Here is a 72,089-nt window from a genome sequence, read left to right as displayed (position 1 = left end):
AAGCAATTTTTTGTTGTATTTTAACTGTTCTTTTTTCTGCATCAATTAATCTTCCAAGGCATTTTAGCGTTGAGTTACAATATAATCCGACTTTTAAATGCATTTATATTGATAACCAATCAAGGAAAGAGATTCTAGAATATAGTTCTGTTTATTACCTTATATTACAAACTGTTTTGCTGTTTTGCTGTTGCGTGCTAATGCTTATGTCAGCTGTTTTTATAACGTACAAATTAGCAAACAATCAGTTTCGAGGACGAATGACGGACCAAAGAAGACAGGAAAGAAAGTCAGTAGTAATGATCGTGATTGTACTCATCACATTCCTGATAACAGAGGTTCCAAAAGTATGCATGTATTTATGGTTTAGCATCATTTACCTAAATGGACATTATTTTAACAAAGTTTCTGATGATACATCTTGGTCGTGGAATGTGGTTGCGAGATATGAAGCTGGTATGGCATTCTTCATAGATATATTTTCAGACGAATCACTAAGAAATCAAATGATCATTAGTGAAGAGGAACTCAAGTCGCTATTTCTTTCTACGGATGCCAACATTAATTTAATCAGTAATTATGATAACAGTAAAATGGTTATATTGATGTTTGTTATGGAAGGAATCAAGCTTTTAACAGTGATAGGTTGTTTGTCGAATTTTGTCATTTATTTGCTAATGAGTGCAAAATTGAGGAATGAAATAACTTCACTGTTTAAAAAATTAAGATGTATAAAGTAATGAACATGTAATTGCATCCAGTGCTAATAACTATATTGTGTGAAAAAAAAAAAACCATACTGTGACAGAAATTTATAAAGGGTGAAGGTTGGTACCTATTGAAACGTTAACATCCACTGTATTTGCTTGCACCTGTTCTAAGTCAGAAATCTGATGATCAGTAGTTGTTGTTTATTGATGAAGTTAATAAGCGTTTCTCGTTTCTCGTTTTTTTATATAAATTAAATAGTTGGTTTTACCGTTTGAATGGTTTTATAGCAGTCATTTGTAGAGCCCTTTAAGGTGTGCTGTTCGGTGTGAGGTCAGACTCTGTTCGCGTGCTTAATACCGCACTTTGACCTATTATGGTTTTTACTTTTACGTAATGTGACTTTGATAGAGAGGTGTCTCGTTTTCACTCATACCACATCCTCCTATATCTAGAAATATCTAAAAATGGATATTTCAAGGCAAACACTTTACACTTTACTCACAAATAGACGATTGAATTTACATCATTAAGAAGATCTGTAGATGCCATCATTGTCTAATTGGAGGACATACACGATATTGTTTCACGTGAAATATACAAAGAATACAAGTTTATTGAGGATTTTTTTTCAGTTTTTTATCTTTGTATATAAACATTGAATTGCTTATTTGTAGTTGTTTAGTTGACAACAACAAACAATAAATAGATCGGATTAAGACACACATACAACGTCATAACCTCCCCTGTAACTGTATTGTATGTCCTTAATGAGAGACTAGATGGACAGATTCAGATTGCTTTTTTAAACTGGATTTATGTTTAATGTATTATTAAATGGTTGCTCTTTTTATTCTGTGTTTCTTTATTGACTCCTTAGTTTTAATAACTTGAGTTGATTTTGTGTTTCTATTTTCGACTTTAAATAAAGTAAATAATTTTAAATCGGTACTGATTATCATTGTGTTACTGTATGTTGTGTTTAGTTTTAAAACAAAATGGATAAAAAACAAGTAATATGTAAATTTTATATTCCGTAAAAAAAAGTATAGGCAGTGGAATAAAACATTCATTTCCCTTACCTTGTTTCGTGAAATATGACGATTTGTACGCCCTCGAAAAGACATATTTCCCTCTGGCGATGCCCTCGTGAAATATGATTTTTCTTGTGTGTACAAATCCTCATATTTCCCTCAGACACGGGAAATAAATGTATATTGTTGACCGCAGAATAGTCTTATTCCATAAGGTATATATGATTTTTCGAAAAAGCAAATCTTCAAATCTCCCTGATTCACTGGAAATTAATGTTGTATTCCACGGTGTATGTTTTGTTGACTATATGAACATCAAATATTAGATTACATACACTAATTTTTTAACTAATGAAAACTGGCCACCACAAAATCCTAAATGCACTGTTTAAAAGTAGCGTAAAATCACCAAAAATCAAAATGAAATCATTCATTTGTATCTTTTCAGTCGATTGTTTTCATAATTTAACACGACATACATTGATAGACAGTAGGGATAATGCGTTAATTATTTGACTTTTTGTTTTGAACGTCTGAAATAAATTTGAACATGATACTTTGTTTTTGCTATCGCTATCTAAAAAAAAGTTCAAAACGTTACGTACAATAACTGCGCGTAACGGCGCATAATGCAGACAGACTTTTCACAGGGGAATATGAAGATTCTTTTCGATTATAATTGGGATAGTTCAACCGATTAAATTTTGATAAAACTATCAATATGTATGAACATTGAAATAATGACAAAAGACCAGCTGTCTGTGCATTTGTGTTAACATGCAATGCTGACCAGCTGTCTGTGCATGTGTGTTGACATGCAATGCCATGCATGTGTTTTCTCTGTTAATTGACTGAAGATAACAAATTGATTCTTCAAAATACTTACTAAAGGTAAACTAACTGAAGGTAGATATTTGACCGAACTTTCAAACTTTCAGATTGTAATGCCTTTTAACTGGTATTTTTTGAACTTCATATTATTTAGATATGTGCACCATTCGTCTAATTTAAAGTCAAAACGCGCGTCTGATAACATGAACAATTTACTTTTTTAACCCATTTCTCTGACATCCATCTATTGTTCTAAATGTATATATGTTCTTCTTTCGAATATCGGATACCTTAATATCAGCACCAACTGTACGTGTAAAATAGTTTCCAGTCAAGAACAATAAGATTTGCTAGGGAAATATTCTTCTAGAATAAGAATGGTTGGTATACAACCTGTTGAAAATGATATCTTAAGTAACTGGTATTAAAATATTTAAAATTACAGGAAACTTACTCTTGTTGCCACATTACAACATTTGTGAAACGATTATTTTTTTCCCTCATGTAAAGCTCTGTTTCCTCGTCCTAATTTGGCTCTGTTTATTTGCCTTTTTGGTTTACAGCTCTGGATCTTTTTATTAAGCTTTGATTTTCAAAAATGTTGGTACTCAAACACTATTGGAGAGACATTGATTTTCTAAATGCACATCTGAGGCAACACAATGGTATCATTTATATTATTACTACCACTAGGTTGAATTCTCTGCAAGTGAACTGATTTACCCGGGTTATCACGAGCTCAGTAAACAGTACATTGGTACAGGCAAGTAGACACATTTTATTGTTATTGAAATATTCCTGTTTCAACATTTTGAAATTATTTTGAATTAAGGAATTATCTCCATCATGTGGAGCTTTGATTCCTTGCCTTGCTTTGACATTTTTTTGTCATTTTTGGTTTAAAGCTCTACATCTTTCAATAAGCTATTGATTTCTAAATATTTTGGCTCGAACATCTCTTAAGTCAAAATGCGGAATTGGATCAAACACAATGGTACCGTTTATGTTATTACAGTCACCCATCAGTGTACATAAATTATTTTCATTTAGATTTTTCATTTTCGATTTTCGCTCAGTCTTTATGTATACATATTCATTTGTATTATGATAATGAAAACTAAAGGAGAAATAGTACACTTAACCAAAACCATCTACACTTCATTGTATATAAAAGACCTAGAAGTGATAACGATATTCGGAAGTTTCAGGAAAGATAGACAGGGCTAATTTGTTGTTTAGTTTTCTATGTTGTGACATGTGAGCTGTTGTTTGTTTGTCTTTTTCATTTTTAGCCATGGCGTTGTCAGTTTGTTTTAGATTGATGAGTTTGACTGTCCCTTTGGTATCTTTCGTCCCTCTTTTCCAATCGTTGTTTTCCTCACTATGACCATTTAATTAATCTTTTCCCGTGAAAGTGAATGAAAACTCATTTACGTTAATGATATCACGTGAAAAAAAACTGTCATGTAAACTTGTTAAACTGTGTCACATTATCTATCATGAGATTGTCGTGTTAATATAAATCACATACAAATGTGGTGTCAAATGATAAATTCATAATAAATTTCAATATCAACATTCAATCTTAGATTTTAATCTTCAGTATTTGTTTTCAATAATAATTCAAATTATCAATGGGATACCAACAAACGCATAAGTTGAAAATAAGCCCAAGACGTAAAAACAGACAAACAAACAAATAATAGTACACAACACAACAAAGATAAATAAATCTTGATCAACACAAACACATCAAAAACGTAGGGTGATCTCAGGTGTTCTGGAAGGACGTTCGTTTCTATCATCCAGAATACAATTTCAAAATTCAAAATTTGATCTTCAAATTGAGCAATTTATTCATCATTTTATTTTCCTTCACTGTTCTTACACTATACACTGGAAACGTTTGTCCTTAACAACTATTTTCAACGGGATGAAATATATAACAAAAAAATCACGTTTTCTAATACAGTTCGCTTGTAAGTCCTCTATGTTCAGTATTTTTGTGATTTTACTTTTTTGTAACGATAATTTGACGTTGACAAATATTTTGAAGGGGTAAATTTCACGTTATACCAGTTCGTAACTAAGAAAGCAACCAAATTGAATTACAAATTTTGTTTGTAAGTAATGTTTAACAACAAAAACATTAAAGTCACATTTTGAGCCTCAGAATTGTACATGTTGTGTTTTGGTCAACTTTGAAACCATTCTGAAGCGTAAGAAAGGTATAAATAAATACGTCTAGAGTTTTATTTTTGCCACCATGAATATATATGGCGTCACATTGTTTAGTTTTACTACGTGTCCATTGAAAGAAATATTGTTCAGAACATTATGAATGGATATCATGAGGTGAAGATTTGATTGCATTAAAATATTTTGATTAAACACGGTGAAACATATTACGTAACAAGTTTCAAGGAATCGACAAATTTTTAATTGTACAATTTCTAGATATAAAAAACCGGAAACTGCAATTAAAGAAAAACAGATTTGTATACTCAATATCGTTATGTACTATATATATATGATACACGATATCAACAGGATAATTTCTCTAATTTCATAACTTTAATTTGCAATGCACTTTTTTTGCAGGGTAAACGGAAAAATCTCTACGTTAGTATCTTACAAAAATATCATAGTACAAGAGTATTCATTGGTTGACGCATCAAACAGATTATTAAAAGTCATTTCAAAATATGCACTTCATAACTCGTATTCACACGGTTGTACGAAGAATTCATAAGTTTATGTAACATTTATTTTTATTAGAAAACACCACAGAAATGGCTAAATCACACATCGCATATTTAACACTTACAATATTAAAAATACAGCTCCAATCATTTGAGGTGACCATATACGAATTGTAATTAGTAAATATTCAACAAAGTTTAATATGAAAATATCAAATTATCATTTTCGTCGAAATATTTTCTATAACAGCAAAGGAAAGATGTACAGAACAATATTTAATAGAAGTCTTCCAGTCTGAAGTGTCTAGATATACTTTATGTCTTCCAGTCTGAAGTGTCTAGATCTACTTTATGTCTTCCAGTCTGAAGTGTCTAGATCTACTTTATGTCTTCCAGTCTGAAGTGTCTAGACCTACTTTATGTCTTCCAGTCTGAAGTGTCTAGATCTACTTTATGTCTTCCAGTCTGAAGTGTCTAGATATACTTGTTCAACAGACATGTCCATCGTTTTACCTTACAATTTGAGATTGTCCGAAAATGTATTTGTGAAATCATCAAAAATGTTAACGTTTACGGTTTCTAAAGTGACATATGAAAAGCAGCATGTATTCCAATTCTCAGGAAATCAACCACAATCAAATCAGGAAGCAATTGTACTTGCCTTGATTCGTTACAGCATTTGACATGAAGAACTGTCGACACTGTTATATTTGCACAGTAATACATTTGAAACGTGACAAAAGATATTTATTGGTTGATGATAACTTTTTTAAAAAGTATTGTATATTGGCGTGGTAACGAATAATTCTGAGGCAAACGAAGAGACCATATTATTTTCATTGTGATTTACCATGTTTTGCATATGAAAAGTCAAACCTGTTTATGACAGTTTATTTTGTTTGAAACTCTATATGACTTCTGGAGCAAACGGACATACAAAATTATGTTTTATCATGATTTGCATATGAATAGTCAAACCTGTTCAGGACTGTTAATTTTGTTTGAAATAAAGTCATAAAAAAAATGCAATGTGGAATTTTAATGTACGCATAACTTTGTGTCATAAATTAATGCATTTTCAGTCTCATTTACTACACATAGGAAGTTGGTTTGGTTGTTGTTTTTTTTAAAGCAGAGTGTTCGCTAATTTTTTGAAAATCTACATGCATTTATAAATCAATTTGTAAATACAAACACACGAGCATGTATTCGAATACGAATTAAGAATATACTAAGAATAAAATAAAAACAATATAAAATGATAACCAATGTGTGTTCATAAAGTGACATGTTATGCAAATACTATTATGACCCAATGTAACTTTGTAAACACGTTCTGGTTTGATATCATTTTAATGTCTTTATAACAAAAAAAAAGATGTGGTATGATTGTCAATGAGAGACAAGCTGATACAGAAATAAACAACTATAGGTAAGTATGATCTTCAACAGTGAGCAAAGCCCATAACGTATAGTCAGCAATAAAAGGCCCCTAATTGAAAAATGTTCAACTTTTGCATTTTTCATTGAATGTACTACATATAAAGATAAATATTCAACATAAGTGTGCAAATCTCCTAACATAAAAAAATAACAAAGACAAAAATGCTAAAAGTTTGTTATATTAATTTCGTATGCATCATTCCAACTGAAGATGTTTTTGGTAAATACATAAGGGAACAACATAAACAATCACAATCATTGTCATTTGTAACGTAACGTTACAACCACACATCCCTACAATAAAAATAACGTTACAATAAGATGTAACGCATTATGCAACGTTGCAATATTAAGATACATCCGTTATTTAGAAAGAACAAACCCATGAATTTATCATCTGTTTAAATTCGGTTTATATTTATGAATAAAAAATGTATAATTGTTAATGCTGATTAGTTCTGTTGTTCTGTCAACACATTTAATTTAATAGAATGACAATTGTTTACATCTAGTTGTGTTGCTGATAGAACACATATCTTATTGGTCAAAAGGAGTGTTTGCTAATGAATAGACTGATGCATTTGTTGTCGATGAGCACTGTCTTTAAAAAAGGGACGAAAGATACCAGAGGGACAGTCAAACTCATAAATCGAAAATAAACTGACAACGCCATAGCTAAAAATGAAAAAGACAAACTGACAAACAATAGTACACGTGATACAACATATAAAACTAAAGAATAAGCAACACGAACCCCTAAAAAAGGGGGAATATCTCAGGCGCTCCGGAAGGGTAAGCAGATCCTTCTCCACATGTGGCACCTGTAGTGTTGTTCATATTATAACAAATCCGGTAAATAGTAGGTCACATTCATGAAATGGAAAGGGATTGTAGGTACGACGTAAGGAACATATCCGATATCATCTTTGAAACGGTTATTCCATAACGGTCAACAAACTCGTGATGGCGTCCGTAAAATTTACGAAGCAATGATTTCAACTTCACCATTTGTATGATTTGGAACTATGGGTTTAATACCTTCCTTGTGAGCAGCAAACCTCTATCAAGAAAATCATTATAAGAAATACAAGCACGGGAATACCGCAGTAATTGAAATTTAAAAGTGAAATATTCAACGCTTTGAATTTATAGGACTGGCCATGGTATACATGATGTCTTTTTATACGTTGGTTAATTGATTTCATAAGAAATTTACATGCATGATACACTACATGTACTATACATATGATACACGATATCAACACGTTACTCTCTCTCTAATTTCAAAAATAGTTATTTGCAAGACAATAATTTTGCAGTATAAACGGTACACGTTAGTACACCTCTTAATGATATAAATGTATATGGCTATTCATTGATTGTATTTAATTAATTAATGCGAGTTATCTCAAAATATGTACTTTATCACTCGTACTCGCACAATGTTTGTACGAAGGATTTTAAAGTTTATGTGAAATTTGTCGCTAATAGAAAACACCTGATAAATGGCTAAGTCACACATCCCATATTTAACACTTACATTATTTATAATAAAGCTTCAATCATTTGAGGTGACCTTAAGCGTATTGCAATTAATGAATATTCGCCAAAGTTTAATATTAAAAAATCAAATTATCACTTTTGTCGAAATATTTTCTATAAAAGCAAAGAAAAAGATGTGAAGAACATCATTGAATAAAAGTCTTCTAGTCTGAAGTGTTTACAACTTATTGTTCAGCAGACATGTCGATCGTTTTACCTTGCAGTTTGGGATTGTTCAAAACTAATTTTGTGAAGAGTAAGTCATCAGAACCGTTGACGTTTACGGTTTCTAAAATGACATTTGTTGATTTATTCCAATTCTCAGGAAATGAATTAACAGCAACAGTCAAACTAGGAAGCAATTACACTTGCCTTGAATCGTTAAAGCATTTGAAACGAAGAACTTTCAGCACTGTTATATTTGCAGTTATACGTTTGAAACGTGCAGAAGATATGTATTGGTTTATGATAACTTTTTTATAATACTCATTGTGTGTATTGGAGTGATGAGGATTAACTCTGTCTGTATTACTCCTGGGACAAACGAAAAAGACAACATTATTTTCATTATGATCTACCATGTTTTGTATTTGAAAAGTCAAACCTGTCTATGACTGTTAATTTTGTTAGAAACTCGTTATGGATCCGGGAGCAAACGAACATGTAAAATTATTTTCATTATGTTGTACCATAATTTGCATATGAAAAGTTAAACCTGTTTAAGATTGTTAATTTTGTTTGAAATAGATTATTGAAATATATATCAATGTAGAAATTTAATGTACGCATATCTTTGTGTGATAAATTAATGCATTTTCACTAACATTTACTAAACGTAGGGAGATGGTTTGGTTGTTATGTTTTAGAGCAGAGTGTTTGCTAATATTTTGAAAAACTACAAATATTTATGAAGCAAATTGTAAATACAAACACACGAGCATGAAGACAGTACAAACATTTAATCGAATACGAAAAAGGAATATACTAAGAATAAAAAGAAAACAATATAAAATGATAACCAATATGTATTCACAAAGTAACATGTTATGCAGATACACACATGGCCCGATGTAACTTTGCGAAACGTTCTGGTTTGATATCATTTTGATGTCTTTATAAAAAATACGATGTGTTATGATTGACAATGATAAAACTCTCCACAAGAGACCAAATGACACAGAAATTAACAACTATGTTTCATCATAAAGCCTTCAACAATGGGTAAAGCCCATACCGCATAGATCCCTAAATGACAAATATAAAGCAATTCAAACGAGAACTTTTTGCATTTCTGTTCAAATATATATTACATATAAAGATAAATATTCAGCATAAGTGTGCAAATCCATATACATAGACTAATAACAAAGACAAAAATGCGTATACATCATTCCAACCATCACTCCTCAATGAAGATGTTTTTTGGTAAACATCCATTAAGGAACAACATACACATTCATTAACATGGTCATTTGTATCGTAAGGTTACCACCCCACTACGTATACCCTACAATGAAAATAGCGTTTCAATAACATGTAACGCAATATGTAACGTTACAATATTAAGATACAACCGGTTTTTAAAAGACAAAAAACACATATATCTATCATTTGTGTAAATTTTGTTTTATGTATGAATGAAGCATGTCTTATTGTTAATACTGATTTGTTCTGTTGTTCTGTCAACATATTTTAAAATAGAACGCAGGTTGTTTACATTTAGTTGTGCTTCTACTGGAACACTTATCTTATTGGTCAACAAGTTGTGTTTGTTGATGAATTGACTTATACATTTATTGTCGATGAGCACTGTCTTAATAGGTGTCACATCTTAGCTTTGAATTTGTAGGATTGGTATTATTAATTTGGCAGAAAATATATCATAAAGATAAAATTAATGAAATCAATCTGTTAATCTTTTTTTTTATTTCTTCGTCATGAAAAGGGACAAAGAACCTGTCTTTTTTTTCGGTTATATTAAAAACAACATCAATGGATGGATTATTCATTAATTGATGACCTGAATAGATTAATACAAGCAGCTATTTCAAAATATTTACTTTATAACTCATATACTAGAAAACATTCGTACACAATATTCCAAAGTTCTCGAAACATTTACCTGACATAAATAAAACAACACAAGCTAAATGACAAGAGCAAAAAGTATATTTAACACTTACAATACTTTAATACATCTTAATATATTTGATGTTATGTTATATGTGTTAAAATAATAAATACCTGAAATAGCGTGAAAATTATACCTTTTAAAACGTAACACTCTTTTTGAATTTGTTTCTCTAATTGTTAATATAGTCATTTGCATGGAAGACATTTTACTTCAACAATCACTTAACTTTTAATTTTGGTTGCATGGTTAAATTTTGAGTTGTCAAAGGATAACATGACTTCATGATACATTATAAATACAAGTAAAAGTATATAAAATAAGATAATTGAAAGCTATAATTTTTAATTTTACCCCCAAAACAACAAATGGTATTTAGTCTTTGCAACCACTGTTTTTCAATGATATTTTTATAATTAGCATATCTTTCATCAATTTGTTCAAGTCAAGAACTTGACCTGTCATGTTCATTTACAACTGACCATCCGATTATCGTGTTGAGCTTCGTCTTTTCGCCTGCTATGTGTAATATCTGCTTTATTTCCTTCGATTCTGTGACTGAGTAGATAAAGACAATGGTCACATTTGCCAAAGAGTAGTCAATACGCAAGATTTACAGGTTGCACTTTGTAGTTACAGCTGTTTCTCAAACCTCATCTCCTTTTGGGATATTTAGAATATTCATAAAAAAATAATTTTGTTAACGTACTGGTTCCCAGTTATGCTCTCTGTGTTCCATCTCATAGTAACCAGTAAATATACATGTGCATATTGTTTACATTGAAATCTGCGGTAACCCTTCATTCGAAGTAGGGGTAGTTCAGAAAATTAGTGTTGTTTTAAACTCTGAATAGTTCAGGGCATATAAACCTTGAAAATATGCCGCACAGCCCTATGTTTTGACATTTGAAAAAATTGTAGTGCATATGAACTTTCATTTCTAGTAGAAGATTTTTCAAAACTTCATAGTCAAAGTGGTACTTTTGTAGCCGTAAAAGGAGTTCCTATGGTAAATTGCATTGTCAATATTTACAAAAATGCAATCTACAGGTTAACATCCATGAATATTGCCTTTGAAATAAAATGTTTAAGGTAAATTTTTTCTTCCTTTTTTTCTAAATTTGCACACCTCACATTCTTCTTAAAATTGAATTTTTGTTTCTGTTGCTAGTCATTTGTTTAAGTGATACTATTTGTACTTTTATGTCTATAAAGTTTCTGAGGTAAGCAACATGCTATACATGTAGTTCTGTGATTTTTTTTCATTTAGTAAATAGTGTTGTAAAATATTAATCCTTTTCTTTACAATATCGTGTTTATCCTTTAATCATGTCAAAAGTATCTTATCTTAAGATCGTTTTCTGTATGGCTTACAGTTTCGTAGACGTAATTTTGTCATGTAAACGTGACGTCATTCACCTTTTTTCATAATTTGACCCTTAAAAATGAAGTAATAACTGAATTCAAAATAATAAAATCTTCAATAGATTCTAATTTAAGGAAAATATTTCATTATACGTCCTTATTTAATCTTGCTTAGCAAAAGAGTATATTTTAACAGCCTAAATTATTCCAACTTTTTCTTTGCAACAAATAAAAATGTACGTTATTACATTTTACAAAGTTAACGTCGTTTGGTTTCATGAGAACACGTTTGTCCGTCTCATTCAACAATTTAATTGGCCATGGACAGAAATTGACAAATGGTAATAATGAAGTTGACTTAGATATTTCAATTGACAGAGCAGTAAAAACTAGCAAATATAAAGTCATTTTAGTTTGTTTACTTTTCAGTTTGGTAATATCTTGAAGGAATTAATGTTTAAGACTGGTATAAACAAATTTCACAGGAAATATATCATATAGATATGATAAATGGTATCAATCTGTTAAAATTCAAACTTCAAAGGTCCGTGTAGAAAACCATACGTTGACCTATAATGGTTTACTTTTATAATTTTTGACTTGGATCGAGAGATGTCTCATTGGCACTTATACCACAGCTTCTTATGTCTATTGAAAAGTCCATGAAAGTCATTTCAAAATATTTTTTCATTGCTCTTACTTTAATAAATATTTCAACGAAAGATTACAGAATTCATGATATATTTACTTTATACAGAAAGCATTGAATAAATGACAAGATCACACATTTAACGCATTATTTAACACTTACCATATTAAAAATGACAATTTAATGATTTAAGGTGAAGTCATACGTATTACAAATTATCTAAAATCTTGTAAATTAAAAAATTCCACTTACACTTTTGCTGTACAGTTTTCTATCTAGAGAACTACGAATTGTACGGTAAAACGACAGACATGACTTCCGAACAATTGTATCGACACACTTGATATTAGATGAATATTATTTAACAGTTGTTAAAACCTCTGTTATAGTGCTTTAGATAGAAATAGTAGTTTGAATCATGGTGACAGAAGAACAAATCAATTCATATTTGCTGATCTAACATCACTAAAAATAAGTACTTTTTGATATCTTAGGTGGACTTGTATAACAAATCTATGACCACATCATCCAACAATGACATTACTTATTATATTTGTACTGTATATATAAGATGGTATCACATGGGAATACTATAATGATTGACTGTTTGTATATAATGCCGACTAGTTGATTTTGTTGTCAGCTTAACTTCCAGGGGCAAATAATCCATTCATGTTCAAGACACGTATTGTTTGTATCAATATGTCATTATTAGACATGTCTTGGCAGCAGCAGACCTGTGCACATAAGATGAACTATTTTGTTGATTAGTTCGATCCATAAAAGACCATTATTCTAAATATAGAGCCGTTAATTAACTATTCTTTTATCATGAAATAAAAACAGACCTATAAAATTCCAATAACACGAGGTCGCATTCTATTTATATATATAGTATTAATATTTATTTCGAAATTATGTGACCGTCGGTAGTAATCGGAGGTTATCTCAATAGTTAAGTAGATGGCGTCTAAACTAAAATACACACGAAATGTTTATATATATTATCGAGTACATGCTTTGTTATCAATTTCTTTCCGATTTAATTCATTAATTTGGATATACGTTTTGGTTTGTTCTGGATCAAATCTGAAAACTTGACCCAAATCGGTGTACACGATTTTGACAGCCAGTGCCCCTCTAATCAAATTATTTAAAAACAAAAATAGCTGTACATATTTTTTTTTTCTTATATGATTTCTACACAAAATAACAAATGAGAAAAAAATAATTGTTCAAAGGGGTAACTGTTGTCAGCGGTCAGTTGGCACACATTTTTAACTTGACTAATATGTAGATTTTTTTTTATTGTTTCCTCTCCATACATTCACTCTATAGCTATTTATAATAGTTTTTGCACACAAAGTCATTACAAGTACAACTTCCAACGATAATAAGGTCAATAATGAGATAATCAACACATGTAACAATTTGGCCATTGTTATCTAAGTGTAGTCTTATTGCTGTGGTCATTTGTACTATTATCGTTTGAAGATTATACTCTAAAACTGCTAAATTTGCCTCTAGAAAATCGCAACAACTCCAAAAAAACAAGTCTTATCTTTATGAAAATATCGCAAGAAGTAGACATTGTCCTGTAACGCGGAAAGTTACATGTAAATCATTTATTTTATCATATAGTATCCACAAAATTTGACATTTACTAAAAGTTATTGTTTTAGGTGGAATAACTGAATTTGTTGGTGGATATAAACCTTGACCTGCTGATCATTTTGAATTAGTTAGAATTGCCATAACTGCTTAAAATTTTGAGACAGAAGCCAAATATTACTATATAATATTCTATTTTAAGCAAAATGCAATGACTGTTTATAGGTCAATTAGTGTTAGACCAGAATATTTTCTTAAATTGTTTATGGCGACTCTACTTTGACAAAACACTTTAAAATGCACAATGTGTATTACTAATGACACTTAATTTATACATGTTTTTGTCAAAAAATCATCAAATATACCAGGTTGATAAGTTAGAAAGCCGAATGTTTGGTTCGTCATCATAACATGTATCAATGGTACTCGAAATAACACAGCTTATAACTAAAACATATACAAAGTTGAAGAGCAATAACTTCTAAAATATTCCCCCCAAAAAAGAAATTTATAACAAACAATGCTGAAAAATGTTCACTATAACGTCATAAACGTTCACAAACATACAAAATTTTGAGGTTCTTGATTCATTCTTTAGTTTTACCCAGAATACAAAATAAAAAAAGGTTTGAGAAAAAAATCGTCACGTAAGAGCAATCACTCCTGAATAAGTGTACAAACGATTTTAGGAAACGCTTCTTATTTGTAGATCTTATATCACTGATTATATTTGCAACTGAAAGTGTCTCATTGTGTTTTTTTGTTTTCGATATCATAGGCAAACACATTAAAAATTGGTACAAAATTCATAAAAGAGGAACAACTCTTATTATTAATCGACAGATTATTTTGGCCAAAATCAATATTTATTAAATTTATCTTTCTCATCAAATTTGATACTTAAAGTGTTTATCTTCCTATTCTAGTTTTCAAGACAATCTGTTCACTAGTATCGCAATTTTTTAAATGACTTCGTTGATGTTTACTTTGATGGCTTCTAGTTACTACCGATATTTTACTGTTTCAAACGTGTTGCCCGACACGACAAATTACCACTTACAAGATTAAAGGAAACATACATAAAATGGCGATAATATGCAACGAAAAGATGCGTTTTTTAATCTTTCTTGAAAACATCAAGTTTTAAATTGTTTTGAATTGTTTGATCCGACAGATCAGTACAGAATGTTTACACTAAGATATGCTAATTGTTATCGTACATTTGTTTTATGATTTGTGGTAATATCAGAATTATCTCGATTAGTTGGTAATAAATGAGAGGATATATATATTATGTTGAATAATAACATCTTACAATTTCACACACTGCTTTATGAGTCTTCCAGTTTTTACTTTGACATTGTTTAGAACAATATGTAGATATTTTACATCCGCTACATTTTAGTAGCTTTACCTGACTATACGAAAAACACTGAAAGCAGAAGTGGACGCTAGACGGCTTTTTTCCAAACAACCATGTGTTGTATAAAAATACCAAAGCATGCAATTTTGCTGCATTATATTGGTATTGTAACATGTCTTCCTTTGCCGGCGGTAAAATTGGATTATGGGAATTCATCATTAACCATGACAGTTTTAAAAATCTTAGCGCAGTAGGTATCATCAAATCAGAGCATGACATCCAAGTCAACACGTTACAAGCTACGTCCCGATGTCTGACGTTTGTTCCAAAAAGTAATTTAGCGATACTTAGTCTAGCGTGTTCAGTCTCTTGGTATCTTCTGAGTTTTCTCTTAATTAAATATTTGAGCAAGAAAAAATAAATATTGCAGTCAACAACTGCTCTGTAATTCCAGTTGCAGACCACATTTGATTTTTGGTTTTCCTGTGACCTAATACCAATACATCTAAACATTTCATATTGCATGGCATCTGGAGTAATTTGAAGTTCAGATGGCAAAAACGAAACGCATGTAAACACCTCTGAAGTATTAATATGTGTGTTGTCTATCCTTGCTAGATTAAAATGTGTTGAACTACAAATATACACCGATGGACTATTCTTGATATATTGCTCGTCTTCTTGTTCTAAGAACCAATGGCAGTCTTCATACAATCCAATAGCATATAGAACAGATACAAATTTCAAGCGTCCAGATAAATCTCCATAAATCAAATAGGAGAGAGATCCTAATAAGAGGAAACATCGAACGTGTTCATTTGGATGTTGGATAGCGATTGACGAAATATTACTGGCCAAATTAGTATTGATAAAGGGAATTAGTAAAGATAGCGAACTTTTTGTTTCTGCTGTTGTGTGTTCAGTAATAGTGTTAACTCGTTGAATAAGATATAGCCTTTTCCAAAGAAATTTAATGTAGTTAGCGATGTTTTTATTGGATTGTTGATAGTCGTGGTCTAGCATGTTAATATTAACAATAAAACCAGAATGGATGATAATACCTACTCTAATATCAAATAAGATTTTTTCATATAATAATCTCCATGACTGAAGCCAGTTAAAACCAATTACAGTTTTCCCACAATTTCAAGTTGTCACTAAAAAAACTGTTTGACGTAAGGTCAACTAAGAATCCAATATCTAAACGTTGCTTTAATATATTTTCTAAAATTAATCTCCGTTTGTCATTTAGCTTCCCTTCAAACAAGTTATCTCTAGGAATAAAGCAGTTGGGACAAAATCCACTATTAACCCATTTTAACATATGCTCTATGCACAGTTCGACACATTGAACAAGAAGCGTCTTTTGCCAAATATTCTGGTTATTCTCTTCTATGACATACAACAAACATGTCTTCCAATGGTATGAAGTTATGTAGTCCAGTTTTATAAGATTCCGATTAAACATTTTCAGAGCATAGTAACACTTATATTGAACATCTGTAAGACAAAACATTAGTTTCCTTTCCTGCAGAGACAAAGATATTCTCCATTCTAAATCTTTATCCGATGAATACGGGTGACCTTTTCTGACAACAAAACATCCTAGTGATGCAATCTCTTGAATGGTATTGGTTAAAGGCCATCCAAATAGTCGTTGTCTGAAAATCCATTCCTGTGCGAATGAAGGCCATGTTTTACATCTAAAACATTGAACTATATCAATTGGTCCATGTTTTGCAGAAGGCTTATTCATACACCTGGAACCAATATAATCGTCAGGTGTAGACGGTATATCAAATAAAACTATTCGTCCCAAACTATCAGTTTTTAAACATTCCAATGGAATATTGACGTCCCATACGTTCGGCAGGTGTATGTGTGTACACGGAACATCATTTATAACGAGCTGTAGTTTGACGTATCCATCAGGTGTATTGGATTCTCTTACAATTAGCAACGATAACGGGTTTTAGCAAGATTCAGCTATGTCTTCAATGACAGGAAGGGTTTCATCACACATAATAAAGTCCATATCACTTCGTCCATCTGTAAATTTAAATTGTTTGTTTTGATACAAATATATATTTTTTACTTCCATGTCATACCTTAGATTCTATAGTTACAATTTACACTGTAACCTGTGATATCTGACACACTTTGGGGCTCAGTTATACTTGTCAGATTAAGCAGGGTATCGGAATACTCAGGTTTTCTCTGCAAGGATATACATATATTTGGACCAAGCATAAAGGATGTTGGAATACTCAGGTGTCGGATTAGACAGGTTTCACGGTATATCGATATATGCAATATGTTTTCTTTTAAATAAAAGAAGGTAATGTCACATACTGTGTACTCGCACTCTGGCATGAATGTACAGGCAACAGTTTAAACTTAGAACCTGAAGTCTTTAAAGAAATATAGCCTTCGATACCGTTAGCCACATGTGGAGCAGGATCTGCTTACCCTTCCGGAGCAATTTTTGATGATTGTTTGAAGTCAAGTGCATTTATAGGTAAAATAATACACAATCGTTTGTACATTGGTAGGGATTTATATTAAGAGTTGATGAGGCAGATGATGAGTAATTGTTTTTATTTGAAATTTCTCGAATATTTGTTTTTTTTCGTCTGATTTCAAAATGAATAAAAAAAATCTATAATAAAAACAAAATGGTTTAATTACGACACACAGATAAAACTGCTATTCAGTCGATTTTTAAATACATGCTATAAAAGAGAAAATATAAAAATATTTAACAATCTTTTTAATGCCCGCGTCACACTGTCCCGATTTTTACGCCGATGGCAACACGATTATGGAAATTTTCAAAATCGGGACTGATCGTATCCAGATCGGGCTATTCGTAGTGCCATCTTTAACCATCGTAGAACCATCGGCCACTTTTTCTAGCCTTCGGGGACAACTTCGGGAAGGGTTCTAAATTTTTTAACATGTTAAAAAATCCCCGAAGGTGCGTCCGATGTTGAGGGTTCGTATTGAGTTCGTATCACCTTCCTCACCATCGTAATGTCACCGGGAATGCATCTTTGAACATCGTATTGCATTCGTGTTTCCATCGTTTCCATCGGGCAGTTTTGGCATTACGATGTCTACACGAATGAATCACGAAGCTACCCGAAGGTCTTACGATGGCAACACGACTTCGTGAAGACCTCGTAATCCCGTCGTGTTGCCATCGAATAAAAGTACGAAGGCGACAAGATGGAACTACGACGGCAATAAATCCAGCTAAATGTAAATGTAAGTTAATTTTCGCGCTAAAATACATTTAAAGTACCATGCGCGATATGCACTGGTCAGTCTAATACGACAGTTAAGAAAGACGTTTCAGCTCATATCATATGATTCCATGAGAACAAGAAAGGCGACAGCGTTGTTTCTATTAATTCAAATGGAACAAGAAGAGCAGCTATTACAGGCTCAGGATTTACTTTTACAAGTAAAATATTATTTTTGTCAATTTTTCATATCAAGTAACATAATGAAAATCTTAAACGCGCCTCGTACACCAACACTGCAGGTACACGTATATAGGGAAACCAACTTTTTCTTCATTATTCTGATTTTTTATGTATCGTCTGAGTTGTTGTCACACGAATGTTTACTCAATAACCATTATGTTTTTTATATGTCATATTTTGCCGCATTTGTAGCTTTCCCCACATCCTTCCTTTTGTCTATATTATTATGATATTCTCCTGGAAAGAGCTCTTTTTGAATAAAAGGGATCAACGAACCCATTACCTTACCTTTAAGATAGATCAGTAAACATGGACATAATTATGGGTGATTATTCAGACTAGTGCACACATTTTGAAGTTCAAACAAGGCAATGCCGAGCGTGGCATCCGCTCGTATGTAACATATTGGGGACAAATATGGACACTATATTTGTATATGACACATGCAGAAAATGGTAAATTGAATATGCATATTCGATAGATAAACAATTTTTTTTTTTAGAAATCAACCAAAAAATTCAATAACTGGAAATACCTTTAATATTGTCTTTAGAACCAGCAGGTAAAAAAATGAGCAACCAATTTCCTGTGTATTATGCTATTTCAAGGAGAAAAAACAAGTCCATCTGCATGACCTTGACCTTTGGCCTTGAACGTAAAAAATGTCAGATCATTACAAGGAGGAACAATATACCAAATGTGGTAAAAATCTTTTGAAGCATATTGGTTTTAGAGTGTTCACAAGGGTTATATTGCCTTGTATTACAACTGCCACTGTGACCTTGACCTTTGAACTTTAAAGTCAATAGCGCTTAAGATATTCTTAACGAGTAACACCATACCAAGTTTTGAGCATTTTGGTTCTAGAGTGTCCGTAACAATTTTATCTACACGCAACTTACATGTAGTAGGCGAGGGGATAATAAACTAAGTTTCATAAGAATTAGACAAAAAGATCGATTTCCCGACATGCATGGCAGACTTGTACAGAAACGATATGTTGTCGAAATTCTGTTCGTATCATAAAAAGTTCAAAACAGGTAGAACGCATTTTTAGATCGTTTGTATACTTGTATTATGTACATACATGTATTTTACCAGATTTTGGTGGCATTATATGCAGAGACTCAGAGTCAAGTTTTACCCTTCAAGCCCACGGTCTTCCGTCTTGTGATTAAACGAGAAATGAAATGTACAATATAATATATATTCAATATTGATCAAACAATTTAAAACGCGTGATGCCATCGATATATAATTAAAATGCATTGTAAGCTGTACACGACGTCTTTTAGACATCGTATGGCCATCGCGCCATCATTGTAATCCATCGTGTAGCCTTCGTAATCCATCGTGTAGCCTTCGTGATCCATCGTGTAGGCTTCGGCTGAGATATGAAGCTTAAATACCCGTCTTCGGTTAACCTTCGTATGTCCATCTTTTGCTATCGTAAATAATTTCGGCACCATCGTATAGACTTCGTTATTCATCGTACTTGCTTCGGTCACTTTTTGGTATTTTAACGAGATCGGGAACGACTTCGTACGAACTTACAATTTTCGTATTCGGGTGTCCATCGTATATAAAAAGCGGGACAGTGTGACGCGGGCATAAACAAAAAGTCATCCTTAAGACCCCGGATATATTTTTGTAAGAACATTATAATAATTCCGACTTCCATCTAAAAAACTTGAATTGTTCATTTGGAAAAAAAGGGTGATACTTTAGGCTTTTTTCAAAAAATGTTGACTGACTACTCTGCAGACTGTAGTTTACTTGCACATTCACCAAGTACGTATTTCTACGGCTAAAAAAAATCATAATTGCTTTTAAAGTGTTTATGTAAATAATGTTGGATCAACATCGAGTCAGATTAAATTATTAAATTATTAATTACAAACTGAAACGTGCATCCAATCCTAATTTTACGCATATTATCACCTTTATAAAAAGATTTAACAAAACACAGTTTATATTTTAGAAAAAAAAACATATACGCTAAACGAAACTATGCACGCTAAGAAACGATGTACGCTAAACGATACGATATACGCTAAACGATACGATGTACGCTAATCGATACGGTATACGCTAAATGAAACGATTTACGCAAAACCATACGATATTCAATAAATGGGCGCTTAAGATATCGTTTATGGTATGGTTTATGGTACATAGTTTCGTTCGTACATCATTCGTTCAGCGTCCGTACAACGTTCGGTCAACGTTTCGTTTGCATTCGTATACCGTTCGGGAAGCGTACGTACATCGTTCGGGCATCGTACGTACATAGTTCGGGCATCGTTCGTATTGTTAACTTTTACGTTACACGGACTGTATGTGGTAAGAGGTTGGTGAGTTTTAAATTTATGGGTTTTTTTTTCATTTAGGCTTCTTCCTACGTTGTTAAATTATTTGCGATTTAATTCTATTTTTTCTTATGTTCGACTCTGTTAAAATTCAAATCGTTATTTAAATTCTCATTATTAATTACACTCTGTATTATACCACAATTGTATTTATGTTCATGTATATTCATACTCTCTTTAAGGAGGATAACAAACATATATATATTCTCTTTAACCCTCCCCCTCCTCCCAAATTTAGATTCGATACCCAATTAGTTCCTTTATAGAAATAAATATGCCAAAAATCGTAATGAATTTCATTGAGTCTAAAACTTATTCAAATCCAATATTAATTGATCAGGACTGCCAGTTTTCCTATCAAAGGTGTATGGTTTTCTACGGGCACTCCGGCTACCTTTACCATTAAAAACAGTGCGCCATGAAATAGCCGACATGTGGCGCTTAAAAGAGACGTTATTAATAAAACACTCACAATCAATACATCATCATGTTTTTCCTAATTTTGAAACTACGATGTTTGTACAATGTACTAAGTAATTTAATTAATCCTCTTTTTAGTAACTTCAAGTCGGATGGCGGATTTGTTGTTTTTTTTTTTTTGTTTTTTTTTTTTCGTTTTTTTTTTTGGGGGGGGGGGGATAATAGGTTGTTCATCCTTTAATTGGACAACGTAACGTGTTTACTAGTCTCACTACAATCGTTGATATTTTTATAATTTTATAGAAACATGTAACACCCCTTTCAGAATCCAGGAAACAAGGGAACGCCCCTAAAGGTAAAAATAGATTTGAACTGTGCAGTATATTTAATGCACAACTTAGCTGTGCATGATTCAGATTATAGCACAACAAGAACAAAGAGATTTTACCCATGTCATGTGTATAATGAGTGATTAACTGTGGTTTTGAAGATGGTACCCGCTATAGCCTTTATCAGTATTGGTATTTTACATCAGCCACAAAATCGTATTGAATTTCCTAAAACGTCGTGTTGACTCTGGTGGAGTTATCTCATTTGCAATTATACCATTCAATTATTTTAAATATAATTTTTCTACTGAACAGCATTTTAGTTATGAAATAATTTTTATAATTCTCTTCTCTGTCAAATATTGTCGAAGACACTTCTGCACTATCTAGATTCTGTATAAGGTCAAGTTATTGGAACTCCAATGGGGAATATATATGCACCATTTAATGTACACGTTTCTGTGTTGCTATGAAGAACAATTTGATTTACAAATTTATGACTAAAATTAGAAAAGACCCATCGAAACAACATCAGATACAAAAAATGATAATACTTTAGATATTTGGATGACATATTGGCGTCAAACATAAACACCAGGCGTTTTCTGCCCGCTGTGCCTCTTCAGAATGTAATAAAATGAAGATTTTTAGGTGCAACATGTGAGTTTGTTTGGCTTATTATTGTAAAAACTACATGTCAATACATTCAGCAATTCAAAATGTCGGCTTCCTTAGTTACAGACAAGGAGATATGGAATTTTACGCTACCTGTCATCCAATCAGAACCATTGATACAAAATAATTGCATTAGAATTAAGGCCTAAAAAAAAATAATGTTGTGTTTCCGATCACCCCCTTGAAATTTTGAAGGGATGGTAGGTACGGATTTTTATTTTTATTTTATTTTTTTTTTGTAGTTACCAGACAAAAGTTTAGGATTTAATAGAAAGAGATTGATTACCCACTTTAAAAATCTCAGGGAGATAACTTTTAGTTTACCCCTTTAAAAATCCCCCTGAAATAACTTTTAGTTTACCCCCTTTTAAAATACCCCTGAAAAACGAAGTCCAAACTTAAAAACAAATTGGGCAGCACTTCCCCTAGGAAATTAGCTTTTTAAACCCAATTCCCCTATTTCAGGACCAAAAGTTTGGGATTGTCAGAGAAAGAAATTGAGAAGATGTGGGGCAGATTCATTTATAGGAACATGAACCAAACATCTTCCCAAACCCAGATAGACAAATATATTATATACACTGTACCTGGCAAGACACTTTCTTTTGGCAAAGCATCTGTGGCTTTTCATCAGAATGTCTAAAGCGTTGATTGGCTGACCAGTTTCAGATGGATTAATATCAGGTTCATTTTGAAGAAGGGTCTGGCATGAAAATTTGATAAATTTAATTCCAAAAGATTGCATTGTTTCAACAGTTGTGTTATTGTCATCAATCTCGGTCCAGTCATTTTTGCCGGTGGCCGAGCACAAAATTTGTGTTGTGTATTTTTTTTCATCGATGTTAGACATTGGATGAATTTCATTGCTAATGTCAAAAAAGGTGTTACTTTCTGTAAAATTTAGAAATATTTTTTTTCTCCGCGAAATGGTCACACTTTCCGCGTTGAACATTGAATAGGACGCGTTGTGTTGCAATGTTCAAACACTGACAAACGAAAATAACTACTGCGCATGCTCCCGCATATATAATTAGCCAAGAAGATTCCACTTTCCAGTACATTCTAAAAATAAGCCTCGAGTTTAAAAGTAGCGTTGTTTTCTTTTGGGGCGATAAAAAGATCGAGGGACTTAGAATTTTTTATTTTCTTTCAAATAGGTATACAAATTATTTTTTTTCCCACATCAGCTTTAAAAACTTTTGAGTCAGGGGTCTGAAGGACGGTCGGTCGGGTGACCGGAAACACAACATTTTTTTTTTAGGCCTAAGTATTTACTCTAAAGTCAAACAGTCAAACTCATAAATCGAAAATAAACTGACAACACCAGGGCTAAAAATTTAAAAAAGACAATCAGACAAACAACAGTACACATGACACAACATAGAAAACTTGAGAATAAGCAACACGAACCCCTCCAAAAACTAGGGGTGGTATCAAGTGCTCCGGAAGGGAAGCAGATCCTGCTCAACATTTCAAATCATTACAAATCCGGTAAATAGTATTATCTTACCTCCTATGCATTTCTAGGAATATGATTGGTTAAAAGCGTCCGCGTGAAGACCGTGTATATTTCATATTAGGTTAGTAGGGAGGCGGGGCTTATCTCATATATGGTCAGTAGTGGAGTTACGTCCCTTTATATTCCATATTAGGTAAGAAAGGAGGCGGGGCTTAATTCATACCCGGTTAGTAATGGTGTTACGTCCGTTTATAAAAACAAAACGGTACTGAGAAAAAATATTAAAAGTTTCAACAGACAAAGAAATTGACGATTAAGATTGAAATAAAGTCATAAACCACATTTAAACCTATAACAAGTTGTTATTGTCGGCATCTGTTTTTATAGAATCAATGGAAGTAGTTTCTTAATGCTAACAAGACTTGCTCATTTTGATAGGTCACTAGTCTAAATTTCACACGTTAAGATAGTCGGTAAGATAAATTCGTTACATAGTGTGCTAGTGACCTAATACGGTATATATGGATGGGGTCAGTAAATTCCATATGGGGTGAGAGCTTTGCTCTCTCACCCCATATGAAATTAACTGACCCCATATATACCGTATTCTCTCACCCCATATGTAATTTACTGACCCCATCCATATATACCGTATTTGGTCACTAGCACACTATGTAACTAGTAATGTTAAGCTAATACACTTTGAACACTGCCCTTTCCTTGATCTTGATATCTATACCTTTAAAGGAAAACTTAAACATGAACCAACGTGTATGATAATTAAAGAGATGATTTTTCGTTTCCTATTGTTAATCATCCCATTTTGACGGTGACTTTCACTGGTCAGCATGTTATGGTGTTTACATATCTCAACTTGTTCGATTCGTTTGTGTATGTAACAACGTATTTGATTTTTACGAAAAGAATCTGTTTTACTGAAAAAATTGTTACACCAGGTATTCGATATCACAAACTAGTCAAAACATTTACTAGATTTGATGATCGATACAAGGACATCCTTCGTAAATATAAATCAACATGCAGACATCTTATACGTTCACGTATTTCACATCCAACCTTATATGTTAATAATCTATACAAAGCAAAAAATGTACACCTAAAAACTAACCAAACCTTTAAACAGAATTATCCAAAGGATATGGATAGGATCGTTAAAGATGGCATATTTTGGTATTTATATTGATTCACTCATAGGTTCTTTACATCGGATATAAACACATTTATTCTAAAACCAACTGTTTGCATGGTACGGGTTATGTTCTTCTTAAATATTTTATGACGGTATGATATAATCTTTTGATCAGCTTTGATTTAGGTCTGTAAGTAACTGCTAGTAGGCCTTTATTTATTGGTTATATTTTTTGTTTGATTTGATGTCAGTTTGCATTGAACTAATATCCATTTTGTTTAGGAGCCAGCTGAAACCGCTTCCAGCTGCTGGGTTTTCTCGCTGTGTTGAAGACCCGTTGGTGTCCTTCAGTCGATTTCTGTTCTCTTGTCGGGCTGATGTCGGACTCATTCCCCCATTTCCATTCTTAATTTCAATGTATTATATTGCAATATAATTTTTAATTTTCGTTTTGCTTAAATGTAGCAATTATGATGTGGCATGTAAATAGTGCGCAAAATAACAACAAGATGTGGTATGAGTGCCAATGAGACAAATCTTTATCCAAGTCACAATATGTAAAAAGTTTTAAAAAAATATAGGTCAAAGTGAGGCATACAATACAATATCTCAAAATAACTACTGTAAACAATAACTGTAAACAATTTTACAGTAAGACCAAAGGTCTAATCTATACCAAAAACGAGAAACACAATCATGTGAACCACACTAACAAACGATAACCACTAAACAACAGGCTTATAACAGATGCATACCATGCAGCGGTGTTTAAACGTTTAAATTTTTTATTTTATTTTTCCAATAATAATTTGAAAACGGTGTATCGATAAGTAATGGTTATTTATTTAACTAATGCTATCATACAAAATATTTTTGAACAGTAAATTTACCAACTGAACGCGTCAAAAACATAGTATGTTCTTTAAACAAAATGGTATGATAATAGACACATACATTTTTTACATTGAATTGTTTATACTGTACAATTTCATTTGATCATACGAGTAACAAAACCGCTCTGTGTACGAACTTTTAATCCATCCTACCCCACATCAAGAAATCATAAGGGCATCTGTCGACCCTGCCTCTCCAATTGCGATATTGGTAAACGAAGTTGACAGCATAATGTGAGTAACAACTTACAACCATAACCAATGAGGCACCTGTTTTATCTAAATCACGACAGATATTTCGTGCTGGTCGAGGAACGTTCTTATATCCTCTCCACCAACTTCCAACACGAGTTGTCAATTGTACATTTTTCATGTCTTGAATAGCTCTTTTATAATCTAGGATTTGGTTGTTCTCGTCATAACTCGCCACAGCTATGTTCCTCCCATTTTTCTTAAATCTGATGTGTCCTCCACTAACCTCAACCCAAAATTTGTCACCGCCAATTTGGTCCATTGAGACAACAATCCAGGTCCTCCAATAGTATTTATTTTGTAACATTTCGTAAAGTTTATCGGAAAATACATAATTATTGTTCATATCAATATTTTTAGAAGAAAAATCGTCAATATCCTTTCCTGAATATTTGTGATAATTTTGTACGCACTGATCGTCAATTTGTTCGAATTTCTCACTCACTTCCTTTATTCTTTGTTCCCACTTCAACTTCATATAATCTGCATTGTGATTATATTGATTAACTAGAAGATAACCTAATTCTACTTTTACAGCTTGCAAAAGAAGTTGCATAACTCCTAGAAGAAACACTTGCGTCATGTTGCGGTCATATCCGGTATAACGCAGGACGGACGTACCGAGATCTTCTTGAAAAACACCTTGTCGTTGGACAATCGCTTGATACAATTTATTACCACTATTCTGATAATCACTATCATAGCTCGATATAAATAGCTCCTTCCTGTTTTGCACAGCAGGCTCCGGAACGTCATAAATATATTCAAACTCTTGTGAAACTGCCCTTATCCTTTGTTCTAATTGGCCAAAGTTAACCTGTACAACATTCCATTGAATCAATCGTTCGATATCGTTAAATCGATTATCGATATTATCCAAACGTTGGTCGATAATCTTCATCATATTTTTCATGTAAGCCAACTCTTCAGATTCAATGGATTCGGATGGAAAGAACGCCAAAACGAATCCTACGAATGGACCTAATGCACCAAGAAAAGGACCAATATTTTTTGCGATCCGTGATAAAGTCGTTGTAAATTCTTTCTTTCCTAGCAGTTCCGTGATCTCCTTTCCTAATTCAAGGCCAGCACTTACAACTTCTTCGTCATCCTGACACCTGCTGCTATCAGGGGATAAAACCATCAACAATAGTATCACCATGAAGGACCATTTTGATGTCAACCCTGTAATGATAATTAAAAGTTAAAGGATCATTAAAGGTTTGTTTTATTTATAATTAAACAAGAGTGCACACGCCGAAATGTCTCTCCTTCTTTACTAATCATTGATATGATGTTGATAGTCCTAAATATAAAACTTTATTACAATTTAAACAAACTTAATATTAACCCAGAAAACAAAAACAAATGACCGCTGAACCATAAAAATGAGGTCAAGGTGAGATGTACCATGCTAGGCACACATGAACAGCTAACAATTCTTCCATACAACAAATATTGTTGACCTATTGCTACAAGTTTAAAAAAAAACCGGACCAACACAAAATTTTAACACTGAGAATGCACCATGAAAATGAGGTCACGGTCAAATTCAATCTGAGCGACTGACATATAGATCATAAAATATTTTCATACACCAATTATAGTTGACTTATTGTATATAGTACAAGATAAAAAGACCAAAACTCAAAAACTTAATTTTGACCACTGAACCATGAAAATAAGGTCAAGGTTAGATGACACACACCAGCAGCTGAGCTAGACATGAACACCTTACAATCATTCCATTCACCAAATATGTAGACCTATTGCATATAGTATATGAAAAACAGACAAAAACACAAAAACTTTAGTATAACCACTGAACCATGAAAATGAGGTCAAGGTCAGATGACACCTGCCAGTTGGACATGTACACCTTATAGTCCTTCCGTACACCGAATATACTAGACCTATGGCTTATAGTATCTAAGATATGGGACTTGACCCCCAAAGCTTAACCTTGTTCACTGATCCATGAAATAAGGTCGAGGTCAAGTGAAAACTGTATGACGGGCATGAGGACCTTGCAAGGTACGCAAATAATTTTATCAAATATAGTTATCATATAACTTATAATAAGAGAGAATTTCACATTACAAAAACTCTGAACTTTTTTTCAAGTAGTCACTGAACCATGAAAATGTGGTCAAGGACATTGGACTGACGGAAACTTGGTAACATGGACATCTATATACAAAGTATACGTACATGTATGAAGCATCCAGGTCTTCCCCCTCCTAAATATAAAGCTTTTAAGAAATTAGTAATCGCCGCCGCCGGTCGGAACGCTATCCCTATGTCGAGCTTTCTGCAACAAAAGTTGCAGGCTCGAAAAAAAACAGTAATTACTCGACTGAAATTCGTCTGGTAATTTGACGGGGAAGCTTTTAGGTAAAAGAATTACATATAAATGTGTGAGTGAAGTCTGTTCACACTTTTATGTTGTTCCTTTATTATTTGATTTGAAATTGTTCGAATTAAACGTTATTAAATGTTCGTGTTGTTTAAATAATCGCTATGCAAAATATTTAACAGTTTGAAATTTTAGTTGACACAAGACTCCTACAAAACAGACCAAAATTGATCTTTTATTTCGTTTTTTAAATGTTACAAAAATCAACCAAAGCCTCGTTGGTCACGTGTTCATGTATACATGCACTTGCATCATGACGATTTCTACCCGGTTCAGCTCATTTCACGGTTGATGTATACAGTCCGCCAAAAGTTAAGCATCACTGAAATACAACTGGCAATATGTTTTAACTACTGCGAAAAAAATATTCATGTTTGGTGTTATGAATTACCTCTAACATACACTAAGAACATTCATTACGACCATAAAGATTGAACTCCGATAAATCAGTCAAGCAACCTTTTATCAAAGGTTATCTGCGCGTTTACAAATACACTGTTTCTCCAGGTGGTCGTGTTAGTGTTCGTATATTGGTCAGTCGACTTCATAGATGCAACCGCAAGGCAAGTCGTGGTGTATAGAGACCTGTACTTACAGGCACTCTACCGTCAGGTTTCAATGGGGTAATGACTATCTATGCTTGAACATAAGAAGCTGACAAAACACTCATTGGTCAGATGGGAATCAGTTTCTTTTACTGCCAGAAGACGCCATAATACGATTTTCGCGGGGGGGGGGGGGGGGGGGGGGAATACGGCCTATGACCAAAAAATGTTTACACAAGGACTGCATTCCGTGCTTGTGGCGTTCCAGTACGGGGTTGCTTCTTATGCCGTTATAATCTGGGTTTGCATATTCAGCAGGGTAGTATAAACGGACAGACAGACAGAGATTTGTGTCCTTAAAACATTGTATTCCCTCATTGTGATATATTGTTGTAAAAAATAAAATCAAAGTGAAACTTTAATTCCGTCTCTGAATTAATTGCTGTGTAATTTGCACTATTTCTATGAACGAAAAACCTACATGCATAGAACCTTCATAAGCGACCAAAGTCATACTTGTGGTTTGTTTATGGTTTACATAAGCAAAATTGCGTTATGATTGTTTTCTTTTTTTCGAGGAATAATTGATTTTTTAAATTTGAAAAAAAAAATGATGCAATAAAAATAGGTGGTGTTTAACTTTTGGCGGACTGTATATATGTCATTTGTTCTCTGCTGAAGAGTTTTCTCGTAGACTATCAGTCAACATCTATAATTCTTGTAAAAAACATATTTCATACATAATTGTAAATGATGTTTCATTTCTACAATAAGATATATCGCTTTTGCCATTAGCATTTCTCACGAGAACAATACATTATGGTTGTTTTTATTTCTCATTGAATCAAAGCATGGATCAATACCAGAAATTTCATAAAACATTTGATGTTCGAGTTATTTTTAATTGTGTACATATTATGAAAAAATTAAATCCATTCATAATATGTACACATCTATAATACATAGGGGACAATCTGTTTTTCATATCGAACAAGTTCAATTTTTACCATGCTGATACTTGTCAACATTTAATTACTTCAAATTTGAGGGTTATTTCTGTTCTACGGAGGCGGATTAGCGCCACACATTTGTTTTTTTTTTTAATTTGTTCGTCCAATCCTTGAGTTATAACGCAAACATCTTGATTTAAATTGACATTAAGTTTTTTTATGTATATGTCCGTACATGTACGTCTGTCTTTAAATTGCGGTCGTGATTAAGTTTAGAAAAGAACCATAAAATACAAGGCAAAACATTATAATAAATATGCATAGTAGCTAGGGGTCAGAAAAGAATATGATGAACAAAGAAAAGGATATGTTATTGGCATATTTTAATTACAACTCTTCTATAAAGTATGCAAAACAAAACTTTGATCGACTTGCTTGCTATGTTTGCTTGGATGTTTACAAATAATAGGTAGGCGGAGTTTCAATATACACTGGTGGTAAGCGGATGGTCGTAACTAAAAGTTACGATCATCCGGAGATGGGAGACAACTCTAGGGATAAGTTTTTCTTTTCATATTTTCGTGCAGTAAAATGTTCATTTGAGCCAATCCGCTTGTCTCATATACACTTATCGTGAGTGCGTTGATATTGAAACCAAATTTGATAGACAAAATCATTCCAATTTTCGTAAAATAGTCATTCAAAAGTTGGAGCATGATGGTCGTAACTTTAAATGTGTGATGGTCGTAAATTCAACTATAATATTTTGGATGATGGTCGTAACTTTTAAAGATGACCGTAACTCGAGTATTTAGACAAACTTTTATTAATGTATTTTAAAAGTAAAAGTAATAAACTCAGATGTCATATATGATTTGTTAAAAACAATATTATTTGTTACTATGATAATGGTATGCAGAAATTGAGCTAGAAAATTATTAAACACACACAGTTCTGATGTATTCCAAACGCTCATCATTTAGGAGCAACAGTGAAAACTCATCAACTCGCATTAAGCCAAAAAGTATGTTAGGGTTGAGTATTAATATTTTTTTTTACTGTACGTTAAGGCATACAATTATTAAATGCACGTGTATTCCCTCATAATTTTTTTTTTTATTTTCGACTTTTTTCTGCAATCATGTCGGCAGATGAAACTAGATATCATTGAGATGGGAGCCATCTCTGTGGGCCCCGCTGTGAATAATGTGCATTAAAAAATTGTATCTTTACCATAGGACATGGGTTTGTCAACTGAAATCAAAGTTTTTGACCTTGACCTTTGACCTAGAAAGTTGTAAATAAATTATGACACACCCTTTGGTGTTGGTTTATAAACATGTCAAGTATAAACTTTGAAATGATAACGGTTCTCAAGATATAGAGCGGACACGATCTTTACCATAGGACATGGGGTTGTCAACTGAAACCAAAGTTTTTGACCTTGACCTTTGACCTAGGAAGTTGCACATAAATTAAGACACACCCTTTTGTGTTGGTTTATATACATGTCAAGTATAAACTTTTAAATGATAACGGTTCTCAAGATATAGAGCGGACACGATCTTCACCACATGACACAGGGTTGTCAACTGAAACCAAAGTTTTTTTACCTTGACCTTTGACCTAGGAAGTTGTACATACATCATGACACGCCCTCTGGTGGTGGTTAATAAACATGTAAAGTATAAAGTATGGAATCATAATGGTTCTCTAGATATGGAGCGGACACAAAGTGTTACGGACGGACGGATGGACGGACGGACGTACGGACGGACGGGCAGACTGATCACTATAGGGGACCCGCCTTTGGCGGGGCCCTAATTATTAAACGTACAATTCTGTACAATCATCTTTAACTTTAATTCAGCTATTTCAGTTCTTTTAAACTATCGGCCTTTAAATATTCGGCTTTTGGTGGTTCGTGCGAAAATTAAATAAACAAATACACTTCGGAGTCCTGGGTTGAGTTCAATATCGTAGCAGCTACAGTACGTATAGTACTACGTAGATTTTGACTATTGAACGTGTAGCTATAGACTAGTTGCTACATAGATATTGATAGCAGCTACGTAGCCGCTACGATATTGAACTCAACCCAGAATTTTTTAACGTGCTGTCTATTGTTTATCGATTACATAACGATTATATATATATATATATAGCGGTATATCATTGATATTAGTTCTAAGTATTGGTACGGAATGAAAACTGAATCCAATGTGTCGCAATGAAAATTGTACTAACCTCGAAAGTAGGAATATTGTTGATATATATATTTTACACTGCTACACGCGCTGACTTTAAGAGTAAAATAAAATACTAGTTTGAAGCCAGGCTTAAGCTTGTAACCAGGATAATATGTCAAAGACTGAGGTAGAACGAATTGTACTGCGGCAACTATCACTTAAAAACCCCACGGTATCAAACATATAACATACACACAATGTTCAATCTGCATACTATGCAGATTGAACATTGTGTGTATGTTATATGTTTATATTGTATGAATGGCTACACGCTACTCATGGACTTCGTAATGGACAAAATGCCACCTTATTGTCAGCTTGATTTCACCAAATAACAATATGACTTATAAAAATCCAGGCTAAAAATAAAGCGTACGTGTTCTTTAACTCAGGTACAGACCTGCGAATTTGCGGGAATGGTCTAGTCTAGATAACGACCTTCATAACCTATCAATATTAACTTTTAGATTATTTTGACTCCTTACTAATGCTCTTTCGACTTAATGTATCAAACTTAAATTGTAGATTTAAAAAAATCAACTAGTAGGTACATCCTCAATACGTTTTTACAATGTTTATCTTTAACAAAGATGCAAAATCTCAGTAAAGAAGAAAAAAACCAGGATACTGTTATTTCATGTGATGTCCAATTTTTTAAAAATGCCTTTCCTTAAAATCATTTATTTTGTAATTAAAAATGATTTGATACATTTCGTGCTTTTTATTTCTAACTAAGAATTATCATAACCAAGGCTGTGTTTCTTGTATTAAAATGAATTATCCACTTTTGAGAAATTTACATTGTTAATGAATTTAATCGCTTACATTAATTCAACTATTTGTCTCTGGTTTTATACATTATATTTTCAGTATATATAACTGTCATTTCATTTTGTATTGTTTCGTTCGATTCGTTCTAATTTTCTTCCGTTTCGCACTTTACAGGTACCCCTCTCTTCACCCCTTTAGATTTTATCATTGGTGAAAACAACTTCACAATATATAATATAATATATTCATATAATAAAAGACACGTTTAAAACTCTTGACTTGCCTTGTTCGGTCCAAAACATTTTAAAAATTTGGAATTTTAAACCAATTTGAAACTTTAATCAAAATTCCCCCAAACTAATATTTGAAAACTTTTAATTTTTTTTTTATAGATAAGTGTTACACGGATTGAAATTGCTTTATTTTACGTTGTATGTAAAATTTTTAAAAAATCTTCAGAAATACAACATATAATATATGCATACAATAAAAGACACGTTTAAAACTCTTGACTTGCCTTATTCGGTCTTATTTAAAACAGAGTTACGACCATCACAAATTTTCGTTACGACCATCCTCAACATTTTTGTTTTTTTAGTTACGACCATCATGCCTGAATTTTTGAATGACTATTTTACGAAAATTGGAATGTTTTAATGCATCAAATTTGGTTTCAATATTCCGAACCACCGAATAGTATGTATGAGACAAGCGGTTTGACTCAAATGAACATTTTACTGCACGAAAATCGGAAAAGAAAAACTTATCCCTAGAGTTGTCTCCCATCTCCGGATGGTCGTAACTTTTAGTTACGACCATCCGCTTACCACCAGTGAATATATACTAGGATTTAATTAGACATGAATTGAAGTAAGTGTTTATTGTCCAATCAAATTCGAGTATATAGTAAACAAACTACATTTGTACCTTCCTGTTGTTTACAAACATCCAAACAAACATATCAAGCAAGTTCATCGATGGTTTGCTTTGCATGCTTTTATAGAAGAGCTGTAAAGGCCAATATTTTGAAATTTGTTGATGTAGTAGATAAGAGCAACAATATGTCATACAATTGTGAAACTGTCAGTCAAAAAGTTAGGGGGATCTTTCTGCTGTAAAGTAAAATATTAAGAAAGAAACATTTGTTGAAATTTTGTTGTAAAAATCGTTTTTTTTTCTTAAATCTCAGAATATGATAAAGATTGTTTGTTAAAAAATCATGAAATTTTCATTTAAAAATTTTCATTTCAATCTAGTGAGACTACATTAAGATGCTTGGGTAGCCATTTGAATAGATATAATATAATTTTATTAACAAAACATCTTCATTCTATATTATTATTATCAAATAATCAAACCTTTCAGTCCTCAAACGAGAGCTTACTTTGGAAGTATATTTATATTCGGCTATAGCTATATTACTAGGGTGGATTTTTTTATTTTCTTCGGTATAACTTCAAATTAATAAATTTTCTTTGTAATATATAATATACATGTATTATTATTGATATCATTTTTGGGGGCCTTTATAGTTTGTTGTTAGGTGTGAACCAAAGCTCCGTGATGAAGACCGTACTTTTACCAATAATGGTTTACTTTTACGAATTGTGATTTAGATGGGGTTTTCTCATTGGCACTCATACCACATCTTCTTATAACTATTATCCTGTTCATCATTAGTCAATGATACTATGTTCTAAATATTCAAGCATTTTACTTTGCAATGAGTCAGTGTATATAAAGTGCGAATCCAGCTAGTTCATTTTTACTGTTATATGCGGGTATGTCTATTGTAGAATAAAGGATCATGGGAAAACTGTATTTGTTTATGTTTTGAAAATATCAAGTTAAGTGATTTGAAGATAAGTTAACATATTTTCATTGTGATATGTCTTTATAATATACAAACATAGCATTAAAGTTCAAATAAGTGTTATAAAAGCATCATAATATAGCATATCGATTATTGAAAGCGATCCATTTTAGCTATAGATGCGATGAATTATCACTGTTAGTGCAGTCATTATTAATGTAGAATTTTCAAAGATGCGAGGAATTTTTATTGTAGAATTATGTGATAAATGCACTTGTAACAAACGAAAAAAACTTAGTTGATGACTTTAGGATTTATGATACATGTATTTTCAAATTGAAATACAAACTCCTCATTCATTCTTCATCAAATATATAGCTTTTCAAACTTGTAACAAAAGCGATTCTAAAAATGAAAAATTCTAGATCCGCGTATGGATACTACCGCAGAGGTAAAACCATACACATTTGGGTTATTGTACACGAAATGATTGATACAATTCATTTTTGTTGATTTTAGACCCTTTGGAACTCTATGTGGGCTGTTTCAGCAACTAGACAAAAAATCCCCAAACTAGATACACGGTTAGATTCAGCATGTCAACGAATCCAAATATCTATATTAAAGGACTTTTGTCTTTAAATTTGGACCCCTCAAAATTGAAAAAGGGACCAAAAATATAAAAAAATGCATGCATCGGATACATTTGTTATTGAAGGCATGACTGTAACAATAGGATTGATATACACAAATATCTTATTCTGGGGGTCTCATTGGGTGGGGGGGGGGGTCTGACCCCGGATCCCGTTTACTGTTTTGGCAGATTCCCGTATTCCGCTTATTGTTTTGGCAGATTTCTGTGTCCCGCTAGACTTCATTTCTCGTTTTTCACGACACAATCATTTGACTTTCACCTGTCACGCTTGCAAAAAATCGGCAATCCGGCGTCACGCTTATACCCAAATGCGACCCACTATTTTACTCTATTCTGAATCATATTAAGCCCATTATACATATATTTAAAAAGTAGTGTGGATTTTTTTATACCTTTTTATCCCGTCTCGTTTTGTTTTTGAGCCATATATAGATGTCGTATGTGACAATGAGACAACTCTCCATCCGAGTCACAATTTATAAAAGTAGACCATTATACGTAAACATACGGTCTTCAACATGGAGTCTTGGCTCACACCGAACAGCAAGTTATAAATGGCTCCAGTGTAAAACCTTTTAAACGGGAAAACAAAGATTCAATCTATATCAAGATGTACGTAATTAGTGGTGAAGTGTCATGGAAATGGATAAAAAAAAATAAGGATAAAGATCCCTATACGCTTTATAAGAAACTAAATGGAATACATTTGAAATAAATGTTATTTCTATTGAATTTATTAGAGTGTTTTAAAACCAAACTTTCCTCCGTAAGTTAAATTCTATCAAATCTTTCTCTTAGTTTATCTATTGTTTGAGCAAGTCGGCTAAATTAAGGCCTTACAGCTAATTTCATAATGCATGCAAAGCAAAACTTTGGTTGGCTTGCTTGCTTTGTTTGTTTAATTGTTTATACAAACTTTGTAAATAAGATTGACATTTTTAAACAATATGATTAGGCATATGATAGTTTAACCTGTATTTTTAATATTTGAATTAAATTGGGTGTTATCATAACGATTATCCAATAAAAGAAAAACAAGCAAGTCAACTAAAGTCTTGCTCTACATGCTTAAAGAAATGAGCTGTAATAGATAAAAAAATAAATAAAAAATTATACAGTGAAAATGCACCGCATATACACATACAGTACTAATGATTCGCTCCACAGTAAAAATGAAAGAATAGTATCATTATTCGACAGTAAACATGACTAGCATTACGAAATCATTATAGTGGAATTTAGTTAAATATGAAGAAACTGAATGACAAAACATATTCTACGTTATACAACTTTATTAATTGTATTAAAATGCATATTTTGTACTGCAACAACATCTTACCTGTTAGTTATAAAGCACCTGCACGATCGGTTCGTGAAATGTCATAAATATTCACCTATTTTGGTATATATTTCAAAGCTGAATGGCTTTAGGCGCGATAAAACCCCGCTCGCATCTCTTACTTTGTTTTATTAGTATTATGTATTTCTGAACATATACATTTTAACTAATTTTCTTCATTTTCTTCGAAAGTAAAAAAAAGTTCGTCTGTTTATTTATCATTCTACATTAGACATTTATGGCATATACAGTAAAAATGAGATTTTAGGATCCGCACTTTACATACACTGTGAGTGCAAAGGTCTTAATTTTTAAAATGTGCGTTCTCCTCAAATAATTACTGCTGCTACCTTTACATCTTAAATTATAAGAAATAAAATAATACAAAGGTTCGCGTTATAACGCAAAGGTTTGCGTTGTAACGCAAACATAGGAAGAAATAAAAACAAAAGATATGTGGCGCTGATACGCTTAGAAATTTAGTTAAATTTAGGAAAGTTTTTATTTAATATCAATCAGTGGAATTATATTTACAAACCGTTATCCAAATATATTGTAATTTTCATTTAATTTCTTTGTTAAACGCAGAACGTTGTTTTAGTTTTAGAACATTAGAACTTGAATACAAACTGAATATAGATCTATTATTGGTTACATAGTGTGCTAGTGACGTAACACAACAAACAAAAAAATCTGGGGTCAGTAAATTATAAGCCATAAAACAACTTTTATTTTTTAACAGAAAATAAAAATCATTGCATTATTGCATCCGATGCCCCATTACTCCGACACCCCAATAGCCCGACTGAGCTTATTAACTGCCGACATAGAAAATCTACTTCTTGAGAGTATGGGTGGGGTTTACAAAACAGAAAATATTCGGAAAAATAAAGATTAGAGAAAATGAAAAAATAAATAAAGAAAAGAGAATAATCACGATAATACATGTTTCTGGAATCAGATGTTCAGTAGTTGTCATTTGTTGATGTGGTTCGTAAGTGTTTCTTGTTTCTCGTTTTTGAATAGATTAGACCGTTGTTTTTCCCGTTTGAAAGGTTTTACACTAGTAATTTTTGGGGGCCCTTTAAAGCTAACTGTTGTTCGCTGTGAGCAAAAAGCTCCGTGTTGAAGACCATACCTTGACCTATAATGGTTTACTTTAATAAATTGTGACTGTGATGGAGAATTGTCTCATTTGTACTCGTACCACAACCATCCTATATCTATTTAACAGTTATTTTCATTTGTGTTCTATGTTGCATCTTTTAAAAAGTATAAAAACACAACTTATCGGCTATCTTTTGAATAACAGAAGCAAAGATGCGTCATGAAAATAACTCTAGCACCACTTTTCTTGACATTGACACTGTCACGGGAATGTACCTGATGTCATTATTTCTACTTATTTACCAACCACATTGCTGATGTAAACTCGTGTCCCAATCCTTACGGAAATCGCATCAAACTTTATTTTGGTTCAACTCTGTCTTAAGAGTTCAATTCACTCTTCAATAAGTCATAACAGTGTTGAAAAAAGACAAACTAAACTGTAGTATTTTTCTCAAAATAGTTGTAAAATTGTTCTCGTCTTGAACATGCATGTAATACTTGCCATTGGACATTAAGCAAAATTATAATATCGCAAGTTCCTTATGAATATGTTCTTATTATTCGGAGGACTTTCAGGCGGAATACTTATTTTTAACTAATGGGATTTTCATCTTGAATAATAGATCATTTATTCTTGTTTTTCATGTGCTTTGTCTATATGCCTTTTTGTATTGCTTTGTTACATATTTGTTTATTGGTAAAGTGAATAACACAATGTTGACTGCTATACACTCAATTTGTACATTTTTATTTTTTACCTATAATGTCTGTTTGTCTTATCCATTCGTTGTATGTGTTTGATGAGCTCTTGGGTTTGCCGTTTGACTACGATTGATTGATTGATTGTTTGATTGCTTAACGTCCAGTGGCAAATGTTTCATTCATGAGACGTTACGCACGATATTGCGTCCCAATTGGTAACGTCAAAAGGAGAAGGGGCTATAACGAGCAAAATTGGCCTCAATTTCGAGAATTTTTCAAATGCTACTTATTCGTATGTGTATGGCTTTCTTTTTCCGTTACACATATTCATTTTATGAAAAAAATGTTTTTTTGTAGTTATGACGTCATAATGCCGTGTTTTGACAACACTTCACGTGCATATTTGTTGGCTTTTCACAATTTTTTACTCATTTTCACTAACTTTTTTTACGAAAAAAGTACCAGCGCATTCTAGCCCCAACGAAATATTTTATCAGAGCAATAATATCAACATAAAGCATCTTATGTTGAAATATTTCAGTGGGGCAAAGCTGCGCTCATACTGAATTTTAATTAAAAACTTGCTCAAAACCAGCATCAAAGTTCCAAAATTTTTCGTCCGTTTTTCATATATACCGTTATCGGACTAAGAATGACCAGGAACAGTTGTATTTTTTTAACATATTATTTGTCAATGGTTGATAGTAAAACAGTTTCATTATAGAAAGTAAATTATAAAGTGTTTTTCTTCATATTAAAGTATAACATAGCCTCTCAAGTACAGCCTAGCCCTTGTCTATATTTATTGTAAGTGATTACGGAACTGACACACGGAATTTTACTGGTTTCTGTTGTTAAGAAGCTTTTTATAGCGGAATAGAAATCAGTGTATCATTCGTTAAATACTTGATATTAACAGACAAAATTAAAAAAACTTTCAATATATAACTTAACACGTAAAAAATTCCACAGCACAGCAGGGGAGTGTTTTTTTTTTTTTTTTTTTGTTCTTTGGTTGTGAGCCAGAAGAGGTCCATTTCTGTTGTTTTTGTTTTTGTTTTTTTTTTTTTTTTGCATTGGGAAGATCTTCTGGCTCTCTTCTACCTCTTCCCTTTAAATAGGTGGTTTAGACGGCAGAGGCACAAAACAAAAATGGCGTTGTTTAGTCGAAATGACAATGATAAATAGAGAGCCTCCCCGTGCTTAAGGTTTATGCTCTTATATTATACTAGATTATGAGCCTTCGGCTGTTGTCTGCTCTATGGTCGGGTTGTTGTCGCTTTGACACATTCCCCATCTCCTTTCTCAATGTTATTATGAATATAGATATATTAGAATGTGAGCTGTGTTATACATGTTTTTATGGTACGACAGCCTTAGTAGGACATCTCTGTAGGATGATAAGCTAGATGAATATAAGAACTACACGGACAATAACAGTTAAGGGCCAACTATTTAATATTCTAGGGAAGGAATTTTGATTTATTGTTGTTAAACTCTACTTTCATCACTCATGATTTGGCTAGTGGTTAGTTTAAATCATTAGATGAGGAATGAAGAAGGAACGAGGGTATTATTGATCATTTTAATATGTCGCTAAACATGCCTATTTTTCAACTCTTAGCAGGCAACCATATTCATATACGAAATACTCCTGTCCCCACCCCAACCGAAGTTATTAAATATCAGATGGTTTTCTCTTATTTAACACAACTTTAAATTGATGCTAATTTTTAACGCACAGTGACACATATTTCATGCATATTCAGGAAAAACGAGATTAAACGTCAGATATATATAATATAAAAACTAAGAGATGTGTTATTATTGATAATATGGCAACTATCCACCGGAGTTCAAATTTGAAGTGGATGTAAGCAATTACAGGCAACCGTAAGGCCTTCAATAATGACAAAATCTGATACTGTTAAGCAGTTTATAAAAGTCCATGAAAAGTGTGAAACAATTTAAACGAATAAACTAACGGTTTAATTATACATAACAAATCAATTTAAAAAATATCTAAAATGAGTTGAGACATGAACCAACGATAACCACTAAACTGCAGGCTCCTGACTTGGGACAGGTTCATAAAGAATATGGCAGGGGTTGATATTAAAACGAAGATGTGGTATGATTGCCAATGAGACAATTTCTCTCAAGAGACTAAATGACGCAGAAATTAACAGCCATATATCACCATACGCTCTTCAACAATAAGCATAATAAAATTGAGAAAGGACATGGGGAATGTGTCAAAGAGACAACATTTCACATACTCAGCTATAAAAGGCCCCGAAATCACTAGAAGAAAACTAACAGCCTAATTAATGTACAAAATAATGAACGAAAAACAAGTAAGTAACACAGCAACAAACAATAACCACTGACTTACAGGCTCCTGACTTGGGACAAGCATATAGTTTTTTTACATACATAATTTGGCGGGGATAAACATGTAAGCCGCGGATCCCAACCATCCCCTAACCTAGTACAGTGGTTTAACAGCACAACATCATGTTTGTGAGCGCTCAACCCTCCCCGAAGCTGAAACAGTAGCGTAGCAGTACAATATAAAAACAACCTGCACAAATCAGTTGCAATTAGATTAACTCAAAATATCGGTACGAGACAAACACAAAAAAACCAGCAAACTAGAATTAAGACAATAGAGTATTGAACTAAGAGTATTTGCAATTACTGGTAATGTGTTCAAAACTAGTTGCAACTAGTACTGAGATAAATCTTGTTCTCCAAGAATGAAGTATCAATCAGTACACAACCAACTGGTCCAAGGACACAGTTATCGTCCTTTGGTTTTCGTTGTCTATAGTCCCTAGTGTAAACAGTGTATAACTTACATGTTTTATTTGATACACTTTCCCAATTTATTTCTTGATATTAAATGCATGAAATATTAAGTAGGGGGATGTATTTACATGTTAAAAAAAAATTGGGTGCTGATTCTTTATGTTAAGTAGTGATTTGGTCCAGTTCAAAAAGGTCAAATTTTATCACGCCTGAAGCTGTCAAACTGAATTTTACACCCCCTTAACACAGAATTGTCAATATTTTGAGTTAGAGCTGGTAGAAGTTTCTATAATTTTGATATTATTTGTCCCACTGGTAGTACACTACTGTGTAAAAATCTTTTTGAGAAAGAGCAGGTGCGATTTTTTAAATTTGAGTTTATTGTCTGAAAGAAATGCACTACGATATAGATCCATATACAATGAAGGTTGTAGAAAAATGGTAGTCCGAAGGTTTTGACCATCAAAATTGTGCATTAGAAATAATAGTTAGGACCAGAAGATGTTCTTCAAGGAGCACCATAGAAAAACGATATTTAGAACTTCCAGATATTTTAGCTTTATACAAAAAAAATCCAGTTCGGTTTCTTTTTTTAAAAAATGTATAGACTGAGATGTACTTTTTGATCAGTCATATTGACAAACATTGACGATTTTTCGTGCAGTTTAAGATTAATCTTAAAAATCAAATAGCGGGAGATTAAGCCTGGTTTGTTTAGAAAAATTGAGATATAGGAAAGCACAAAAAAAATTGTAACAAACAGAGCACACTTTCACAGTCATGCATGTCTACGGGACGTATCTTAATTTTCTAAAAAAAAAAAAAAAAAAAAAAGGTCATCGAAAACTTGATTTATGTCATCCAACATAACAAAAATCTGCTATATTCGACGTCAAAATTAATTTTTATTTTACTCTTCACCAGAAGACATTCTGGAGATGTGCAGAAGAGACCAATAAAACACGCCCAAGACGAAAACCTCAGTTTCCATTTTGCACTATTAACGTCTGTTTGGTAAAATAAAAATAATCTAGACCACGACTTAATCAACAAAGATGAAATGGCCATATCATTGATATAAACAATTTGGTTGAATAAGAAGTAAAGAAATGAAAAAAAAATGTTTCTACCGTTTATGAATCAAAATGATCAATATGAGTTATTAACTTCAAATAGTTGTGTCAATGTGGTTCAAATCGCCTACACGCTGCGCATTGGGCATGATGGTGTACGTTCGAGTCCCATCAAATCCAATTGTTTTTTCATCGTTTCGTAATTTTTTACATTTGTCATTTTAAATCACATTATCATGATATTGTAAAGACACCTTAACAGCAAAAAAATAAAAAATGTGCTAACAATATTTCAGTTTTATTAAGGTTGAGCCGGTAATTGTTGAAATGTATAGTTTATGAAATTGCGATCTTTATTCATATATTATATGTATACTAGTGCGTAATATGTCCCACCTTCTTGTGTTTTTATCAGCCGAGTACATTAAAGTCCACACAAACTCATTTTTGGTTATTCAAGTTAAAAGAAACATAAATAAGGCCGTTAGTTTTCTCGTTGGAATTGTTTTACATTGTCATGTCGGGGCCTTTTATAGCTGACTATGCGGTATGGGCTTTGCTCATTGTTGAAGGCCGTTTGGTGACCTATAGTTGTTAATGTCTGTGTTATTTTGGTCTCTTGTGGACAGTTATCTAAATGTCAATCATACCACATCTTCTTTTTTATACAAACAATAACTGTAGATTTTCTCTGGTGAAAAATTTCTATAATTTGGTCATACATGTACATAGAACGAATGTTAACTTGTTGTTACCATAGCAACTATTTTACTGATATTAAATAGCTAAACTTTATATCAATTTTGTTCTTCATTGTATTAATACAATGGTTCACTAGTAATTATGTATGCACGTTGATTATTTAAGGTGTAATCTATTGTAAAATGTACACAATACATGAAAAAGGATAAAATACGTAAAAATCTGATATTTAAGCTTAGTCGGCCTACCATTTTTACGACGTCCTAACAAGAAAACCGCAAGAGATAACTATAAAATTGTTGGTGTTTTATAAGCTCCATATCATAGAGATCAATTGAAAGAAATATCAATAGATTCTGAAGTGGGGCCAATTTTGCCCCTTATAGCCCCTTCTCCTTTGACGTTTTACGTCGGTAATCGAGTATACTTTGTTCCTTTTGTTTGTAATCATTGTTGATATATATGGATACTTCAAAGTCTTGAATATGTATGAAATATGTCCTACTGGTAGTTACGCAAGCAAAAATAAACAATACAAAATAGGTATTTGGTTGAGAAAATAGTGTCTATTAATAGTATATTATATAATGCGTTGGTCACCCTTTTAAATTTAAAGAAAAGAGGGAAGGGAGGAAGCAATTCATGTTGCTTAAGTAACATAGTTTTTATGTTTTGTGCTTTGTGCTTTTATCTTTTATTTTTTTTTAAATGTTGTTGGTTTTTTTTTGGGTGTTTTTTGGGGGAGAGGGGGAGGGGTGTGTGTGATGATAAGTTAAAAGATTTTAATGAAAAAGTTTATTGTTTACAACGGAGTAACTAAATCAAGAAAGAGAATGATTGCGTAAAAATAATTATATTTATCTGATATGTTTACAAGCTTTGTATAATATCGAGGTGTAACTCCTCAGGTACAACCAATTTACTGACCCCTTCAATTTCAGCACAAATAAATCGTATTGCAGATGAATAGCAAATCGCAGCTCTACGCTTTACAAGTTTGAAAATAAACGGTTGATCTTTTATCCTCTAGTAATATAGTCCTTTCTCAACTTAAGAATCTTGGTTAAATGAACAACCCAGTCATCTGAAATATTTTACCTATTTATTGACAAATTACCATATGTTTTTTTTTCTTTTCATTCACGATAATTATTCATTTTCTATTTGATTACACATAATTTATTAGCGTCCCGAATCGAAAACGTTCAAAACGTAAGAAAATTGTTCAGTGGACAAACTTGCAAGACATTTGATTTGTTAAAAAACGGAGTCATTTCGACTTCACAGCTTATCAAAATGTATGTTATCGTATTGTGGGGTGAAAGCACAATTACGCAAAAGCACTTTTTTGTATACTACAAATTTAATATTTAATGTAATGACGTTGAAACTGACAGTGTTTTGGTAAAAAGCGTCGAAATTCGACATTGGACAATCTTGCAAGACATTTTCCCGAAGCCAATGCGTTTTTATTTGTGGTGCAAGTGCTGTTAAATTCCGGATTTTAATTGGTCTATCTGAGCACTTTTGTAGGAATAATTTATGAAAACAAAATTTTATATCTTCTGATATTTTAAAAAGCGGTAACTTTTGATAACTTACCATTTTCCAAAACCTGACCATGGCGAGGATTATTCATTTTTGAAAAAATCAACTTTGACCGTTCCATCAACACACAAAACAGCAATGACTTCATAAATTATATATGACGTTTATCATTCATGCGAATTTTCGCAGATTTTAAACTCTTTTTTAGACCACAAAAATTCCCGCAAAAGTTATTTGGCGAATAATTTGTTTCGTCTGACACGCATATTTTTGACGTTTTGGCAATATTTGTATCATTATTTGAAACTATTATGAAAAGTTAAAGAATATTTTTTTTATATTTTTGGAAACAGTAATACCTGCCTAATCAATGGATATAAATTTCATAAAGCTGAACTATTTAGATTTCATAGAAGAGCTATTTATCAAATTGCTCTGTCGTATTTCACGGCATTGACGCAATAACGTGCTTAACGTCTGTATGTTCAGGACGAGAACAAGTTAACAATAAATACAATATGTATGTCTAGTAATAATAGAAGCCATCCGGGGTGATGGTCGGCGAAATTTGAAATGCTACATGAAAATGAGGATAGGGAAAGAAATGTTGCCTTGCAACGTGCCACATACGGATCCCTCAAAGAGTTGTTGCAAGGATTCTTAACGTGCGAAGGGCGAGGCAGTTCTTTACACATGGCATCGGATTTAACGTCCCCATTCTGACCGGACGTCATTTGACTACGAACTTTCCGTTTTGAACTTCACTTGGAGTTCGGAATTTATTATTTGAAATATTGTTCAATTATTTTGTGTATGGCTATTGGTTTGTCCGGCACACAAAAACCAAATAAAAAAAGCTATCCTATCACAAGTAACAAGACAAATATCCTATACCGATATAGAAGTATAGCAATTTGAAGCAAAGATAAAGCACAACACTACACGTGTTTTTTTATGCTTCTAGTAGTCAGAAAATACGATATAATGTTTTTACTATTAAACCTAGTTTTGGACGCCGCTTTAAGTATTATTGGCGGTCAGATTTTTTGGCTGAGGAAACCGGAGTACTCAAATAGAACCTGCGACCTTCAGTAGGAGAACTAATAATACTAGTCGATTCAAATTCGAATCGAATGCACCTTCCATGTGCGGCGAGTGATACAGTGATTTTCATGTAGTAGTTGCACTACTTGGAACACTGGACCTCAAAGGCCCTAAGATATTATGTAGGTCAGATATGGAATCAAGATACATATACTGATTGTGTGTGTAAAAGTTAAAGTTCCAAGGCATGTCAGGACTTTAAAAAATACAATCCAACTGCAATTTGTGTATAAGAAACTTTTCGGGAATTTGATGTGCATTCACCACCACTCCTCCTCTAGTTCCTATGGAAGGCGCCAAAAATAAACCGTGTTGGTAATTTTTTTTAGAAATTTGCCTCATGTAAAACTGTAGTGAGCTCCATTGATTGACTTGGATAAGTGTTTCGAGTGAAAATTTAGAGAGCAACAATTTAACTTTAAAAAAGGGGGAGGGTAAAGTTTTTTTTTCTGAGTCAGTTTTTGGGCGACTCATAATGTGAATGAAATTATCGAAACAATGCATGCATTGCGTATATGTACTTAAAACAGTCCTCTGTGTACGTTTGTATATACAAATGTAGATATATTTCTTACGAATCCGTAACGTGAACTCATCGAATCATTTTGTGTGTTATCAGGGTAACTAGTCTATAACTTCTAAAAATATTTTATACCTACAAGATATTACAATATCTGTTTTCTAATGATTTATTACATTAACTGTTTAAACCACTCCCTATCCCTTTTCTACCCTGACAATCAGTCAATAGTTTTGTAAGTTGACAAAAGGACTCGAGTTACATTAGATGATACTTTATATGCGTCTAGAGAACAACTGTCACGCAAGGATAATTAACCGGATAATTAGGATATAATGTTCTGGATTCGACCTACTCACCGGTACACACTTTTCTTCAATTGCTCCTGGGGTCGGATTCAGATAATTTCATCGGAATCAAACGGAGCGTTATTCGTCGATTTTAGCTTAAACATACTGTTACAATCTTGATCCTCGTGATTCGGAGCCAGCCGTGGCTGCAAATCGCGATACCCCGTATGATTTATTACAGAAAAATCATCGAAAAACAAATAAGAACGACAGTAACCAATCCAATACACTGGTTTTTACAGGCTCCTGACATATCAGTTGGCAATAGCCCGATTCATCATACCGGCTTGATGTACACATTGTTTTAGATAAAAAGATACAGAAGTATTTGCAGTTACTTGTAACTAGTTAAGGCCCGATAGAAATAAATAAATAAACACATCATGTTTGTCCACACAACGGGAGCCAACATATAACAGGGGTGGCTATTTTTTCTTTGTCCGATTCGTAAAGCGCAATTTTTTGAAGTAACAATGGTCGTTAAATGTGAATGATCCTTTGATTATTCTACTTACCAACTAGTATATTGAACATTCTGTTGCCTGTTTGCTACACTACTAATAAATGTCAATACGACATCCACGTACCAAACAACCTCAAATATGAAGGAACAAAATCAAAATTGATTATAAATAAACAGAAAACTATTTTCCCGCTTTTAAATCTCGTGCAAGATACCTTTAAACTCATTAGTTAGCATAAGTTTAAGGTTCAGTTTGAAATAATGGTGATTAATGTTTATTGTAAAATATAAACAAATTATGCACGTGCATGAACACGTGTTTAGTACTAGACAATGCATTATACAAACACACTGGCTGACGGTAACCGTTATAGTCCAATGCGATAACCTGGGGTGATATCCCGTTAATTCTACAACCATTATTATGACAGCCAATCATCCTTACATCGCATTTAAACTGTAATTTCAACCGTTTGAAGGACATGAATTAGATAGAAATTAATTTCTTCTAGTTGTCTGCCCATAGACCGTTATTCGTATTCCCCGCGCGCTTCATGGGATATTACCATTCAGCACGACATGGCCGACTCTACTAGACGTGTTTCTCAGGTTTTTTTTTATCTTCCTTCTTTGTACGGGGCGCCGAATGGGACTATTGTGGTTTTGTACAAAATTCAATTCTGTCAAAAAAAAAAATCAATTTTGTTTTACAAAACTATGTGATACAGACTTGTTTTATGAGAACTTAAATTTTGTGATAACAAAATTCACTTTTGTAGACAAAATTCATTTTTGTCATCAAACAAATCAATTTTGTTTTACAAAACTATGTTATACAGTCTTGTTTTATGAGAACTTCAATTTTGTGATGACAAAATTCACTTTTGTAGACAAAATTCATTTTTGTCATGACAAAAGTCAATTTTGTCAAAAAGGTATGCAAACATAAACTTATTTGCATACGCAATTGACTTTTGTTACCTGATAGGGAAATTAAAACACAAAAGTCAATTGTGTGAGACAAGATTCAATTTTGTGAGACAAAATTCAATTTAGAGACTATTGTAAAGGGTCAATAGATTTAGTATACATTTAGTTTTGTAGAAAATGTTTCATTGTATGTACATGTATTCTACTCATTTCACTTCTATGTTATTTGTAAATTAATGTGTAAATGTCGCTCCTATTACGCAGGAAATCTTCGTATTCGTTGAAATAATAAACGAAAATCGATGTGTCGGTGGGTTTTATATCTAAAAGTCTAACTTCTTTTTTTAAAGTTTATCGGGTTTAGTTTGCTAGCTTGGATTGCTTAATAGCAGAAACACTTATTACACACTAGACAGGAGCGGATCTAGTGTCCGCGCTTCATACAAAATGTACTTCGGTCAACGCTTTTACACCCCAATAAATTTACAAAAAAGAGCATTCAATTCTTAATGGTACATGTATAAACAGAAACAACAAATACAAAAAATTGAAACGGTACAGAGAAGAGCTGCCAGGTATACACTTGACTAATACAGCTATCAAAGCAGTGTAACAGCCATGCTTGAAAATCTAAGATGGCCAACAATACAACAAAGTAGAACTCTTGCAACAGTCACCATGCTATGATAAAATTCAACATCAATTAGTTTCCAATCCAGTCAATACATACCTAATACCATCTAAAAAACATAAATTTATGCAGCCATTATCTCCCAAAAACTACCATTTATATTCATTTTTCCCAGAACAATAAGGTTGTGGAATTCCCTACCATACCAAGTAGCCTGTAGCCCAGATCTAGAATTAAAAGCTTTTAAGTCTGGTGCAAAATCACACATATATTGCTAAACAAAATCATGTTTTTATCTATATACACAAAAAAAATCAAAAATAATGTTTAAATTATTGTAAATATGTTTATTATTTAATTTGTTTCCCTAGTATGTGCCTTCAAGTAATCTTCAACATAGTGAAGTTAAGAAGTATAATGCAGATATAGATTGAAGTTAAAGTTTGTGTTCAGATTGTTTAAGGATGTTCGCTGGTCATGTTTTGGAATTTTTGTCAGATTTTCTGAATCCTCTGGTTTTATCCATTTGAATGCCCTAAAAAAAAATTCCCATGAACCCCCATTTTTCTTTTTATAAAACTTTTACGTGTATAATTATAAGTCATTTGTAAAAGTCTTATAACATTTATTTATTTTTTGATAGTATTTGAGAACTTTAACTGGTCAATGATAAAGCTGTGAAAAATCAAGAGAGAATATTTCCCGCCAAAATTCCAATGGCTAATATCTCGAAAACAAGCACATTGACCCCTATTTTTTTTTTTTTTTTTTTTTTTTTTTTGCTTTTTTTATTCCTCAATTTATTACCTATCAATACATACTAGTTTTATGAAAAGTTATTTATTTTGAAACTGAGCAGCGAACATCCTTAAAGTGAACCACTAATTATACAGTGTGGGAACAGCACTGGGCGGATTTTTAATATTTTGGTCATTCAGGGGACTGTTAAATGGGGCTCCGACATATGAAAAATTAAAAAAAGTTGCTTGATGGAAACTTTGATGAACTCTTATGTTACTACCAAACGTTTCTGCTTTAAGTTTTGGTAGCTAAAACATTTTTATGTAAATATGAATCAATCAAAAAATTTAAAAAAATACATTCATCCAAACGTTTTCCTTAGAATGGAGGAACTCAAGAGTAAAATCATCAAAACTGACACACAACAGCGAGCAAAACATGGTAAAAAAAACCCATAAAAAAACCAACCGTTGCCTGAAGAATTTTCACATGTACCTTTTCTGATATATAATCTTTCCTGACTGAAAGTTTAAAAGCGATTGTCCCACTAGAAATTCAACTATATTCGCTTGCGATTGTACTGTACAATCACTTGGAGCTTTCCTGTACAATCGCTTGGCCAACTTTATTAATGACATTGCATATGCATTTCATTGTTTGTTCCTTGTCTGTCCTATTATATTCATCTATGTTATTTTAAATGAAAACGAGCACAAAATCACTCATTTTGCCATTTAAGATTCTATCAAGAAACCTTTTTAAGGTGGCTATTGAGAAAAAAACAAAATTCGTACAATTAGTATACAAGACAAAATAAAAGGGCAGTACATATGTAAAGAAATCACTAAAACGAAAATAATTCTCGTACAAAATGAATAATGATATATATATATATACAGAAAAGTTGACTAGATGCTCTGGAAGGGTAAGCGGCATATTTTGAAGTTTACTAAAATCATTATTTACCAGCAATATAAACAAATAATATAATACATTATTAAGTATTTAAACAATACAGCAAAGCATGTTTCATCAGGATCAGGATATTAAATCTTGATAAAGGAATTTGAATGTGGAATGGTGGTAGCCGCTATTCACAGAACCAAGACACGTATAAGTCAATAAACATGATAATAAAATAAGAAGATGTGGTATAATTGAAAATGAGATATCTGTTTATTACAAGCTATTATACAAAATGTAGCTACTGGTGGAAAGGCTCCCATAAAACTAAATGTTTTCAAGGATCGGGGAAGACTTGTTAATTGAAAGACAAAAAACACATAAAAATCCTTAAACATAAATATCTTCATGGTAATAATTAAACAGTGTCACGCTTCTTGAACTTTTCAATATTCTTAACTGTCAAGGTTAAAATTAAATGGTTTTTAGCAATTAAAATCGCCTATAAAAGGTCCGGATATGAAACAATAAAGTTCAAAAACTGACGGCCTAATTTATAATAAAAAAAATTATGAAAAACTTATGACAGACACGAACAACCAACAACCACTGAACAGAGGGCTCTTGACTTGGAACACGTTATGTAGTAATATTAGAGTTCATCAAAGTTTTCACCAAGCAACTTGGTTTTTTCAAATGTTGAAGCCCCGCTTGACAGTATCGTATTAGAAAACCGTACAGTTCCGTTTCCACACTGTCGATGGTATTTGGAATGCAGTTTTATGATTGATTGTTAGTTCTTGGATGTCCATTGACATATACATGTATTTCATTCATGTTCAAAGCAATAAAGTTTGATGTCAACAGTTTATTTTACAAATGTTTAGATAACTGAATGTAGATGACCAGGATGTATGTATGGTGTTTATGTCAATAAAATTTAGTTTCAGTGTCCAATATATCTGACATCATCTTCATGGTTGAGCAAGTCCATTTCTAGAAAAGAAAAGACAAACAGACAAATAATAGAACACAATACATGTACACAACATAAAAAACTAAAGACTAAGCAACACGAACCCCATTAAAAACTGGAGGTGATCTCACTTGCTTCGGAGGGTCAGCAGATTCTTCTACACATGTGGCACCCGTCGTGATGCTCATGTTAATACAAACCCGGTAAATAGTTTAATTCGGTAGGTCATATTCGTGAAAAGGAAGTGTCATATGTTCATAAAAGTTACAGCGGATTCCATTGAGTGTGTAGCTAAATGTAATATCGTTGGTTAGCTTGCTTGTTAGCTGAACCGTGAAGTCTTTATAAGGTAAGGTATACTACCCTCCTTTCAAAGTAGCATAGTCCAACAGACAGATCGATTGGTTTTCTATCGGACTAGTCTATTCTTAAAGTAGGGTAATTTACCTAACCTAACAATGACTTCACGGTTCAGCTAACAAGCAAGCTAACCAAAGATATTACCTTCGGCTTCACACTCAATGGAATCTGTTGTAACAACATTTGGCGATGAGTGTTTGTATATTTATTGGTCTGTCATGTTAAAAAGTTCTAGTTCTTGTATTGTATATATAGTTTGTCACCATAGGTTTTCAATCAGTATGATTACTTCTGAGTTTGCAAATCCAAAACCGATTTTTATTCTATTTCTTTTGCCCTTAAAGGAAATGTTTGTTGGGTTGCTGTAAATAAAATACGGGTCAAATTTCGTCAGAATTTTGGTCCTCAATGCCCTTCAACTTCGTACTTTATTTGGCCTTTTTAACTTTTTTGGATTCGAGCGTCACTGACGAGTCTTTTGTAGACGAAACGCGCGTCTGGCGTATATACAAAATTTAGTCCTGGTATCTATGATGAGTTTATTAATTTTCCATCAAACAAATTGTCGCGAGGAATAAAATAGTTCGAGCAAAACCTAGATTTAAATAAACTCATCATAGATACCAGGACTTATTTACATGTATTTTTCCAAATATTCGTATTATTTCCTTAAATAACATATAATAGACATGTCTTCCAAAGGTAAGAAGTAATGCAGTCCAATTTTATTATATCTTGATGAAGCATTTGAAGAACAAAGTGACAATTATGCTGGACATTTGTTAGACTGAACATTAATTTCCGTTCCTGAAGAAACAAATATATTCTCCATTCCGATTTTTTTTCTGAAGAAAATGGGTGACCTTTTTTTTTAACAAAAATTCCTAACGATTTCATCTCTTGGATCGTATCTTTGGTCGGCCATTCATAGAATCTTTGTCGGGAAAGGTACTCCTGTGCCGTAGATGGCAATCGATGTTGAGCATCGATAGGAATAACTGATTTCAAAACAAGCGCGTATAGACTTAAACGCAGGTTTATTCTTCGACTTTCAAAATAAAAAGACACCGTCTTCTATTGATGTTTCAGATAAAACTATTCGTCCTAATCTATCTTTTCAAAATATACCCTTTCTAACATTGTTACATAAGATAAGCCAGTGTTCAGATGTACAAGGCACACCGTCCTTCACTAGTTGTAGTTTGGCCTATCTAGCTGGTGTTTCCTCTTCCCTAATAATTAAAAACGAAAAGTCGTATTTATCAGCTTTAGATAAGTCTTCATCGACAGGAAAGCTTTCGTCACATTCAATGGCATCATGATCACTTTGCTGATCTGTAAACAAACACAAACATAACATCCCGTGTTAATACATCTCTACTCTTTCCGTGACATATACGAAGTACTGTCTAAAACTAAAATACATTACTCTTTTTGCCCATCTTACAATGCAGACCAAGAAACTCATCATAATGTTATAAACATTTGAACTGGCTTAACATTGGTTTGACACACATGATATATATCTACGAAAGGTTCATCAGCAACACTCGAAAAAAACACAGCATATAAACTATGAATTTAAAGAGTGTTGAGTACCCGAAACTTAAGTTATCATTTCCCTGTTTGAAGTATCCCTATTTTCGTATTCAAAACATTCAGGGTTTTGTAATATTATATAAATTTATGATTATGACCTTATTAGAGTTTGGATGTTGGGTTCTTGTCCTGTCCATTAGATTCGTAGTATTGTACATGTATGTTCCGCAAAAACAAAACATTTTATCAAGACCTAAAGTTTTGTTCTAAACTGATTAAACTTATATTGATGGTTGACGAGAACGTGTCCGTAAAACCGTACGTCTGTCCGCCGTCGATTGCAACATGTGGGGATAAAATTCAAAAACGGGTTTACCAAATTACATGAAACTTTCATGTATTGTTTATGTCTATTGATAGATTCTGACTTTTTGATTTGTTTACATTTTAGTTTTTACCTTAATGAGAAATGGCATTTTATTTAGGAAAAATGAGCGTATGGTGGTGCAGCCCTTTATTATTTTGTTGTGTTGCACATGTACTACCTATCCACATCCTTCATTTTTTATGCATTATTTAATTTTAACAGTAGACAATATTTTTAAGGTAGGTGGACACACCGAATTCAAAGAAATAAACAAGCTACTAACAATATCGCAGAAATAATTTCTTTAATATTTAAAACACATATTAAAATCGTTAGCATTTTTTGCATTCCTTCAATGGCTTTTCTTTCCATGTACATTTCACATCATCTGGGTCAGTCGAATAACACTGCTCTGGTATGAAACATCCAATATCAGCATTTACTGGGGCTGAAATTTGAAGTTAACAAGAAATGTAGTTTCATATCAACAAAAACGTTTTATTTGTTCCTTGTTTTTGTGTGTCATTTGAAAATTGCTTTTTAAATTTTTCTAAACTTAGAAAACAACATCAAAATATGTTTTCGGGATCACGTTGGTCTAGATTTTAAACCGTACTGCAACTTCTGTTTAACCGAACGTATATTCTTGATTTTACTTATGCCCGCGTCACACTGTCCCGATTTTTTTATACGATGGACACCCGAAAATTATAAGTTCGTACGAAGTTGGTCCCGATCTCGTTAAAATACCTAAAAGTGACCGAAGCAAGTACGATGACTAACGAAGTCTATACGATGGTACCGAAATTATATACGATAGCAAAAGATGGACATACGAAGGTTAACCGAAGACGGGTATTTAAGCTTCATATCTCAGCCAAAGCCTACACGATGGACCACGAAGGCTACACGATGGATTACGATGATGGCACGATGGCCATACGATGTCTAAAAGATACGAACAGAATTTAGACAACATATCGTTTCTGTACAAGTCTGCCATGCATGGCGGGAAATCAATCTTTTTGTCTAATTCTTATAAAACTTAGTTTATTATCCCCTCGCCTACTACATGTAAGTTGCGTGTAGATAAAATTGTTATGGACACTATAGAACCAAAATGCTCAAAACTTGGTATGGTGTTACTCGTTAAGAATATCTTAAGCGCTATTGACTTTAAAGTTCAAAGGTCAAGGTCACAGTGGCAGTTGTAATACTATAAGTTATATGGTTCGCTATTGACCCCATACGGATCCATAGAGGGTTAGTAAAATCCATAGGGGCCGAGGCCCTCTATGGATCAGTAGGGGGTCAGTAGTTAACCGTATAACGAATTTATCGGACGCTGGACCTTTTCTGCGGCGTTTTTGTCGAGCCTGCAACTTTTGTTGCAGAAAGCTCGACATATGGATAGTGATCCGGCGGCGGCGGCTACGGCGGCGGCGGCGGCGGCGGCGTTAGCTCACTTCTTAAAAGCTTTATATTTTAGAAGGAGGAAGACCTGGATGCTTCATACTTTGTATATAGATGCCTCATGTTACAAAGTTTCTGTCAGTCACATGTCCAATGTCCTTGACCTCATTTTCATGGTTCAGTGACCACTTGAAAAAAAAGTTCAGATTTTTTGTCATGTTGAATTCTCTCTTATTATAAGTAATAAGATAACTATATTTGATATGTGCGTACCTTGCAAGGTCCTCATGTCTGTCAGACAGTTTTCACTTGACCTCGACCTCATTTCATGGATCAGTGAACAAGGTTAAGTTTTGGTGGTCAAGTCCATATCTCAGATACTATAAGCTATAGGGCTAGTATATTCGGTGTATGGAAGGACTGTAAGGTGTACATGTCCAACTGACAGGTGTCATCTGACCTTGACCTCATTTTCATGGTTCAGTGGTTATAGTTAAATTTTTGTGTTTTGGTCTGTTTTTCTCATACTATATGCAATAGGTCTACTATATTTGTTGTATGGAATGATTGTAAGGTGTACATGTCTAGCGGGCAGATGTCATGTGACTTGACCTCATTTTCATGGTTCAGTGGTCAAAGTTAAGTTTTTGAGTTTTGGTCTTTTTATCTAATACAATATGCCATATGTCAACTATATTTGGTGTATGGAAATATTTTATGATCTTTATGTCAGTCGCACAGGTTTTATTTGACCGTGACCTCATTTTCACGGTTCATTGCACAGTGTTAAGTTTTTGTGTTTTGGTCTATTTTTCTTAAACTGTAAGTAATAGGTCAACTATATATGTTGTATAGAAGTATTGTTAGCTGTACATGTCTGCCTGGCATGGTTCATCTGACCTGACCTCATTTTCAAGGTTCATTGGTTTTTGTTTAGTTATCTTGGTTAATGTTAAGTTTATGTGACAGTTGTAATAAAGCTTAGCTTTATACTTAGGACTAGCAACATAATATCAATGATTAGTATAGAAGGCGAGACATTTCAGTGTGTGCACTCTTGTTTTGAAAATTAAACAATGAAACACAACAACATTAATAGATGACGTCGCCATTAACGCGTCATGAACCCCATATGAAACTTACTAACCCCATACGGTCTCATAGGGGTCACCACGTGACGGCGTTTAACCAATCACAACGTGATAATTCATCTGCGGTCCGATAAAAGGCAATATCACCCTTGTGGACACTCTAAAACCAATATGCTTCAAAAGATTTTAACCACATTTGGTATATTGTTCCTCCTTGTAATGATCTGACATTTTTTACGTTCAAGGCCAAAGGTCAAGGTCATGCAGATGGACTTGTTTTTTCTCCTTGCAATAGCATAATACACAGGAAATTGGTTGCTCATTTTTTCCCTGCTGGTTCTAAAGACAATATTAAAGGTATTTCCAGTTACTGAATGTTTTGGTTGATTTCTAAAAAAATAGTTTATATATCAAATATGCATATTCAATTTACCATTTTCTGCATGTGTCATATACAAATATAGTGCCCATATTTGTCCCCAATATGTTACATACTAGGGGATGCCACGCTCGGCCTTGCCTTGTTTGAACTGTAAAATATGTGCACTAGTCTGAATAATCACCCATAATTATGCCCATGTTTACTGATCTATATCTTAAAGGTAAGGTAATGGGTTCGTTGATCCCTTTTATTCAAAAAGAGCTATATAGAAAACAAAATGGAGTAAACATTCGTGTGACAACAACTCAGACGATACATAAAAAATCAGAATAATGAAGAAAAAGTTGATTTCCCTATATACGTGTACCTGCAGTGTTGGTGTACGAGGCGCGTTTATGATTTTCATTATGTTACTTGATATGAAAAAATGACAAAAAATAATATTTTACTTGTAAAAGTAAATCCTGAGCCTGTAATAGCTGCTCTTCTTATTCCATTTGAATTAATAGAAACAACGCTGTCGCCTTTCTTGTTCTCATAGAATCATATGATATGAGCTCCATGTTTTGTGAACGTCTTTCTTAACTGTCGTATTAGACTGACCAGTGGATATCGCGCATGGCACTTTAAATGTATTTTAGCGCGAAAATTAACTTACATTTAGCTGGATTTATTGCCGTCGTAGTTCCATCTTGTCGCCTTCGTACTTTTATTCGATGGCAACACGACGGGATTACGAGGTCTTCACGAAGTCGTGTTGCCATCGTAAGACAGTCGGGTATCTTCGTGATTCATTCGTGTAGACATCGTAATGTCAAAACTGCCCGATGGAAACGATGGAAACACGAATGCAATAAGATGCATTCCGGGTGACATTACGATGGTGAGGATGGTGATACGAACTCAATACGAACCCTCAACATCGGACGCACCTTCGGGGATGTTTTAACATTTTAAAAAAATTAGAACCCTTCCCGAAGTTGTTCCCGAAGGCTAGAAAAAGTGGCCAATGAATCTACGATGGTTAAAGATGGCACTACGAATAGCCCGATCTGGATACGATCAGTCCCGATTTTGAAAATTTCCATTATCGTGTTGCCATCGGCGTAAAAATCGGGACAGTGTGACGCGGGCATTATGATTTGATACTAGTAGTTGTTATTGGTTATTGCTTGTCATACTGCATCTTTTTTTGTCGGACTATGACAATTGTTTTCTGTTCGTCCCATGAGTTGAAAAGTTCAACGTTCTATCTTTTCACTTTTTATAGATTTCCACTATTGAATTAACCTTGAAATTCGTTTTTTTTTTTGTTATAATATTTTTGTTTTCTTTTAATTTGAAGGAAAAACAGAGCGAGGTTTTGTCAAATATCGTTATGTCAAAGGTTTGTTGTATTTTACTTAACATAATGGTTAATGGTACTGTGTGCTGGCCGTACAGTAAACCGTAGTTACTCACAGTCTCCTGAATGCCAAACGGCTCGGTGACTGACACTAGTAGTTTATTCCCTGGTATGTATATCATATCTTTTCGTCTTCATTTTAATTTTGTGAAGTAAAGCAGCCTTATAAACCAAGTGTGGTCTAAACCATTCTTAGTATAGATAACTGGTTTTCCCCCGATGCACTATAGGTATTCGTTAAAATATCTTGTTATGATATTCCGATTAGCATCTAAGGGAAGACAAATACACTCCCGCATATATGATATTTCTTGTGTTTATTAAGTGGCAGTTTACCCCTTTTAAATTATGATAGACTGCCAACACAAATTTAAAGTCATAACTTAAATCGTTAACAAGACAATCAACAATCCATAACAAAACCCGCTCACTACACCCCAAAAAACTATTAATAATTATCCTGAGGTCACACGTAATGAAGTAGTATATATCGTTTAACGTTGTTGTTTACGAAACTCCAGAAGATTCGACTATTTATAGATACAAGTTACCTGTGTACCAATATCATGAATATGCATGATTAATGACCAGGCAAAATCTAGTTGCTAAAATAGAGAGGACAAATCCGATACTCTACGGGATTGAAGGACATTTACTAGGTTTGGATTGTCCTAACCAATCAATAAACTTTGATTATTCACGTCTCGTAATATCTTCCAATCAGGTAGCAAGAAAAATTCACGCACTGACTGTCCATCGTTCAATTCTTAATCTCGACTCCTAGAATTATACTTATGTCATGTATGTACACTTACAAATACATCAGTTTTCAATTTAAAAATGGTTAATATATATATATATATATATAGTGTAATTATTTGTGTTATAATTGTTTATACACCTATATTTTTATTTACTGTTTTAAATAACTTAAGTATGTTATCAACACAATGTATACAGTTTGGATTTTAGAAGTAATGGGTAAAAACTCACTTGATACTCCAAATGCTAAAAAAAAGAGGAAGCGAAAAATTATCGTAGTGAATATTGTCTAATTAAACAAATGGCAAATAAATTGAAAATTATTTATAACTGTGCTTGACCGATGACTGGGACGTTGATTAGACGTAAGCGTGAATTTGATTATTAAGCATGCTATGCATTGAGAATGTAGATTAAAGTAATATATTCGGTTAGCTTGAATGTTAGCTGAATCATGAAGTCATTTTTTGGTCTGGTTAAATACCCTCATTTAAGAGTAGACTAGTCCGACAGATAACTTATATGCCTGTCTGAAAAAATGGTAGTAAACACGTACCTTACTTAAAATTGACATCACAATTCATCTAGCAAGAACGATAAATAGATATAGGAAGATGTGGTATGAGCGCCAATGAGACAGCTCTCCACCCAAGTAACAACTTGTAAAGTAAAACATTTCAAGTCAAGGTACGGCCTTCAACACGTACCCTTAGCTCACACCGAACAGCAAGCTATAAAGCTATATAAACCACAGATATTTGTTTTACCTTCATACTCAATGCAATCGGGTTTGAGATTTATCAGAATTTACATGTTTTGAATTGGCTATAAAAATGCTCAATTTATATGCGACATCAAATGTTTACTACCATCTAGAAAGCTTATACCACGGATACTATATATGTTAGAAATTTTCCGATTCGCTTTGTTATTCATATATTTTTATCAGCAAACGGTAAATTGAGAGTTACCACAATTTAGTTATTTAATTTATTAAGTAAGAAACTCTTTAAGAAAATATTAAGATTGAAAATCCCAATGTAGTTGATTATAAGCTATAACTTTGTTGTTTTTTTTTCGTGCCTTTGAATTTAAAATAATTATTGCAGACTAAACAATAGACACATTTGTTTTGCAGAAACAAACAATTGGTATATTTTACAAACGTACCTGTGAATGTATGAATAGGGTTATCAGGCGGGATATCACAATTAGCACAAAAGTTTGTATCATTTACTGCTCCTGTAAATAACAAGACACTAATACAGTGAAACCTGACTAAACCGAATCCTGTATAAACCGTAAACCTGTCAAAATCAAACATGTTCGTGAGCACCGTCATATCAAATTATATTCGTTATGAACCTGATAAACATTGGTCAAAACTGAAATAAATCTTAAGTCCCGTAGAGTTCAAACATGTTTCACTGTACAACTGTTAACATCAACAATTGAAACATGTGCAAGCTTCAGCATAACATTTGTTGTTTGGCTATTAAAGCATCCGTGTTACACCTTCATAATAAAGACAGGAGTAGTACATGTATAGAGGTGTTCAAAAGTCAAAGATTGAGTAGAGAGAGAAAAAAAATCAGGTTGCAAACTAAACAGTGGGAAACACATATACTATAAGAGGATTTACTGAACTGGAACAAAAACAAATGCTAATATCAATAGAAACGGATGTTTTGATAACTACTGCCGTATTAGTGACTTGGTACTCGACGTTTTAAGAATGACAAACAATGAGCGTTGAATTTGGGTATGGCCAGCCACATCTACCGCTGAAATTGCAATATTATAAATAACGCTTTAATGACAACATTACATGAAAAAATACATAAAAATCAGCCTTTCAGATTTTTATTTCTTCCTACATACTTACTTGGAATCTTTATAACAATACTTTTATAAGTTAATAAAATAATCACGAGCATTACTGAAACCGGTAATAATAAACATGATAAATGATCGATGAGGAACAGCAAATGCTAAGCCGTTGAAGTAATGGCTCATGCTTCAACCTTGATTTTTTTGCAATTGATACAAACAGTAAGTCATTGCGTTTAAAGTAGAATCACCCGCTGAAAGGGAAAGCATAGAGACTTGTTCCAAATTTTTCTAATGGAAACATTCTGAACGATACTTTACTTTTTAATACTGTTTTCTTGTTGCCATGGCGTTGGCAGTTTACTTTCTTGATAATGTCCTTCTGGTTATGTTTGTCTCCCTGTTACAACTAATCTGGTTTGTCTTTTAAAAGAAATACATTTTGGTTCGAAATATATATCTACAAATGTTAATGATCTGTATCCACCAATTATTCCAGTAACCTTGTTAATCTTTAAAAACGGACACATAATATTTGCCCGCCAAACATTCAATGACTATTGTCTATTTTCCACTCACCAAGGTTGCCTATAGATATGAATGCGTTTGCTGAAATAACATTTACCCGCCAACAATGCCTTCGATTGTCCTCATCTCTGGAAACATTGAAAATACACAAAATTCAAAATTCAAATATGAAAATAAACGTAGTATAGATATACAATTTAAAAGGGGCACTCCAGACACGACTTTTATCAACAAAAGAACACATAACTGATCTGCGAATCGAAAATTTTAAAAACGTAAAATTAAAGTGAAAGTAAAAAAACCTTAAAATCACTCGAAAAAGGCGAAAACACACCAACATGAAGAAAATTCGAAACAAGTTTTTTTGTTTAATTATTTTGATTTCCCCAAAAAGGAACAAATACCCAAAATTCACTTGGCAACTTTATATATAGATTGATTGTGTATTAAGGATGTTCGCTTGTCATGTTTTGGAATTTTTGTCAGATTTTCGAAATCCTCTGGTTTTATCCATTTCAATGCATCAAATAAATTTGCCCATTGACCCCCATTTTTCTTTTTATAAATCTTTAACATGTGTTATGATAAGCCATCTGTAAAAGTCTTATAAAATTATTATTATTTTTAATAGTTTTTGAGAACTTTAACTTGCCAATGCTAAAGCTATGAAAAGTCAGGAGAGAACATTTTGCCGCCAAAATTTCAATGGCTAATATCTTTTGTTGCTTCTTTGATTCCTCTATTAATCCTCTTTCGTTATAAACTAGTGTTTTGAAAAGCTAACTATTTTGAAACTGAGTAGCAAACTCCCTTAATGTTAGCCATAATTAAAAAACTGGGATGAAAGATACCAGAGGGAAAGTCAAACCCATAGATTGAAAATACACTGACAACGCCATGGCTAAAAATTAAAAAAGACAAAAAGATAAACAATAGTACAGTAGACTCAACATAGAAAACTAGACTAAGCAAAACGAACCCCACGAAAAAATTGGGGGCGATCTCAGTTGCTCCGGAAAGAAACCAGCATTAAGTCATCTGCTATACTTATTGTATAAACTTTTCTACGTTACCAAGCATATGATTTTGTTAGCAGTTGACATACATGTCACATTAGTGACATGCAAAAAAAACACAATTTGTTAGTTTATATTAAACATTAAAAAATGTGGTGGATGATCGTATCATTTTCGGATCTCGTAATGTACAACACAAATATCAATGAAGATCTCATTAGGTGTTATCTTATCTGTTAGTAGTACTTTGTATTTAATCCATGAAGTTGTAATACCAATCTATTTAAATTGTAGGTTTTTAGATACGAAGTCAATCTATCTAATCAGCAATCATGTCATATCCTCTCATTTTATATCAGAATTCGATAACCAAGTGTTTTTTATATGAAAATAAGTACATTTTGAGGTAAGGTTTAAAGTATATATAATAGAATAGGATAAAATTGAGAATGGAAATGGGGAATGTGTCAAAGAGACAACAACCCGACCAAATAAAAAAACAACAGCAGAGGGTCACCAACAGGTCTTCAATGTAGCGAGAAATTCCCGCACCCGGAGGCGTCCTTCAGCTGGCCCTTAAACAAATATATACTAGTCCAGTGTTAATGAACGCCATACTAATTTCCAAATTGTACACAAGAAACTAAAATTAAAATAATACAAGACTAGCATCATTGAAAACCAATCAATAACACAACTGTGTCTTAAACTGCTGTGATCATCCTAATATTTCATATACACACCTTACTGAATAATTAAAAAAAACTAAATTTGATTGTTTGAAAAAAAAACCTCAATTGGAACCCACATGTAAAAAAGATAAAATGTATTTACAGAAGAGTTATAAATGGTCCGTTTATTTCCAAGCATACTCTCGTACTTCCATCGATAGTTGCTTTAGATCCTTTGAATCTCCATATCTGGTTCATTTCATGGTTGTCAAGAGTAACCCACGTGTCTAAAAAGATCTTACCCTGCCATGCGCAGGGCCACTTGCAAATAGAAATACCTGATGGACAAATTCAACAGTATGAAAAATTGATCATTTATGAATGAAATTACACGTGGCATTAAACCGAATAAATCATAAGTATGTTTATTATTTATTTTATTTATAATCACTACAAGAAGTTATTCTTTCAACAGCTTAAAACAGAATAGAAAACAAACGTTTTTGAAGAAGGAAAAATTAAAATTCCAAAATTGCTGAACTCCGAGGAAAATTCAAAACAGAAAATGTTCATTATAATTGTGTATTGATATTATTAATATGAAAAACACAGATGGTATTTATTTCTGTTTGTGTGTACAGTTTTATTTGTAAATATTGTATAATTTTTTTATAGACAAAATAGCGTTTGATCAAAATCTAAAATGAATTATTTATGTTTTTTTTTCTCTCTCAAAATACAAGGGATATAGAATTTTAATATCATATATCATTCTGAATTACTATGAAAATGAGAAAAATATGAATTGGTTAATTGTGGACATTGTAAGACCACGCCTCATTTTTTTTAAACGTATAAAAAAACTCGAAACCCTTTTTCTGGTGAAGTTAAAACTTGAAATTAATAATTGTGCATTTTGAGATTTTACGAGATTTCATTAAAAAGGAAAATAGAATAAAAAAAAAGACATCTCCTGTAAATAAGAAGCTTGTAAGGTCTTTCCATCGGAACTAAACACAGTTATTCAAAAACCAGTTGTTGGCATGACACGGGTTATGTTCTTCTCATATATGTTATGATGGTATGATACTAAACCCCTAACGGGAAGGATTGTGCCTGATGTTTATATGATGAAATCATAATCTTTCAGTCAGTTTAATTGAAGTCTGGAGCTGGCATGTCAGTTAACTGCTAGTAGTCTGTTGTTATTTATGTATTATTGTCATTTTGTTTATTTTCTTTGGTTACATCTTCTGACATCAGACTCGGACTTCTCTTACACTGAATTTTAATGTGCGTATTGTTATGCGTTTACTTTTCTACATTAGCTAGAGGTGTAGGGGGAGGGTTGAGATCTCACAAACATGTTTAACCCCGCCGCATTTTTGCGCCTGTCCCAAGTCAGGAGCCTCTGGCCTTTGTTAGTCTTGTATTATTTTAATTTTAGTTTCTTGTGTACAATTTGGAAATTAGTATGGCGTTCATTATCACTGAACTAGTATATATTTGTTATGGGGCCAGCTGAAGGACGCCTCCGGGTGCGGGAATTTCTCGCTACATTGAAGACCTGGTGGTGACCTTCTGCTGTTGTTTTTTTCAATGGTCGGGTTGTTGTCTCTTTGGCACATTCCCCATTTCCATTCTCAATTTTATTTGTGTTTGGAATTATAGAATACTCAACTGAAGGGAAACTAACGATAAAGAGATACACGGAACAGTCATTGATCATCAATATTTAAGTGAACATTTCTTTTCAATATGTTCCATACGACTGATTTTTCTGGAGTGTATATTTTAAATAACTTTATCTATTTTCAAAGGTTAAAATACACATATTTTTCGTTATGACTTTTAGAGATTTCAATGTTACACTACTTAAAACCTTTTCGTTATTATGGGATACAATCATAGCTATATTACACACAGCAAACGCGATGCTATACAATCACCTGTTTTCACATACAAAATGATGTTATGTATGTGCCTGTCCCAAGTCAGGAGCCTGTATTTCAGTACTTGTCGTTTGTTTATGTGTTACAGATTTGTTTTCCGTTCATTTATTTTTGTACATAAATAAGGCCGTAGTTTTTCTTCTTTGAATTGCTTTACATTGTCATTTCGGTGCCTTTAATAGCTGATTATGCGGTATAGGCTTTGATCATTGTTGAAAGCCGTACGGTGAACTGTAGTTGTTAATTTTTGTGTTATTTTGGTCTCATGTGGGGAGTTGTGTCATTGGCAATCATAGCATATTTTGCGTTTTTTTATATCTAAGTTTAACACCAAAAAAAGAATACTTTGTATTCTAAATAAACTTCAGTTTTCCACTATATCTAATTGATAAATTAGTTTTTTCCATAAATTGATGTTTATACACGAAATGAATTATTGTTAAAATATGTCATTATATACATGGCAATGCTATTGCGTTACACTCTTTATTTAGGAAGCAACGGTGCTATACCAATGTTAAGAAACTCGTTATGTATTTCATTATTCTTCTAGTCTAATATTTGCTAACTCCATAGTTATCGATCACGTGCTGTTTAGACATTGCACACGTGATCATTTTAGATCTAACCAGTCTAAATCTGATGTGAAGCCAATTTTGATTATTCTTCCTCTCAACTCAACAAAAAGTTTAAAGGAAGTGTATGATTCATATAACGTTGCATAACAGTAAATACTCTTGAAATTACTTTAAAGTAATGAATAAAGTACATGTAGATAGTTCACTGGGGTAAAGCTGTCGGATAAAAAAATAGGTCAGTATCTGTATTATCTGTTACAGTGTTTCTATATCATTTTCTTTACAAAGGAGACATTGATACGATGTAAATTTATAAAAGATTCACACGGAAATCACAAATTACTTCCGAGAAATGTGCATGAAACAGGAAATTCGATTTAAAAAAATCGCTAAGATGACCGTAAATCACAATCGAGATGACCGTAACAGAATCAGCAATTCATAACAAGGGTGACCGTAATTGGTTAAAAGATGACCGTAATTTGTAAAGGATGACCGTAATTTCTAAATGATGACCGTAACTTTTAAAGGATGATCGTCAATTCTAAGAAATATCCGTATTTGTATAACTACTTTTTTATCAAATGATTAATGGTGTTGATATAAAACGTATTTATATGAGAGTATTATCCTATAGGAAGGAGAAAATCAGACGTCCTTTAAATTCAAAGTTCACCATATATATATCTTTTTTTTATGGTAGAGGGTATAATTTTTAAAATGAACATACAACAAGACATGCAAATGAAAAAGTGGGGGAAACATGCAACAAAAGCGCGATTAAATGACACCTTACAAGTATAATAAAAAAAAAAGTGTGCTGCACAGCCTCCAACTAAAAGCCAAAATATTTTTTTTTTATTTCTGGAATTCCTTGTAATGACATATAATAAATGCACTTTTTTTAAAATGCCAATGGATGTACACCCATTGATATTATATCGTCTTTGATTTGTCTTCTATTTTGTCTTGCAAGTAAAATAACAGAACCTGTTTTAAAATACTACGACCAAACTAGTGAAGGCGAGCTTTAGCAAAATAGATCTTCAAAATAGTCTTGTGTTTATAGCGTATCACAAGGGGCAGGGGCGGATTAAGCCATTTAAAAAAAGGGGGGTCCCAACCCAGGGTAAAGGGGGTTCAAACTATATGTCCCCATTCAAATGCACTGATCGGTAAATAAAAAGGGGATTCCAACCCCCGGACCCCCCCTTTTGATCCACCACTGAGGGGAACCTTGTCAATTTGTATATACAGCAATGTTATTCATATATAAAGACAAACTAAGATTTTAATCTGCTTCCTCTGGAACCATGCACACAGGCTCGATTACCGGATATTCATATGTTTGATTAGTGTTTTTGTATGCTCCATTCATGGGCATTATGTTTTTTGGTCTGTGCGTCCGTTCGTTTGTTCGTCGTTCGTCTGCTCGCTCGTCCGTCTGTCCCACCTCAGGTTAAAGTTTTTGGTCGAGGAGATTTTTGGTGACGTTGAAGTCCAATCAACTTGAAACTAAGTACACATGTTTTCTATGATATGATCTTTCTAATCATTATGCCAAATTACAGTTTTTTCCCATTTTAACGGTCCACTGAACATAGAAAATTAGAGTGTAGATGAGGCATGTACTAAAGACACCTCAGAGGGACACATTCTTGTTTCTTCAACTTTTCGTCGTATCTCTGTCAATTTGTATTAATATTTTAAAGTCGTTATCAATAAATATTTCATTGATTACGAGAAATTTGCAATTTACTATCATTATCATGAATTCAAAATACGGCAAATAGTTAAAAATAAATTGATGAAACATGTTTATATCCGCTAACTAAGCCCCTATAGACAAACACAACAAAAAGCTATGAATACAAATACGGATATTCTTAGAATTGAGGGTCATCATTTAAAAGTTACGATCATACTTTATAAGTTACAGTCATTCTTTACAAATTACGGTCATCTTTTACAAGTTACAGTCATCTGTTTACCAATCACGGTCATCCTTGTTTTATGTTACGGTCATCTTGAAAATATTTTGATAATGATTTACGGACATCTTAGCGATTTTTTTCAAATTGAATTTCGCGTTTCCTGAACATTTTCGGTAGTAATTTGTGATTTCTGTGTGAATCTTTTATAAATTTACATTGTATCAATGTATACTTTGTAAAGAAACTGATATAGAAACACTGTAACAGACAATACAGATACTGACCTAATTTTTCATCCGACATCTTGGGATGACCGTGAATACAGTTACGGTCATCAGCTTTACCCCAGTGGATAGTTGTCCCATTAGCAATCATGTCACATATCAATATTGTAAAATAAAAAAATTGCCGATGTTTTAAAAATAAAATTCTGAATTTACAGTATTACATTGTCTTACCTTCACGAACGTTTACAAACACAAGAAACAAACTAAAAATGTTCCTCAACATAGTTAAACTGTAGTATTGTTAAAACATCTGTAACATGTGTAATGAACTTAACACACCTTTGATGACCTTTGCCAACAGCTTTAATTTGTATATTTTATCTAATCAAAGGTTTTATTTGACGTTTTTTCTATATCGATATGTAGTAAACACGTTTGCCGTCAGACTATTTATTTTTATTTTACAAGAAACTAACATGGTCGTACGAATTATATGTTTTATCATAATTCAAAATTCAAAGTACAAAATCCAATGCAATAAATAGCCAACTATCAAAACAACGTCGCCTTTTTCCCGAATGTGACCTACCCAATTAGACTTATAACCAGGTTTTTATGGGTGCAACATGTGGAGCAATATTTGCTTACTCTTCTGAGGCACCTGAGCTCACTACTAGTTTTGATGGGGTTCGTGTTGCTCCGTCTATAATTCTATGCTGTGTTTTGTGTACCATTTATTGTCTGTTGGTCTTTTTTCAGCTATGGCATTGTCAGTTTAGTTTCAAAAATCACTCTTTTGCTTTTCTTTTACAAGTAAACGTCACATTAAATGTTTTTATAATTTTGAAATTTCTCATTCATACTTTTGCGCTTATTGTTGGCAAACAGTAGCATGAAAAACACAGTTCATTTTACATGTCTTCGTCGCGGTCCGCAATTAACCGATTTCGATTTCCGGTGAAAATAACTCCATATAAAATGGTTTAAACCTTTTGTTGCTAAAGTATCCAAGATCAAAATAGCAGCAAACTTCATTTATTTTCCCGTCTCGATAGTTTGCACAACTTACCTTTGTATTTCTGACAATTGTACTTTATATATGATATGAATCCTGTGGCTACAAAACTATCACGCTAGACGATTGGTCCTCATACGACTTTATTGACATCCGAAGCATAACAGATGATAGACTAAACAAAATGGAAACTCGTATTTTTGCGATCTTTATTATTGTATATATATCCCAGTATAACAGTAATTCACCCTATTAGACTAGATTGAACAGTTCAAATACATCCTTTAAGTATAAAAGCACATGTGCAGATTCTGAAATTTTAAATTACATATACTTTTTTTTACCATAAGCATAACGACATAGATCTACAAAACTTTACAATTTTATAACCAAATACAGAGTTGTATAAGTCTAGTTCCTCGTACACTGGACCAAAAGTATGGAATGCTCTTCCTAATTCAATAAAAAAATCAAATACAATATCAGAATTTAAACATGACTACAAATCAATGTACTTTTAACATTACCATGATATTTTTCCTATATTGCCATATCATAATTGTTTATTGTATTTTTAAATTGTATTTAATGTTTATTTATCATTATCATTGAAAATATTTTAAATGAATTATTGTTGTATTAAGAGAGCCTTATTGAAAATAGGTGTAATCCAAATGAGTTACTCTCTCTAAATAAAGATATTATCATTATTATTATTACCTCCCTCATTATTCATAAAATAGTGTTCGTACAATTTGACGAACGTTGAGACTCGTTCAAAGATTTTTTTTATTTTGAAATATTTATGAAATCTTAATCGAAGCGCCATGTATCTTCGGCGTTGAGTCTTAATTTTTGCCTATTAATGATCATTGTACTGCATAAAATTACCAGACTGAGTTTTAAACTTGCTTTTTCGTCTGATATGGACATTTTGGAACGTACGTGATTCCTATAATTTTTTAATTATAGGCTATTCAAAAAGACATAAAAGTTTGTAAACCACTTTTATAAATGTTTAATGCAACACTGATTGGTCTATAAATTTTAGTTGATTAAAATAAGTTGGCAACGTGAAAAGAATGATCCAATTGAAAATCAATTGCGTATATAGCATTACTAGTTGCAAAACATACCATATAAATCATTTTTAGAATCATAAGGCAACAACCATTAACAGAAACCCGATTGAAATAAAACAAAAGAATCGATGATCTTTGTTAGAGAAGGTGATAAATGCTCACTGTTATGTTTACTACAGTGACAAAAAATTTGAAAGTTAATAGAAACAAATAAAATGACAATTTTCTTCTTAATTATGAAGTGTTTTATTTTAAAAACACCATTTACATAAGTTTTCAATTTATCTAGTACATAGTTAAGTAGAACAATTAGATATCAAGTCGATGACATTGGTATCTTTCAAGTTGGATGTAGAAAATGCATTACCTCCGATTTAAAAAAAAAAATTACCACGGACGGAATATATATCAATCTATTAGTTCAGTAATTTTCGTGTCTGCCCTTCCATTATGTGACTCAAGAAACAATTACAAAAAATGGGTAACAATTGTACTGAAAAGAGAAAATCGAGAGCACCTTTTTATGTTAGGGCGTGTTTGAGTTGAATATTTTGTCTTGATATCGTATAAAGCAAGAATATTTCATGCATCATCTCGCTTCAGATTCTATCATTTTTATATATAAAAGCTACAGATTGACTTTATAACATAAAAAAATCACAGTACTAAAAGATGAAATATATGGGTCAAGTGAAATACCTAACTTATGAATCACGAAAACAGAGTAGGTGTGTTCGAATAGCTATTTGTTTTACCAAAAGTACTTGACGACAGTCTTTCAAGATGGATGATGAAAGTGCATATCTTCGAAAAATGATATTTTTTTTGTGTTTGATAACCAGGGTTTAAAATCTTCAAACACTAAAAAAAATCTAGTCTGCCCTTCCACGAAATATTTGATTAGATTTTTTTTAAATGTTTATGAATTTTAGAAAATTCCACCTGACAACCGATCAGACAAAGTTTTAAAGTAAATCAATGCAGACACGATCATTTACTGATGCTCATAAGCTAGTTGAGACATTTGTCTTTTAAAATAAAACTGACATATAAGGATCGTAATGGTTCAATGTGGATAAATTTATCGGTTTCCAAGAGCAAAATTGGCAGCGCGTCATCCCTACAATGGTTTCCATTTCTTACGATTGTGAAAATGAACTTGCTAAATGGGGAGATAATTTTCACAAAGTAGAATCTTCAAGTGGATTGGGGATATAGTGTTTGCTACGTTTAACATTTGTTGCAAGACTCACGTTACTTGTTTTGTCATATTAAACCTTGATATTATTAGAAACAAAATAGATTTAATTTGCATTAATTTTTTTAGAACATAGCAGCATCCTTTTTTGCAGATCTTATTGAGCCCTGTTGACAATTTGATGACAGCAGAGAAACATTAGTCATAATAAACGAGTGACCGGTGAAAAAGAGTGTTATTCCAATTCTTGAACCAACGCATACAAACATCATAAACTTAGTCTTCTGTCTACGATTTTATCATTTTTTTCGCATAAATTCCGTATAATCGTCAATTTTTTTTCAACCGGTCAGTGTTGTCGTGAAAAATACGGCAGATACTTAAAGTTTGTGTGTTTGAAGCAGAAGTTTAACGATTGTCACCTGTTTGTCACCAATCAACAAAAACATGGACATTAAGCACGTGTTTAGTATGTACAATCAGATAATAGTTTATTTCAAGGACATTCATGCGTATTGCGATCACCGAATTTATACGAGATGGGTCACACTGAGGTCACTTTGCATACGGAAAATATGTCGGGGAATTGCTAGGAAGGAAGGAAGCAATTAGAATAAAGTAAACTTCTTCTAAATATGAACAAATTAAAGAATTTTCTTCAGAAAAAAATATATGTACATAAGTTTTATAAAGAAAACTATCCATTGAGTTATAAAAAAACATGCATTGTTTTTTTTTAACTGAGGTTTCTTATGACTTTAAAATAAAGATAATTTTTAATCTTATCAATAAAATTGGACCATTATACTTCGATGATATTATTAAAATGTTAGTGTTGAAACACATAATTGTATAATTCCTGCACAATTGTGTGCAATCATAGTTACTGCATTCTTTTTTCACATACTGTTGTGAATATACTTGAATTGTATGCGATTTATACACAAGAGAGAAGTTTAGCTAGCTTAAAACCATTTTTTTCACCATGTTCTACATACTCAAATGTCTGTGACAAGTCAGGAA

General features: G+C 32.7%; 1 protein-coding gene across 1 annotated transcript; it reads right to left on the bottom strand.

The window, feature by feature from the left end:
• Positions 1-26,090: 26,090 nt before the first annotated feature.
• On the bottom strand, positions 26,091-47,729 carry LOC143052723 (uncharacterized). The gene is made up of 2 exons (XM_076225821.1): positions 47,588-47,729; positions 26,091-27,599 (listed from the first exon to the last, which is right to left on the bottom strand). Exons 1-2 carry the CDS (start codon positions 47,604-47,606, stop codon positions 26,302-26,304), a joined length of 1,317 nt encoding a protein of 438 aa, XP_076081936.1. The 5' UTR covers positions 47,607-47,729; the 3' UTR covers positions 26,091-26,301.
• Positions 47,730-72,089: the final 24,360 nt, after the last annotated feature.

This window comes from Mytilus galloprovincialis, chromosome 11 (assembly GCF_965363235.1).
Source record: "Mytilus galloprovincialis chromosome 11, xbMytGall1.hap1.1, whole genome shotgun sequence".
NCBI lineage: Eukaryota > Metazoa > Mollusca > Bivalvia > Mytilida > Mytilidae > Mytilus > Mytilus galloprovincialis.
Note: the sequence above shows the minus strand (reverse complement) of the source record. Positions and strands in the feature narration are given on the sequence as shown.